General features: G+C 45.6%; 1 protein-coding gene across 1 annotated transcript; it reads right to left on the bottom strand.

Annotated features, from left to right (window-relative positions):
• Positions 1 to 39,304: 39,304 nt before the first annotated feature.
• Positions 39,305 to 67,472, bottom strand: LOC144889304 (unconventional myosin-IXAb-like; the record flags this gene model as incomplete). Its single annotated transcript, XM_078769418.1, has 10 exons — positions 39,305 to 39,540; positions 48,199 to 48,317; positions 57,103 to 57,176; positions 57,521 to 57,644; positions 57,758 to 57,889; positions 58,609 to 58,714; positions 58,933 to 59,061; positions 64,443 to 64,635; positions 65,330 to 65,409; positions 67,361 to 67,472. Coding segments are annotated over 10 exons (1,305 nt in total), but the record flags the coding sequence as incomplete, so codon positions are not given.
• Between the last annotated feature and the right edge of the window lie 1,528 nt (positions 67,473 to 69,000).

The following is a 69,000-nucleotide window of genomic DNA, read 5'->3' as shown; positions in this document are numbered from 1 at the left end:
TTTTTCCCTCTTCTCTTTCTACTTTTCCTTGCGATTAAATTGCAAAAAGCCAAAATACGTTGGCGATAATTGAATAAATGGGCATTAATAGATAGATAGATAGATATGCGATATGCGAACTTCCGGACAGTGTGCGCGTTACGAGCTGACCGCCATTACGGTACGTAATTCGATTTCTTATGCGCATTATTTCTCCCAATTCAGTCAGAGCGAAGGGCGGAAGCGAAGAGCGTTGTTATTTTTTGTTTACGGGCGTACGGGCGGGGTAGAGCGTACGGGTAGCGTTTTTTTTTTTTTTTGGCAAGGAACGGGCACCCACGTACGGGCAATGCCCTAGTATTTCATAATGGACAGATCCCCAAGAGGTCATGCTCACCTTGACCCTTGACGACATCCACTCGAAATTCCAGCGGTGCCTCCAGATTGTTGGAGAATTCGTAGCTGAGAGACTCACAGGACTCCAATGACCGGACACAGGTTTACAAAAGGTCTGGTTTATTAACTGGTTATTCACTTCATTCCATTTACCAAATAATACCGCATAATATAATGGATCAGGTTAACTCTTTTCCAATGTCCTTCTCGTTCGGCTGATGTTCCTCCGACACTCCCGTTGGTCAGAGCTCCTCGCAGCAGCTTCTCTCGATTCCACGTTTGCTCCCGTTTATATGGACAAACTGGATTTTAATCCCCTCTCCGCTGGTGCCCCGAGGTCATGCATGTACCAAGTCCTGGTATCAGCTCGCTCCCCTCCTGTTGTGAGTTCCGTTTACCAAACGATAGGGGGGTGCTTCAGCCAGGGGCTGTGACCAGGTGGACAAAAGATTATCATGTTCGGGCGCATTCCTGACTCATTTACAAACTCGTCTTTCACAGAGTTTGCATGCAAAATATATCTGCTTTGTTACCAGGTTAATTAATAAGTTACCAGTGCCAATTAATAAGTTACGCTGAGTTACACTTCCACAATGGTGAGGTGTTTTTATTACGTGTTTTATGGATGTGAGGTGTTTTTAATTTTGTGGTGGTGAGGTGTTTTCAATTTCGTGGCTGTGAGGTGTTTTTATTACGTGGTGGTGAGGTGTTTTTATTACGTGTTTTATGGTGTGAGGTGCTTTTATTACTTGTTTTATGGCTGTGAGGTGTTTTTAATTTCGTGGTGGTGAGGTGTTTTTATTACGTGTTTTATGGCTGTGAGGTTTTTTAAATTTCGTGGTGGTGAGGTGTTTTTATTATGTGGTGGTGAAGTGTTTTTAATACGTGTTTTATGGCTATGAGGTGTTTTAATACGTGTTTTATGGCTGTGAGGTTTTTTTAATTTCATGGTGGTGAGGTGTTTTCAATTTCGTGGCTGTGAGGTGTTTTTATTACGTGTTTTGTGACTGTGAGGTGTTTTTATGATGTGTTTTATGGCTATGAGGTGTTTTTATTACGTGTTTTATGGCTGTGAGGTGTTTTTATTCCGTGTTTTATGGCTGTGAGGTGTTTTTAATTTCGTGGTGGTGAGGTGTTTTTATTATGTGTTATGGCTGTGAGGTGTTTTTAATTTCGTGGTGGTGAGGTGTTTTATATTACGTGTTTTGTGACTGTGAGGTGTTTTTATTACGTGTTTTGTGGCTGTGAGGTGTTTTTAATTTCCTGGTGGTGAGGTGTTTTCAATTTCGTGGTGGTGAGGTATTTTTAATTTTGTGGTGGTGAGGTGTTTTTAATTTCGTGGTGGTGAGGTGTTTTTAATTTTGTGGTGGTGAGGTGTTTTTATTACATGATTTATGGCTGTGAGGTGTTTTTAATTTTGTGGTGGTGAGGTGTTTTTATTAAGTGTTTTATGGCTGTGAGGTGTTTTCAATTTCGTGGTGGTGAGGTGTTTTTATTACGTGTTTTATGGCTGTGAGGTGTTTTTAATTTCATGGTGGTGAGGTGTTTTCAATTTCGTGGCTGTGAGGTGTTTTTATTACGTGTTTTGTGACTGTGAGGTGTTTTTATTATGTGTTTTATAGCTATGAGGTGTTTTTATTACGTGTTTTATGGCTGTGAGGTGTTTTTATTACGTGTTTTATGGCTGTGAGGTGTTTTTATTTCGTGTTTTATGGCTGTGAGGTGTTTTTATTGTGTTTTATGGCATGAGGTGTTTTTATTACGTGTTTTATGGCTGTGAGGTGTTTTTAATTTCGTGGTGGTGAGGTGTTTTTATTACGTGTTTTATGGCTGTGAGGTTTTTTAAATTTCGTGATGGTGAGTTGTTTTTATTACGTGTTTTATGGATGTGAGGTGTTTTTAATTTTGTGGTGGTGAGGTGTTTTCAATTTCGTGGCTGTGAGGTGTTTTTATTACGTGGTGGTGAGGTGTTTTTATTACGTGTTTTATGGTGTGAGGTGCTTTTATTACTTGTTTTATGGCTGTGAGGTGTTTTTAATTTCGTGGTGGTGAGGTGTTTTTATTACGTGTTTTATGGCTGTGAGGTTTTTTTAATTTCGTGGTGGTGAGGTGTTTTTATTACGTGGTGGTGAAGTGTTTTTAATACGTGTTTTATGGCTATGAGGTGTTTTAATACGTGTTTTATGGCTGTGAGGTTTTTTAAATTTCATGGTGGTGAGGTGTTTTCAATTTCGTGGCTGTGAGGTGTTTTTATTATGTGTTTTGTGACTGTGAGGTGTTTTTATGAGGTGTTTTATGGCTATGAGGTGTTTTTATTACGTGTTTTATGGCTGTGAGGTGTTTTTATTCCGTGTTTTATGGCTGTGAGGTGTTTTTAATTTCGTGGTGGTGAGGTGTCTTTATTACGTGTTATGGCTGTGAGGTGTTTTTAATTTCGTGGTGGTGAGGTGTTTTCAATTTCGTGGCTGTGAGGTGTTTTTATTACGTGTTTTGTGGCTGTGAGGTGTTTTTAATTTCCTGGTGGTGAGGTGTTTTCAATTTCGTGGTGGTGAGGTGTTTTTAATTTTGTGGTGGTGAGGTGTTTTTAATTTCGTGGTGGTGAGGTGTTTTTAATTTTGTGGCGGTGAGGTGTTTTTATTACGTGATTTATGGCTGTGAGGTGTTTTTAATTTTGTGGTGGTGAGGTGTTTTTAATTTCGTGGTGGTGAGGTGTTTTTATTACGTGTTTTATGGCTGTGAGGTGTTTTCAATTTCGTGGTGGTGAGGTGTTTTTATTACGTGTTTTATGGCTGTGAGGTGTTTTTAATTTCATGGTGGTGAGGTGTTTTCAATTTCGTGGCTGTGAGGTGTTTCTATTACGTGTTTTGTGACTGTGAGGTGTTTTTATTATGTGTTTTATAGCTATGAGGTGTTTTTATTACGTGTTTTATGGCTGTGAGGTGTTTTTATTACGGGTTTTATGGCTGTGAGGTGTTTTTATTTCGTGTTTTATGGCTGTGAGGTGTTTTTATTGTGTTTTATGGCATGAGGTGTTTTTATTACGTGTTTTATGGCTGTGAGGTGTTTTTGTTGCGTGTTTTATGGCTGTGAGGTGTTTTTAATTTTGTGGTGGTGAGGTGTTGTTTTTGCGTGTTTTATGGCTGTGAGGTGTTTTTAATTTCGTGGTGGTGAGGTGTTTTTATTACGTGTTTTATGGCTGTGACGTGATTTTATAACTTTTTTTTTATGGCTGTGAGGTGTTTTTATTACGTGTTTTATGGCTGTGAGGTGTTTTTAATTCCGTGGTGGTGAGGTGTTTTTATTACGTGTTTTATGGCTGTGAGGTGTTTTTATTACGTGTTTTATGGCTGTGAGGTGTTTTGAATTTTGTGGTGGTGAGGTGTTTTTAATTTCGTGGCTGTGAGGTGTTTTTAATTTTGTGGTGGTGAGGTGTTTTTATTACGTGTTTTATGGCTGTGAGGTGTTTTTAATTTCGTGGCTGTGAGGTGTTTTTAATTTCGTGGCTGTGAGGTGTTTTTATTACGTGTTTTATGGCTGTGAGGTGTTTTTAATTTCGGGGTGGTGAGATGTTTTCAATTTCGTGGCTGTGAGGTGTTTTTAATTTCGTAGTGGTGAGGTGTTTTTATTACGTGTTTTGTGGCTGTGAGGTGTTTTAATTTCGTGGCTGTGAGGTGTTTTTATTATGTGTTTTATGGCTGTGAGGTGTTTTTATTACATGTTTTATGGCTGTCATGTGTTTTTATTACGTGTTTTATGGCTGTGAGGTGTTTTTATTACGTGTTTTATGGCTGTGAGGTGTTTTTAATTTCGTGGTGGTGAGTTGTTTTTATTACGTGTTTTATGGATGTGAGGTGTTTTTAATTTTGTGGTGGTGAGGTGTTTTCAATTTCGTGGCTGTGAGGTGTTTTTATTATGTGTTTTATGGTGTGAGGTGTTTTTATTACGTGTTTTATGGCTGTGAGGTTTTTAAAATTTCGTGGTGGTGAGGTGTTTTTATTACGTGGTGGTGAAGTGTTTTTAATACGTGTTTTATGGCTATGGGGTGTTTTAATACGTGTTTTATGGCTGTGAGGTTTTTAAAATTTCATGGTGGTGAGGTGTTTTCAATTTCGTGGCTGTGAGGTGTTTTTATTATGTGTTTTGTGACTGTGAGGTGTTTTTATGATGTGTTTTATGGCTATGAGGTGTTTTTATTACGTGTTTTATGGCTGTGAGGTGTTTTTATTCCGTGTTTTATGGCTGTGAGGTGTTTTTAATTTCGTGGTGGTGAGGTGTCTTTATTACGTGTTATGGCTGTGAGGTGTTTTTAATTTCGTGGTGGTGAGGTGTTTTCAATTTCGTGGCTGTGAGGTGTTTTTATTACGTGTTTTGTGGCTGTGAGGTGTTTTTAATTTCCTGGTGGTGATGTGTTTTCAATTTCGTGGTGGTGAGGTGTTCTAAATTTTGTGGTGGTGAGGTGTTTTTAATTTCGTGGTGGTGAGGTGTTTTTAATTTTGTGGTGGTGAGGTGTTTTTATTACGTGATTTATGGCTGTGAGGTGTTTTTAATTTTGTGGTGGTGAGGTGTTTTTAATTTCGTGGTGGTGAGGTGTTTTTATTACGTGTTTTATGGCTGTGAGGTGTTTTCAATTTCGTGGTGGTGAGGTGTTTTTATTACGTGTTTTATGGCTGTGAGGTGTTTTTAATTTCATGGTGGTGAGGTGTTTTCAATTTCGTGGCTGTGAGGTGTTTCTATTACGTGTTTTGTGACTGTGAGGTGTTTTTATTATGTGTTTTATAGCTATGAGGTGTTTTTATTACGTGTTTTATGGCTGTGAGGTGTTTTTATTACGTGTTTTATGGCTGTGAGGTGTTTTTATTTCGTGTTTTATGGCTGTGAGGTGTTTTTATTGTGTTTTATGACATGAGGTGTTTTTATTACGTGTTTTATGGCTGTGAGGTGTTTTTATTGCGTGTTTTATGGCTGTGAGGTGTTTTTAATTTTGTGGTGGTGAGGTGTTGTTATTGCGTGTTTTATGGCTGTGAGGTGTTTTTAATTTCGTGGTGGTGAGGTGTTTTTATTACGTGTTTTATGGCTGTGACGTGTTTTTCTAACTTTTTTTATGGCTGTGAGGTGTTTTTATTACGTGTTTTATGGCTGTGAGGTGTTTTTAATTCCGTGGTGGTGAAGTGTTTTTAATACGTGTTTTATGGCTATGAGGTGTTTTAATATGTGTTTTATGGCTGTGAGGTTTTTAAAATTTCATGGTGGTGAGGTGTTTTCAATTTCCTGGCTGTGAGGTGTTTTTATTATGTGTTTTGTGACTGTGAGGTGTTTTTATGATGTGTTTTATGGCTATGAGGTGTTTTTATTACGTGTTTTATGGCTGTGAGGTGTTTTTATTCCGTGTTTTATGGCTGTGAGGTGTTTTTAATTTCGTGGTGGTGAGGTGTCTTTATTACGTGTTATGGCTGTGAGGTGTTTTTAATTTCGTGGTGGTGAGGTGTTTTCAATTTCGTGGCTGTGAGGTGTTTTTATTACGTGTTTTGTGGCTGTGAGGTGTTTTTAATTTCCTGGTGGTGATGTGTTTTCAATTTCGTGGTGGTGAGGTGTTCTAAATTTTGTGGTGGTGAGGTGTTTTTAATTTCGTGGTGGTGAGGTGTTTTTAATTTTGTGGTGGTGAGGTGTTTTTATTACGTGATTTATGGCTGTGAGGTGTTTTTAATTTTGTGGTGGTGAGGTGTTTTTAATTTCGTGGTGGTGAGGTGTTTTTATTACGTGTTTTATGGCTGTGAGGTGTTTTCAATTTCGTGGTGGTGAGGTGTTTTTATTACGTGTTTTATGGCTGTGAGGTGTTTTTAATTTCATGGTGGTGAGGTGTTTTCAATTTCGTGGCTGTGAGGTGTTTCTATTACGTGTTTTGTGACTGTGAGGTGTTTTTATTATGTGTTTTATAGCTATGAGGTGTTTTTATTACGTGTTTTATGGCTGTGAGGGGTTTTTATTACGTGTTTTATGGCTGTGAGGTGTTTTTATTTCGTGTTTTATGGCTGTGAGGTGTTTTTATTGTGTTTTATGGCATGAGGTGTTTTTATTACGTGTTTTATGGCTGTGAGGTGTTTTTATTGCGTGTTTTATGGCTGTGAGGTGTTTTAAATTTTGTGGTGGTGAGGTGTTGTTATTGCGTGTTTTATGGCTGTGAGGTGTTTTTAATTTCGTGGTGGTGAGGTGTTTTTATTACGTGTTTTATGGCTGTGACGTGTTTTTATAACTTTTTTTTATGGCTGTGAGGTGTTTTTATTACGTGTTTTATGGCTGTGAGGTGTTTTTAATTCCGTGGTGGTGAGGTGTTTTTATTACGTGTTTTATGGCTGTGAGGTGTTTTTATTACGTGTTTTATGGCTGTGAGGTGTTTTGAATTTGGTGGTGGTGAGGTGTTTTTAATTTCGTGGCTGTGAGGTGTTTTTAATTTTGTGGTGGTGAGGTGTTTTTATTACGTGTTTTATGGCTGTGAGGTGTTTTTATTACGTGTTTTATGGCTGTGAGGTGTTTTTATTACGTGTTTTATGGCTGTGAGATGTTTTGAATTACTTGGTGGTGAGGTGTTTTGAATGACGTGGTGGTGAGGTGTAATCGTTCCAAACTTCCAGTCTGCACCTTTCCTTCACAGCCTTTCCTTCACAGATATATATATCTGTGCAGTGTCTGTCCTGTGTTGTCACTGAACTACTTTCTCAAACTTTTGTGAAATCGTACCAAACTTCTGGTACGCACATATCTCTCACGTCGGTATGTCCCAAGGGTATTCTTTAAAATAAAAAGAAGCCAATTATTTCTTTTTTCGGAATTTTTTTTTTCAACTTCAGTTTATAAAATGTGATATCACGTATATTACAAATACATTCGTGCAAAATAATTGTTTGAATTATGATTGGTTTAAACCATGACAAAACGGCAACTCGGGTACAGTCATTTATCTATACTAGGGCATGCCCGTACTATATATATGCCCGTACTATATATCTATCTAAAATTATATCCCCCCCCTCTATTTACATGAAATGGTTTGGTTCATTCGCAACGCCAAAGCGAACGGCGAACGGCTTGCGAGTACAGTGACAATCCCCCCCCTCTATTTACATGAATGGTTTGGTCCATTCGCAACGACCACAGAACCCCCCCCTCTATTTACATGCAATGGTTTGGTCCAAAGCGAACGGCTTCCGGAGTTTGGTAAAGCAATCGCCATCGCGTGCACAAACGCGCAGGAAAGCGAATGAATCGCAAATTCGTTTTTATTAGTTTTAAAACTTTATTAAAACATAGTTTAACGCCAACATAGTTTGCAAACGTGAAATAAATGAATACGCTCTCAAATGTGCCATCCGAGGCAGAGTGTGTCCGCCACGTTCGGCACACGTGATAGCTCGCTGCTCTCTGATTGGTTGAAGCGTTTTTTGGACATATCTCGGTAAGTAATTGTCCGATTAATATGAAACCTTGAAAAGGCACATCCTCGGGTCCCCAGCAATATACCTGGCAAGTTAAAAGTATATCGGACCCGTGGTTGTCGAGAAACAGCGGTCACAGACAAACACACAGACAGACACACACACACACAGAGATTACTGGAATTATAGATAGATATCTACACATCTGGGCAGTGTCTGTGTTGTCACTTAACGACTCCCTCAAACTTTTGTTTCCGTGGTTGTGAAGTGTTTTTGATAAGGTTGTGGTGGTTTTGAATCACGTGGTGGTGAGGTATTTTGAATTATATGGTGGTGAGGTGTTTTTAAATGACGTGGTGGTGATGTGTTTTTAAATCAAATGGTGGCGAGGTGCTTTAAAATCACTTGGTGGTGAGGTGTTTTGAATTACGTGGGGGTGAGGTATTTATAATTACGTGGTGGGGAGGTGTTTTTAATTATGTGGTGGTGAGGTGTTTTGAATTAGTTGGTAATGAGGTGTTTTGAATTACGTGGTGGTGAGGTGTTTTGAATTACTTGGTGGTGAGGTGTTTTTAAATGATGTGGTGGTGAGGTGTTTTGAATTACTTGGTGGTGAGGTGTTTTTAAATGATGTGGTGGTGAGGTGTTTTGAATTACTTGGTGATGAGGTGTTTTTAAATGACGTTCGAGGACACAGGCACAGTTCTCCTGTGCAACGTTTCCCTGGGCCAACCTCGCCCCATCGTGCCCACCGGATGGCAGCGGCACATATTTGACGCCCTTCACGTCCTTTCCCACCCAGGCCGGAAAGCGTCGCAGAAGCTCATGGCAGCAAAGTTCGTTTGTCACTGGCTCCCTAAGGACGTCCAAGACTGGGCCAACGCCTGTGTCGCCTGCCAGCGCGCGAAGGTCCACCGGCACACCCAGGCGCCGTTGACACCATTCGACGTGCCCGCGCGGCGGTTCGACCACGTCAATGTGGACCTGGTGGGACCACTTCCCTCCTCGCGGGGCTTCACCCACCTCCTCACGATGGTGGACAGGACCACCAGGTGGCCGGAGGCCGTCCCGCTGGCATCAACAACATCCGCCGACGTGGCGCAGGCCTTCATTGGCACCTGGATTGCCCGTTTCGGCACCCCCTCGGACATCTCCTCCGACAGAGGCCCGCAATTCACCTCCGAGCTTTGGGGCGCGGTCGCCCAGGCCTTGGGGGTCAAGCTATACCGCACCACGGCTGACCACCCTCAAGCCAACGGCTTGTGCGAGCGGTTCCACCGCTCGATGAAGGCCACTCTCAGGACCAGCCTCCAGGATGACGGTTGGGCCGACAGGCTCCCGTGGGTCCTAATGGGCCTCCGAACGGCCCCTACGGAGGACCTCCAGGCTTCCACCGCCGAGCTGGTCTACGGCCAGCCACTGCGCGTGCCGGGCGAGTTCATCCCTGATGCCACCGGCCCCTGGTCCGCGGCTCGCCAACGCTCAGTCCTCCAGGAGGCCGCCAGGAGATTTGCCCCCATGCCCACGTCCCACCACGGCTGCCCCCAACCCCACCTCCCCCCAGCACTTCGCACTGCGGAGTACGTTTTTATCCGGAACGACGCACACCGGGGACCGCTCCGGCCGCCGTATGATGGACCTTTCCGGGTCCTGAAGAGGGACGACAAGTCGTTCATCATTGACATCGGTGGCAAACCGGACCGCATCTCCGTGGACCGCCTCAAGCCGGCCCATTTGGACCTCGACCAGCCTCCACGGTTGGCCCTTCCTCCACGACGGGGCCGTCCCCCGTCAACCAAGCCCCCCGCCCGACCATCCACCGCCACGCCACCTTCCACCCCTGCACGAATCGCCAGGGGTCGTTTCGGCCCGGGTCATCAAGACCCCCTCAAACTGACTGTCCCGGTGCAAGTTAATTCTGGGGGGGCGCATGTAGCGGTTACCGGAAGCATGACACAATCACCTTGCACCGGCCGATGACGTAACCGGCGGGCGGTTACTTGCCTGTACTCGCCCAGAAGTGTCCGGACTTGCCTTGCCCGGGCGGACTCTCGATTTGCATACCACGCCCTGTTGAGAGGCGTGGCTGACTTATTTGCATACCACGCCCCGCCTGAGAGGCGTGGCTTTTGTGTGGTGAACTTTTGATATAAATTGCCGCCCGTGTTAACGGGCTAGTCAGTGCTTTTGAGTTCTTTCGAGGTGTGCTAGAATAAATAGCTCAGTGAAACTTCGTTCCTGGTGTCGTCCATTTTGTCCGGCTTTGTCGTGCGAGCACAGATCCACACCATGCTGTTATTTTGTTTTACAAACTTTTTCTCACCACTGTGCGTACCTGGCCGTGAAAAGGTGTCGTTTGAATATTTCATATACAGGTTTGGGTGGAGAGAGGACAGAATTGTGGAAGAGGGGACGAGTTCTTACCATTTCCTGTTATAATATGAATAAAACTTGTACATTCGTCGAGTGGAAGTGGAGAACCAGGGGTTAATATAGGTTTGGGGGCCCAGACTAGGTGGGAGAATGGATAGATTGGGTTATGACAGATTAAGGCTAAGCCGGCTGTCTGGCCTCCTCGCCAGCCCCTACCTGCATCAGCGACCTGCCAGCCATATTATCAACCTGCCGGCCTGTGACGTCCTTGTCGTCCTTTATCGCCGTCACCTGCCTGCATCACGTGCCATGACCATCGGACTGTGCGTCATCTGTTTTGTGCCTTTGCGCTCAATCAAGCACTCCAACGAAACGGAACGGACTGCTCGACATCGCTTATCACCGATAGCAAGCTGCTTGCTAATGAAACGCACCGCCTCTGCTAACCTTCATTCATCCTTCACTCCTCTCCCTCATTCCTTCTTACCTCAATCCTTCATGCGATTTCCCTCAGGCGAGAACACCGTTGCTAGGCAACACCAAAAGACGGAAGTGGAGACAAACGCTCAGGGGTGAAAGTGAAACTTTTCTCAAAGAGCAAATGTGCATGTTTCCTTCAATGAAATATTATTAAAAACAAGCAAGATGACTTTACTTCTTTAAAACACAAGAAATCCCCTTTTGTTCGCGGTCAGTACTCGAAGCTCCTGCGGATGACGCGCGAAATGCTCACTCAGCTCGGCCTCTCCCTCAGGTAAATGTTATTTTTGAAATTCCTGGAAGATAATAACAAGAGATCGTTCGAGGATTACTCGCTGGAGGTTTCAGGGAAAATCATATCAATTAATTCCGCACCTGCGTGGTTACCTGACTCGACCAGCAGCGGGAAAAGTTCAAAAGAAAAACACAGCAGGAGGATGGAGCATCTGGACGGTGTTTCCTTCGAGGTCCGCGTTTAGTTAATAAAGCTTTAACTTTTCGCTCTTTGCATCGGGTCCGCGAACAGTCACAGATCTTCCAACCTTTGTTTCTTTTCTTTCCCCGTTCCCGCTATACCCGCACCTGTTTTTACCTTTACCCCTCCTGAAGATCTTGCGAATGGTCCCATCCCCGAAGCTGGATAGGCCAGGCACTGTCAGTACTTGTGGGTGTACATTTGTGCTGTTGGTGGAGCTATCAGAGCCAACAGTTGTGTGTGGTGGTCTGTGTGTGTGGTGGTCTGTGTGTGTGGTGGTCTGTGTGTGTGGTGGTCTGTGTGATGTCAAATGTGTACACAATATATGTGTGGTGTGGTGTGTGGTGTGTGTGTGTGTGGTGTGGTGTGTGTGTGTGTGTGTGTGTGTGTGTGGTATGTGTGTGTGTCGTGTGGCATGTGGTGTGTGTTTGTGTTTGTGGATGTGTATGTGTATGTGTATATGTGTATATGTGTATTCGTGTGTGTGTGTGTGTGTGTGTATGTGTGTGTGTGTGTGTGTGTGTGTGTGTGTGTGTGTGTGTGTGTGTGTGTGTGTGTGTGTGTGTGTGTGTGTGTGTGTGTGTGTGTGTGTGTGGTGTGGAGAGCAAACTCCCATCCACGGGGTCGCAGGTGGCGGATAGTGAAACGGCCTCCAGATATGGAGGTTAGCTGCGAATACACAATAAGCAGTCCCCGACCAAACACGGGTTGCCCTTTGGCAAGGCATCGTACCCGGATGCCACCCGAACCAGGGTCACGGCGAAGACATTGGGAGGCTGGATGTTGGATGGTGGATGAAGCAAATTCGAACAGTCTTGGTTCATTCCACTTAGTGGCAAGGCGATACGAACAGTCACTGCTGATTGTTTCTGTGAGGCACAAATGCCCTGAAATAAGGTACTGCTCACACTCGTATGGACTGGCGACAGCGAGTGTAAATACTAGCTCCCGAAAGCAAAACATGACACTGAAGCGCGGTGCTACGCGCGCTTACTTGTACAATAACAAGGAAGCGGACAACGCGGTAAGTTTAAGTGTCTTTACTGCCTGCGCCACGTCGGCTGTATTTGAGCTTGTTCGGCCGGAGCTGCCGGCTGAAAAAAGCGAGTGGCTGCCAAACCCCGTTCACCCATTGCTCATGTACGGCGCCCACCGCGTAGTCGGAGGCATCCGTGGTGAGGGCGATGGGAGCGTTGAGCACCGGGTGAGCGAGCAGTGCTGCGTCGGCGAGGGCCCGCTTTGAGCTTTGGAAGGCCGCATCCATTGCTGTGGACCAGGCGATGTCGTGCTTGGCCGGCTTGCCCCAGAGGGCTTCGTAGAGGGGCCGCATGAGTTGAGCAGCGCGGGGCACGAAGCGGTGATAAAAATTCACCATTCCCAGGAATTCCTGCAGGGCCTTTATGGTGCGGGGATGCGGGAACGTGGTGATGGCCTCGACCTTGGTTGGCAGCGGCACGGCCCCATTCTTGGTGATGTGGTGGCCCAAAAAATCAACGGCCGTCGTGCCGAAGTGGCATTTGGCCGGGTTGACGATGAGGCCGTGCTCGCTGAGGCGCCCGAACAGTGTTCGGAGGTGGAGGAGGTGCTCGGCCCGGGACGTGCTGGCGACGAGGATGTCGTCCAGGTAAACGAAAAGGAACGGCAGGTCACGCAGCACGCCGTCCATCAAGCGCTGGAACGCCTGAGCCGCGTTCTTGAGACCAAACGGCATCCGCAAGAATTCGAATAAGTCGAACGGCGTGATGACTGCCGTTTTAGGGACGTCGGCCGCCCTGACAGGTACCTGGTGATATCCCCGTATGAGATCAATTTTCGAAAAAATGACCCGTCCCGCCAGACGGGTGGAGAAGTCTTGGATATGCGGGATCGGGTACCTGTCGGGGGTGGTAGCGTCATTGAGACGGCGGTAGTCACCACACGGGCGCCATCCACCCCCCGGCTTTGGCACGATGTGCAGTGGCGAGGCCCACGCGCTATCGGAGCGCCGCACGATGCCGAGGTGCTCCAACGCGTCGAATTCGGCCTTCGCCACGGCGAGCTTGGCTGGGTCGAGGCGGCGGGCCCTGGCGTAGACCGGCGGGCCCGTGGTTGGTATGTGGTGCTCGATCCCATGCCGTACTGTGACGGCCGAAAACGTCGGCCGCGTGAGGGCCGGGAACTCCGTGAGCAGGCGAGCAAACTCGTTCGCCGCCGGGACGGCGCATGCCAGCTCGGTCGGCGCGGAGCTGCTCAATGTGCATACCAGGGAGCTGAAGGTTTCGGCGTTGATTAAACGACGTCGTTGGACGTCCACCAGCAGTCCGTGTGCGCAGAGGAAGTCGGCGCCTAGCAGAGCCATGGGCACGTTTGCGGTTACAAACGTCCAAGCAAAGCGTTGGCCGCCGAAGCAGAGGGTGACGTTGCGCGGGCCGAAGGTGCGGATGGTCGATCCGTTGGCCGCAACCAAGGAGGGGCCGCAAACCGCGGATTGCCTGTCCTGGTCAGAGGCGGGTATGACGCTCAGTTGGGCGCCGGTGTCGCACAGGAAGCGCCGTCCGGACGCTTTATCCGTGATGAACAGTAAGTTGCCCGTGTGGCCGGCGCTCATGGCTGGTAATGAACGCCGGCCCGGCCGTTTCCCGGCCTGCCGAAGGTGCACGGGGGTCGGCATGTCTGGGCCTTCTGTCCGAACCTGGCATGATAGTAACACCACGCTTGGTCAGGTGGAGGCCCCGGTCGTCGTGCTGGAGGTGGTCGGCTCGGTGTAGCGGCCGCCAATTGCGTCGGCAGTTCGGTCGTCGACCGTGCCGGGTGCTCGGGCGCCATGGGTGTTGCGTCGGACGGCGGTGGGTCCCATGTCGCCGCTGCGATGCGCTGTCCTGCGGCGGAGATCTTGTCGGCTTCTCTGGCAAGGGCCCGGGGATCTGTGATCATCGTGCTTGCCAGGGCGAGGCATACCGGGTTAGGCAGCTGACGGAGGAACAGCTCCCGGAACAGGAATGCCGGTGAGTGCTCGCCGAGCAGTGAAAGCATGTAGTCCATTCACTCGGAAGGGCGCGTGTTGCCGAGCTCGGGCAGGTCGAGCAGGCGCCGTGCGCGTTCCGCCGATGGGTGGGCGAAAGCATCGAGGAGAAGCTTCTTAATCGCGCCGTATTTGTCAGCGGCTGGCGGGCTCTCGAGGAGGCTCAGGGCACGGGCCGCGGTGGCCGAACCGAGCGCTGCTACCACATGGTGGAAGCGGGTGTCGTCGGCCGTGATGCCTCACAGGGCGAACAGGGAATCTGCCTGTGCGAACCAAACCGCCGCGTGAGCCTCCCAGAAGGTAGGCAGTTTAAGGGCGACTGCCGTGTCCATGTCGGTAGGTCACCAATGAAGGAGCTGGGGCTCCCACGTCGATCGGAAGAATGGACGCGACAAAAAGCTGGAATTCATCCGAGTTGCTTTAATCAAACCAAACACTCAGGCACTCTGAAAAGCCCGTTTATCGGGCAGCAATATATATACATATTATCCCGGAGCGTTTGCCCAGGAAAGGCGAGAGGGGGCGTGGCCCAGCGTCCTGGCTGCGGCCTGGCAAGTTGAGGGCGAGCCTGCCCGGGCCGCGAGTGTAAATACTAGCTCCCGAAAGCAAAACATGACACGAACAATTTTAAAACATTCATCCCGCATCGCTCGTCGCGCGGGCAAACAAGGAGCGCGTCCTGCTGATGAGGCTCAGGTTGCAGTCGAAAAATCAGCTACTGAGCTTTACACTACACTAAATACAAAAAACAAGTCAAGACTGATGAAAGGAAAAACAAATCAAGACCTCTTCTGCCTGGAAAAATAGCGTAAATGGATCTATTGGTGGAGTAGGTATGCTTGTTAGTCCCCACGCATGCAAAGCTCTCAACAAAGTCGAAAATATATCATCGAGAATGGGACTAATCACATAACTCCTGTGATTTTAGATGAACTTGACATCAAAAAAGGTCCCTTCACCATAGATGAACTCCATAAAGCTCTTAAAAACATTCAAAACGAGAAAGCCTGTGGTCTCGGTGACATTCCAGCCGAGATTTGGAAACTAGGTGAATTCGATGAGATTTTAATGAATTTGTGTAATGCTGGATCCCATCAACATCCAATAGATAGATGGACAGAAGGATGTATATCGCCTTTCCAGAAAAATGGCGACCGAGGGCTTACAAAAAACTATCGAGGAATCACTCTAACATCAATAGCGGCCAAAATATACAACCTGATGTTATTAAACAGAATCAGACCGCGTATAGAACCAGTTCTGCGAAAAAATCAAAATGGCTTTCGTACTAGTAGATCGACCTCCGGACAAATCCTTACTATTAGACGTCTTCTTGAAGGCGTTAAAGCTCAAAATCTTCCTGCTGTTTTCCTATTTATTGATTTCTCGAAAGCTTTCGACTCCATCCATCGAGGTAAGATGAAGGAGATACTGCTAGCATTCGGGATACCTCAGGAGACAGTTAATGCCATCATGATGCTGTATAAGAACTCGCATGCAATAGTCCGATCACCTGACGGCGATGCAGACTGTTTTGACATCATATATTTTTGAATCTTTTTAACATATGTGGATATATCAATATTTGATCTTCATTCAAACAGTATCTATAGACAAAGGTGATCTAATTGAACAAAAAAACAATGAAAAATTGACTTTGCAATAATTTATTCAACAAAAAATTGTTGCACAGTATGCACAATTGCATGCACAGCTTGTTTCAAATCCCCCCACAACATCTCGATGGGATTTAGATCCGGGCTTTGACTTGGCCATTCCAGAACCCTCCATTTCTTTCTTTTCAGCCATTCCTTGGTGGATTTACTGGTAGGTTTAGGGTCATTGTCAAGTTGCAAGGTCCACCTTCGGTTGAGCTTCAAGTTTCCGACAGATGGCCTCACATTATCCTCAAGCACCCTCTGGTACAATGAAGAATTAATAGTGAATTCTATGATGGTGAGCTGCCCAGGCCCTGATGCAGCAAAACTGCTCCAAACCATAATATTTCCACCACCATGCTTTACAGTTGGTATCAGGCTGTGGTCAAATGCTGTCTTGTGGTCTTGTGTGTCTTGTGGTCTTCTTGTGGTCAAATGCTGTCTTTGGATTTCGCCAAACATGTATTCTGTTACTGTGGCCAAATAGCTCTACCTTTGACTCATCTGTCCAGAGCACATTGTTCCAGAAGTGCTGGTCTTTGCCTAGGTGTTCATTGGCAAACTTTAGTCTTGCCCTGATGTTCTTTCTGGAGAGCAAAGGTTTCCTCCTGGCACACCTCCCATGCAGATCAAATTTGTGCAGCCTCTTTCTAATGGTGCACTCGTGCACTTTGACATCAACAGTGGCAAGAGCTACCTGTAGGTCCCGTGATGACATTAGGGGTTCTTCGAGACTTCTTTCAGCATCTTGCGGTTTGCTCTCGGGCTGAACTTGCTGGGGCGGCTTGGCCTGAACAAGTTGGCAGTTGTTTGGAATCTTCTCCACTTGTAGATGATCTTCTGGACAGTCGAATGATTGATTTCAAATTGTTTGGAGATCTTTTTAAATCCCTTCCCAGACTCATAGGCATCTATAGCCTTCTTTCTGAAGGCCTCAGGGAGCTCTTTTGATCTAGGCATGGTGACGCCGGACACTTCAACAACAAAGAGCAAACCAAACGAAATGTCTGAAGTTTAAATAAGACAGGTTCCTCCAATATCCTCTCTAACGATGTTCTCATCATTTGCACCTGAGCTGGTGCACCTGATTCTAATTTTAGGTATTTGAAGTAGTGATAAATGTAGGGGTGTACTTACTTTTTCCACATGCGAAATTTGTATTTATGTTTATTTAAATTATACAATGGACTACAAAATGTAAATCTTTCATGATATTTGTTATACTAGCAACGGTACCCACCCTATGGGCGGGGCTTCAATTGGGAGGCCCAAATGAAAAGGCAAAATCTTACTATAACTCACCAAATGTCTGTCTGTCTGTTCGAAGGTACCGCAAAAACTGCTGAACTGATCGCAAACACATTTTGGGTGGGTATTCCTGGGACCCGTGGGAGTAAAATAGCCTATTTAGTTTTCCCAATTTCAGCTTTGGTCTCCAGCATTCTCAAGTTTGGACTCCCGCATAACATTCGTGTTCGCATAACATTCATTGTTCTCATTGTGACGATGTTGTTTTCCCGGGTGCCGCACAAACGGCTGCACCTATCGCTGCACAGCTGCACCATTTGAACTCGGTGACCTCCGACAAAGACCTTTTATAAGGACATGGGTTGAATCCCTGCTTGAGAGAATTCTAACCCATTTCAACTGAAGAAAAGGTGATCACTCCAGCAATAGTGGCAACTCTGGACAGAGTAAATCTCTCAGATCAGCGTGTTTTGTTTGTGGCCAGTGCTTTTGCACAATCTCTTGGTCATACCATTAAAGACATTTCTCTGTCACACAGTGGAATTCGTCGTGCTCGAATTCGTGGAAGGGAAATAATGGACACTGAAGAAAAGGCAAATTTCTCATGTAATAGCCCACACTTGATGGAGGTCCTCAATGCCAAACAGGAAATTAGAGCCGTCTCCCTTGACATATCACGTGCCTTCGATATGGTCTGGCACCCAGCTCTGCTCACCAAACTCTCCTCCTATGGTATCCATGGTAATCTCCACGCATGGCTTGCGGACTTCCTCTCTAGTCGCAGTCAACGTGTGGCCCTGACTGGATTTCTCTTATCTCCCCTTGATGTTCAGGCTGGAGTTCCTCAAGGCAGTGTTCTGGGCCCTATGCTTTTTCTGGTCTTCATCAATGATCTCTCTGACTCTCTTGAAAATCCTCTCTATCTCTTTGCTGATGACTCTACTCTCTGCCGCTCCATTCCTCATCCTTCAGATCGGCAGTCTGCAGCCTCCTCACTCTCTGCAGACCTGGACAAAATCACAGACTGGTCAAACAAGTGGAACATGTCTTTCAATCCTGATAAATCTCACTCTTACTATGTCTCTCCGAAAAGACCGACTGGACAACCCTCCCATCCACTTTCTGAATAATCCTCTCCAAGAAGTTCTGTCACTCAAGATTTTGGGTCTCACTATCTGCCATGATCTTTCCTGGGAAACCACATTTCAAATCTGGCCTCCAAAGCCAGTCGCCGACTGGGCATCCTCCGTAGGGCGAAGTCCTTCCTTGGCACACCTGAGCTCCTCACCACATACAAGGCTTTCATCCGCAGCTTAATGGAATACTGCTCTCCCCTCTGGGCTGGTGCTCCTGCCTCACACCTCGCTCGCCTTCACGCTGTTGAAACCAAAGCTTTTAGAATCATTGGAATCTCCCGCGATGAAGCTAACTCCAAGGGCCTCTCACTCACTCACCGCAGGCAGGTTGGTGGTCTTTCCGTCTTCTACCGACTCCTCTCTGGCCTTGCCCCCCCAGCTCTCTCTGGGCTCTGTCCCCCAAATATTCCTACAGGTCGCACAAGATCTGCCTGCAACCCTCTTTATGGTTAAACTGCCAAAATCAAGACTCTCTGCTCACCTTCACTTCTTCATTCCTCTTTTCTTCCGCCTCTGGAACAAACTCCCTCACTCTCTTCAATCCCACTCCTCCTTCCATGTCTTCAAAACAGCTGTTCACCACCATCTCTTATCTTCCCCCATCCAAAACCTTGATCTTTTCTGCCCCTGCTAATTTCACTCCAGATTCACATTTTTGAAATACCAACTTCCTTCCTGGAATTCCTTGCAGGGTCCTTGTGTTTTATACTTCTCCCACCCCTCCCTCCCCTTTCCCACCCCTCGTCCCCCCAAACCCTCTCCATCCCACAGATCTCCCAATGTCCCTGCTCTCAAATGTTGTGTTTGTGTGCTTCCCCTTCTCTCCCCATCTTGTCTGCTGCTCCCCTTATTATATACTTTGTGTGTCTGTTTGATTTTTTTGTGTGATAAATGTTAGCTCTTTCACGAGCCTCGATTCTGTTTACAAAAAAGCCAAAAACAAAACAAAAGTTGAAACCAATGGGCTTCAAGCATGTGGAATGTCGACGCCATCTCCTGTCCAATATTATTTAATCTAAAGGGGAAATTGTATTTGCTCCTCAAAAGGTCACCAGCTGATATGGAAATAATTCGACGTCATTTCCAAGACACATTGCAAAAAAAATGTGTATTTTTCATCGAATGAGGTTGTTTTGCAATGTGAGAAACTTTTCCACTGTTCAAGTGCAGTCCACACTGGAGTCATGCCACAATGGTCTCCTGTGTACCTTTCCTGATGCGCCGCGTTTCCTTCATAAGGGAAGATTGACTTGGTATTATTTTTATATTTTTTATTGGTTTTTTTATCCTTGCAATGTGGTTGCTTTGGCAACCAGCTAAGGAGTTGTGAAGTTAAGTGGCGACCAGTCGTGGATACATCGTCAGCCATGGAATCCTCATGGATCCTATGTCTGCCTCACGTAAGGTGTCTGGCTCATTTGTGTTGCTGATGACTGCAAATAATACAGCTGTATGAAACTGCGAGGCGATGACAGCTTTTCCCTCATTCTGGCTGTGACGAGTGCCTGATGACATTTGTTGGGACAAGCACGGTCATGCTACGGTGGATGGCCGTGCTGGTGAGTTGGGATGCGTGGATGGCCGTGCTGGTGAGTTGTGTTGGGTGGATGGCCGTGTTGGTGAGTTGTGTTGCGTGGATGGCCGTGCTGGTGAGTTGAGATGCGTGGATGGCCGTGCTGGTGAGTTGTGTTGCGTGGATGGCCGTGCTGGTGAGTTGTGTTGGGTGGATGGCCGTTCTGGTGAGCTGTGTTGCGTGGATGGCCGTTCTGGTGAGTTGTGTTGCGTGGATGGCCGTTCTGGTGAGTTGTGTTGCGTGGATGGCCGTTCTGGTGAGTTGTGTTGCGTGGATGGCCGTGCTGGTGAGTTGTGATGCGTGGATGGCCGTTCTGGTGAGTTGTGATGCGTGGATGGCCGTGCTGGTGAGTTGAGATGCGTGGATGGCCGTGCTGGTGAGTTGTGTTGCGTGGATGGCCGTGCTGGTGAGTTGTGTTGCGTGGATGGCCGTGCTGGTGAGTTGAGATGCGTGGATGGCCGTGCTGGTGAGTTGTGTTGCGTGGATGGCCGTGCTGGTGAGTTGTGTTGGGTGGATGGCCGTTCTGGTGAGCTGTGTTGCGTGGATGGCCGTGCTGGTGAGTTGTGATGCGTGGATGGCCGTTCTGGTGAGTTGTGTTGCGTGGATGGCCGTGCTGGTGAGTTGAGATGCGTGGATGGCCGTGCTGGTGAGTTGTGTTGCGTGGATGGCCGTGCTGGTGAGTTGTGTTGGGTGGATGGCCGTTCTGGTGAGCTGTGTTGCGTGGATGGCCGTTCTGGTGAGTTGTGTTGCGTGGATGGCCGTTCTGGTGAGTTGTGTTGCGTGGATGGCCGTTCTGGTGAGTTGTGTTGCGTGGATGGCCGTGCTGGTGAGTTGTGATGCGTGGATGGCCGTGCTGGTGAGTTGAGATGCGTGGATGGCCGTGCTGGTGAGTTGTGTTGGGTGGATGGCCGTGCTGGTGAGTTGTGATGCGTGGATGGCCGTTCTGGTGAGCTGTGTTGCGTGGATGGCCGTGCTGGTGAGTTGTGATGCGTGGATGGCCGTTCTGGTGAGTTGTGTTGCGTGGATGGCCGTTCTGGTGAGTTGTGTTGCGTGGATGGCCGTTCTGGTGAGCTGTGTTGCGTGGATGGCCGTGCTGGTGAGTTGTGATGCGTGGATGGCCGTTCTGGTGAGTTGTGTTGCGTGGATGGCCGTTCTGGTGAGTTGTGTTGTGTGGATGGCCGTGCTGGTGAGTTGTGTTGCGTGGATGGCCGTGCTGGTGAGTTGTGATGCGTGGATGGCCGTTCTGGTGAGTTGTGATGCGTGGATGGCCGTTCTGGTGAGTTGTGTTGCGTGGATGGCCGTGCTGGTGAGTTGTGATGCGTGGATGGCCGTTCTGGTGAGTTGTGTTGCGTGGATGGCCGTTCTGGTGAGTTGTGTTGCGTGGATGGCCGTGCTGGTGAGTTGTGTTGCGTGGATGGCCGTGCTGGTGAGTTGTGATGCGTGGATGGCCGTTCTGGTGAGCTGTGTTGCGTGGATGGCCGTGCTGGTGAGCTGTGTTGCGTGGATGGCCATGCTGGTGAGTTGTGTTGCGTGGATGGCCGTGCTGGTGAGTTGTGTTGCGTGGATGGCCGTGCTGGTGAGTTGTGTTGCGTGGATGGCCGTGCTGGTGAGTTGTGTTGCGTGGATGGCCGTGCTGGTGAGTTGTGTTGCGTGGATGGCCGTTCTGGTGAGCTGTGTTGCGTGGATGGCCATGCTGGTGAGTTGTGTTGCGTGGATGGCCGTTCTGGTGAGTTGTGTTGGGTGGATGGCCGTTCTGGTGAGCTGTGTTGCGTGGATGGCCGTTCTGGTGAGTTGTGTTGCGTGGATGGCCGTTCTGGTGAGTTGTGTTGCGTGGATGGCCGTGCTGGTGAGTTGTGATGCGTGGATGGCCGTGCTGGTGAGCTGTGTTGCGTGGATGGCCGTGCTGGTGAGTTGTGTTGTGTGGATGGCCGTGCTGGTGAGTTGTGTTGCGTGGATGGCCGTTCTGGTGAGTTGTGTTGGGTGGATGGCCGTTCTGGTGAGCTGTGTTGCGTGGATGGCCGTGCTGGTGAGTTGTGTTGCGTGGATGGCCGTGCTGGTGAGTTGTGTTGCGTGGATGGCCGTTCTGGTGAGTTGTGTTGCATGGATGGCCGTTCTGGTGAGTTGTGTTGCGTGGATGGCCGTGCTGGTGAGTTGTGTTGCGTGGATGGCCATGCTGGTGAGTTGTGTTGCGTGGATGGCCGTGCTGGTGAGTTGTGTTGCGTGGATGGCCGTTCTGGTGAGTTGTGTTGCGTGGATGGCCGTGCTGGTGAGTTGTGTTGGGTGGATGGCCGTGCTGGTGAGTTGTGTTGCGTGGATGGCCGTGCTGGTGAGTTGTGTTGCGTGGATGGCCGTGCTGGTGAGTTGTGTTGCGTGGATGGCCGTGCTGGTGAGTTGTTGCGTGGATGGCCGTTCTGGTGAGTTGTGTTGCGTGGATGGCCGTGCTGGTGAGTTGTGTTGCGTGGATGGCCGTGCTGGTGAGTTGTGTTGCGTGGATGGCCGTGCTGGTGAGTTGTTGCTTGGATGGCCGTTCTGGTGAGTTGTGTTGGGTGGATGGCCGTTCTGGTGAGCTGTGTTGCGTGGATGGGCGTGTTGGTGAGTTGTGTTGCGTGGATGGCCGTGCTGGTGAGTTGTGTTGCGTGGATGGCCGTGCTGGTGAGTTGTTGCGTGGATGGCCGTTCTGGTGAGTTGTGTTGCGTGGATGGCCTTGCTGGTGAGCTGTGTTGCGTGGATGGCCGTGCTGGTGAGTTGTGTTGCGTGGATGGGCGTGCTGGTGAGTTGTGTTGCGTGGATGGGCGTGCTGGTGAGTTGTGTTGCGTGGATGGGCGTGCTGGTGAGTTGTGTTGCGTGGATGGCCGTGCTGGTGAGCTGTGTTGCGTGGATGGCCGTGCTGGTGAGTTGTGTTGCGTGGATGGGCGTGCTGGTGAGTTGTGTTGCGTGGATGGCTGGGCTGGTGAGTTGTGTTGCGTGGATGGCCGTGCTGGTGAGCTGTGTTGCGTGGATGGCCGTGCTGGTGAGCTGTGTTGCGTGGATGGCCGTGCTGGTGAGTTGTGTTGCGTGGATGGCCGTGCTGGTGAGTTGTGTTGCGTGGATGGGCGTGCTGGTGAGTTGTGTTGCGTGGATGGCTGGGCTGGTGAGTTGTGTTGCGTGGATGGCCGTGCTGGTGACCATTCTGACGAGCGGTGCCATGGTGACCGTGCTGGCAATCGGTGCTATGTCGATGGGCATGTCAATGAGCAATGTTTTGTGATTTGCAGCCTGATTAGGGAGGAACTTGGTCTGAAGCCCCTTCCTGAAGAAAAGTTTGCCTGCTCAAATCCTGCATTATTACTTGACAGGCCGTGCAGTTCAAAGGTGAGGTTGCACGTATTTAATAACACAAAGTGGAAATATAAAAATACATTTCGCGAATTAAAAGTTGGAACAAACACTCGTTTGAATCTCCTTCCCTGTGTTTGTCCAGCGGAGGGTTCGGACTCCTGGATATTCAATGTAATCCAAATGTAGAGGATGGGTGGTATCATGGCTTTGGGGAGCATTTTATGAATGAAGTTCAACTTCACTTACATAATTTGATCCGAACGAACTGATTCTCACAAAACTGTCACTTATTTTCCTTTGTCACAGCTGAAGTGTTCCGCCATTTTATTTAATTCTGGGTCTAAAGTCGAGTTATTTTGGGTTTTATTTGTGATAGTATATCGTATATGTAATTCGAGAAGTGTGTTTGTTTGACTTCTATGCATTCCTGACCCGCTGGATGGAATGAGTTGAAAACTCCTGGTTCTAACTCTTCGTCTATCTCCGTTGTATGCTGCCCAACCCACCCTTCCTTCACCTCAAATGCCACCACAGCTGACTGCCTGTGAGAAGGCCGATTGACTCAACTTTGCTTGCTTTCTCATCTTTCCTACCCAACCCCTCATTGGCTGTCCCTACTTCATTCACTCACGCTGGCCTACTCATAGATACTCTTTCTCACCCGAGGTGAGAATTTCTGACGACTCTAAATTTCGACAAGAGGCCCAAAACGGAGTCACCATCCATTTTCTGAAAACTTGCCTTGCCTCTCTTGAATATCCTCTTTCTCCTCTCTTCACCGAAGTTTGATTTCCAACCCGTCATTCCACGCTGGACATGCTGCTGTCCAAACAATGTCTGGGGCCCTCAATCTGTTTTTCTTTAACGCAGTGGAATCTGTACAAACTTGATCACGGCGAGGTCACGTCTTTTCGAAGCTGTTCCATGCGCTCACGCTTTCGAAGCTAAGTGATCTTTCACAATCGTGTTTTTGTCGAGACTGTATCTATCTTTCGGTGTGTGTACCCATAGCGTATCTTTTGGAAAATTTTCGGTGCTAATTTTTCGTACATGTATACACAATCGTCGGTTAATGGTATCGAGTATTCTGCGGCCTAGTACTCGTAGGCTTAGACTACCGTACCGTCTCCGACCTTGTGGTTTTGTTTTTCTCTCAGCGATTCGTCGAATGCGCTGAAATTATTTTCGTTCTCTGTTTCGTCCCAGTCGTTCACCCCATACCTCCTTGTTTAATATCTCTACTAAAAAAAAAAACAAAAAAAAACCCCCCAAAAAAATATTTCCTTCCCAGGTCTTATTCGTTTATTTGTTGTTCTTTTTGTTCGTTCGTTCTTCGTTCGCGATCACGCGGTTAGAAATGTATAATCTCTCCCCTGAACAACTATTTTCTCTCATATATTATAACACCCTTTTCTTCTTTTCCTACAAAAGGATGCTTTCGTCTTGCTCACCAAATCTATTCATTCCAAAAAATATATATAATACCATCTCTTACAGTTCCTCCTTTCTACATTCCCTAAACTATCCAGAACTCCACCCCTCCTCCAGTGTCCTCAAACGTATTTTTGACTCGAAGGTCTCAAACTCATTTTGCAAAAAATGTTCGTTTCCCATGAATTGTACACTTTTCAAAATCCAATCTCACCCCTCCCCTCCAAATCCTCCCCATCACCCATCCCTTTCAAATCTCCCCCCTTGCCCCTTCCCTCCCCTCCCTCCTAAACTCGCCCCACGCCCCTCCCCTCCGAGACTCTCCCTCGCTCCTCCCCTCCGAGACTCCCCTCTCACCCCTCCTCCTCAAAGCATCCTCCCTGCTTCTTCCCCCTTCCAACTTTCACCTTCATCTTCCCAAACCTTCTGCCTCACTCTTCCCCCTCCTCAAATAACACCTCACTGTGCCTCACCCAATCTCCATCAAACCTTTTGTCCGCCCCATTCTTCCCTTTCTCCAAGCTATTCTGAAATCTCTGACACACCTTCAACAGCTCTCCCTACCTCTTCCTCCTCTTCCTCCTCTTCCACATCTTACCCTACCCCTCCCCCCCCCCCTGTTCTGGACCCGATGCTCCCCCTTCCTCTTCATTAACGGTATGGACCTCAAACATCCAGGGCCTTCGCTCAAACTTGACTGACCTCTCCATACAGGTTGCTTCTGACAAACCAGATGTGATCTGCTTAACAGAAACTTTCCTCCTTCATGATGTCTCTGATGCCTTGGTATCTCTCCCAGGTTACTCCCTCCTCCGGTATGATAGACCTGAGCCTCGTCCTGGAGGTGGGGTTGCTATCTTTATAAAAAACTCTCTTCCTCACTCGCCCTCCACTGCCCTCTCTCCACCTCACCCCCAGGAATACCTTTGGCTACGGCTTCCCCATCGCTCCCACCTTTTGTTCATATGTGTGTTGTACCGTCCACCAAACAGCGATGACTCCATCTACATCTCACTGTCTGATAATATGGACCAACTTCTATCTACCCATCCCAACTCTCTCTTCCTCATATGTGGTGATTTCAATTGTCACCATGCCAGTTGGCTGGGTGTGGGTACCTCTCTCACCAGCCATGGCTCTTCAGCAAAGGACTTCTGCGACTCACTGGGACTGACACAATCTGTCAATTTCCCGACCCGGATCTCAGTCAACGGAGCATCTTCTCTTCTGGATTTGGTTATGACAAACTTCCCTGAAAATGTCTGCTGCTCTTCTTCTGCTCCAATCGGCTCATCTGATCATGTGCTTGTCAAAGTGGACATCTCTCTGACCATTCTCAGAGAGCCTCCTCAGCGTCGACGAGTCTGGCATTTCACTCAGGCCAACTGGCACGGTCTTCAAGCAGCCATCAATCATCTGGACTGGTCTCCCATCTCTACCGCCTCTGACATCAACTCATCCTGGGAATTCTTTCAAAGTAAATTGCTCTCTCTCATGCACAGATTTATCCCATCTCGTCTTCAGTTGTCATACCCTTCCTCCCGTCCATGGTACACGGAATCTTGTGGTGAGGCTGTTGCCCTGAAACAACTTGCTTTCGTCTCCTGGAAAGCAAATCCAACGGAAGGAAATCTCATTTCCTTTCACAAAGCCCGAAACAAGTGTGTGTCCACCCTCAGGAGAGCCAGGAAACAATATCTCACCGTTCTCAAGACCGAACTCTCTTATCTGTCTCCCTCTTCCAAATCCTGGTGGCGTCTGGTCAAATCTGTTTCTGGTGTTTGTTCCCCCTCCATCCCCTCCCTCACCTCAAACGGCTTAACGGCTGACTCCGCACGTGAAAAAGCTGAATGCCTCAACTCTGTGTTTGCCTCTAAATCTTGTGTCCCAAACCCATCCCTCTCTGTACCCACCGTACCCAGTCGTATCCAGCTGCTCCTGGACTCTGTGTCCTTTCCTCCTGACAAGGTGGAAAAGTTTCTGTCAACCCTCGACTCTGATTCTGCAACTGGTCCTGACGGCATCAGCCCACGGGTCCTAAAATCATGTTCTTCTGCTCTTTCACTCCCTCTTTCTGTTCTCTTCACCCTCTCTTTTGCTCAAGGTCATCTGCCATCTGCTTGGAAATCAGCCAACATCACCGCTTTGCAGAAAAAAGGTGCAAAAACAGATCCCAGCAACTACAGACCAATCAGCCTTCTCCCAATTATCAGCAAAGTCATGGAATCCATCATTGCTTCAGATATTAAATCTTTCCTCTTCTCCAATGGCTTGATCTCTGATCATCAATTTGGTTTCAGACCTGGTCACTCTACTCTGGACATGCTGCTTCTGCTTTCTCAACAATGGATGGAGGTCCTCAACGCCAAACAGGAAATTAGAGCTGTCTCCCTTGACATTTCACGTGCCTTCGATACGGTCTGGCACCCTGCTCTGCTCACCAAACTCTCCTCTTTTGGTATCCATGGAAATCTCCACGCATGGCTGGCGGACTTCCTCTCTGGTCGTAGTCAACGTGTGGCCCTGAATGGGTTTCTCTCATCTCCTCTTCCTGTTCAGGCTAGAGTTCCCCAAGGTAGTGTTCTGGGCCCTGTGCTTTTTCTGGTCTTCATCAATGATCTCTCTGACTCTCTTGAAAATCCTCTCTATCTCTTTGCTGACGACTCTACTCTCTGTCGCTCCATTCCTCATCCCTCAGATCGGCAGTCTGCAGCCTCCTCACTCTCTGCAGACCTGGACAAAATCACAGACTGGTCAAACAAGTGGAACATGTCTTTCAATCCTGACAAATCTCACACTCTTACAATGTCTCTCCAAAAGGACCGACTGGACAACCCTCCCATCTACTTTCTCAACAATCCTCTCCAAGAAGTTCTGTCGCTCAAGCTTTTGGGTCTCACTATCTGCCATGATCTTTCTTGGGAAAACCACATTTCCAAGCTGGCCTCCAAAGCCAGTCGCCGACTGGGCATCCTCCGTCGTGCGAAGTCCTTCCTTGGCACACCTGAGCTCCTCACCGCATACAAGGCTTTCATCCGCAGCTCAATGGAATACTGTTCCCCCCTCTGGGCTGGTGCTCCTGCCTCACACCTTGCTCGGCTTCACGCTGTTGAGGCCAAAGCTTTCAGAATCATTGGAATCCCCTGCGATGTAGTCAACTCCGAGGGCCTTTCACTCACTCACCGCAGGCAGGTTGGTGGTCTTTCTGTCTTCTACCGACTCCTCTCCGGCCTTGCTCCCCCAGCTCTCTCTGTGCTCAGTCCCCCCAATATTCCTTCAGGTCGCACAAGATCTGCCTGCAACCCTCTTATGGTTAAACTGCCAAAGTCTAGGCTCTCTGCTCACCTTCACTCTTTCATTCCCCTTTTCTCCCGCCTCTGGAACAAACTCCCCCACTCCCTTCAATCCCACTCCTCCCTCCAGGTCTTTAAAACAGCTGTTCACCACCATCTCTTATCTTCCCCCATCGAAAACCTTGATCTTTTCTACCCCCGGTAATTCACCCCAGAGTCCTTGCAGTGTTCATATGTTTTATTCCTCTCCCACCTCCCCCCAAGTCCTCCCGATGTCCCTGCTCTCAAATGTTGTGTTTGTGTCCTTCCCCCTCTTCCCCCTCTCTTTTGTGTCCTTCCCCCTCTCTCCCCATCTTGTCTGCCGCTCCCCTTGTTTTTTGTGTTTTGTGTGTCGGTTTGTCTTTTTGTGTGATTAATGTTAGCTCTTTCACGAGCCTCGATCTTGTATACAAAAAAAAAAAAAAAAAAAAAAACATCTCAGATGTGAGATCAGGGTCAGTTTTTGGACATATCTTGAGCATTTGACATGCTCCACATTGCTTTCTAATCTCTCAGCCTCTGGCTTCCAAGGCCAACTCATCTCATAGCTTGCTGACTCCCTCTACTCCCATAGTCAGCACGTATGTGGCTCTCAATGGGATCTTCTCATCTCCTCCCCTGTCGAGGCCAGAGTGCCCAAAGGTAATGTATTGGGCCCAGTCTTGTTCCTAATATTTATCAACAATCTTTCTGATTTCTGGAAAAACCTCATCTTTTCATTGATGACTCCACCCTCTGCAATTACACCTCTCACCCTTCATAGAGGCAGGCAGCAGCCTCTTCTCTCTCTCTCTCTCTCTCTCTCTCCAGACCTTGATATAATCAGGAACTGGTCCAACACTTGGAGCATGTCTTTCAACCCTGAGAATTCTCACTCTCGCACTGTCTTTCTGAAAGGATTGTATGGTGAATCTTCCAATCAACTGTCTTGAAAACATCTCAAAGAAGTTTAGTCCTTCAAACTTCTGGCCTCACCATTAGCTGTGATCTCTCTTGGACAATCCACGTATCAGAGTTGGCCTAAAAAGCCAGCGTGCATCATGCCAAGTGTTTCCTTGGCAAATCAGGACTTCTAACAACTTACAAGGCCTTTAATCTCCAGCTTGGAGCACTGTTCCCCCCTTTGGTCTGGTGCACCTGCATACCCTTTACTTATTTACACCATGGAGTTCAAGGCCCTAAAAATCAATGGAATCTGCTCTAAGCGTTGTTGAAGTTGGGCATTTTTCTCTGACATCACAAACAAATTGGGGGCCTGTCTTGTATTTCTACTGCCTCCATTCTAATCTTTCTTTCTACGACATCTCCTCTGACTCTCTTGAAAAGTCTCTGACTCTCTTGAAAATCCTCTCTATCTCTTTGCTGATGACTCCACTCTCTGCCGCTCCATTCCTCTTCCCTCAGATCGGCAGTCTGCAGCCTCCTCACTCTTTGAAGACTTGGACAAAATCACAGACTGGTCAAACAAGTGGAACATGTCTTTCAATCCTGACAAATCTCACACTCTTACTATGTCTCTCCGAAAAGATCGACTGGACAACCCTCCCATCTACTTTCTCAACAATCCTCTCCAAGAAGTTCTGTCGCTCAAGCTTTTGGGTCTCACTATCTGCCATGATCTTTCTTGGGAAAACCACATTTCCAAGCTGGCCTCCAAAGCCAGTCGCCGACTGGGCATCCTCCGTCATGCGAAGTCCTTCCTCGGCACACCTGAGCTCCTCACCACATACAAGGCTTTCATCCGCAGCTCAATGGAATACTGTTCTCCCCTATGGGCCGGTGCTCATGCCTCACACCTAGAGTCCCTGTATAAAGAGAGTTGCGCCATGCGCTGACCCGAGATTTCTGGTCACGTGATTTCGTGGCGCCATTTTGTGTCTAACTTCACCATGCGTGAACGTCAGCTTGGTACGGGAATGTTGTTTATTGCCAAACAAAATGACTGGTTGTTCTGCTTTTGGTTGTTCAAACCAATCTGGGAAATATAAGATGTATAGATTTCCAAGTGATAAAGTCAGAAGACATATTTGGGAAGCGAAAGTCAGACGAAAGAGCTGGAAAGCGATCGACTCCTCGAGACTCTGCCAGGTAGGCCCACGCCGCTTGATGATCGATGTTCAAATAGTGGGGCGGCTTAGCCCAAATATTCAAAAGAATTGTGCATTTTGTGATACAAGCACCAAATTTGGCACAAATGTACATTAATATGTTGCGAACATTTTCAGATATTGGGCCACTTGAAATTCTCTCTTTATGTCCGCCATATTGGATTTCAAAATGGCCGCCACTTGAAATCTACATTTGCTATTATCTCTGGACGTAATGCAGCTATTGACTTGATTCTGGTATCTAAATGTATGTTTTTGGGGGCAAGGAATCCAATGGTACCAATTTCAACTTAATATTATCTATCACAGCTCTGACAGAGCTGGTCCCCTGGTTCCATGCACTGGATCACACCCACTATGCTAGGTGGATACCAGTGCACCTGAAGGACATGGCCGAACTCACCATCAAACACCCAGATGTAGCCAGGAAATTCAGGGAAAGCCACTTCACCGTTCAGAAAACACAGAGGGTGTTCTCTTCAATCCCGATTGACCAGGCACATGAGCAGAATAATGCCTGCATCAAAGGAGACGGTGGAGCAGTTGGGCTCACTGACAACCCTAGTGCCCTACGTCGCTGGATGGTTGCGGGACCAGAAGTTGCCACGGTGATCGAAGAATTCCAGGATGGGAACCAACACTGGAGACGGCAAACAGCAGACACACGTCATCATGATCAGACGCCAAGTGTACAGGCCTCATTTGTGAAAGATGTTCGCTCTCTCGTCGGTGTCATAGAGGAGATGGGCAACCCATTCGAGGAGGAGAGTCAGGATGTAGTCAAACTGGACACAAAGGAGATCGCAGATCCTGCTGCTGTGGAGACCGTGATGAATGCCAAGAGGATTGGCCAAGAGCAGTTCGAGGCTTTCACCAGAGAGTGTCTGTTGGACAGAACAAAGGCAGTGGACGCACCCATTCCTCGTAACAAGCTGAAGGTGTTCAGCACTTCCACTCCAAGAAGCCAGAGCAAAGGTCAGCAACAGCTCGCCTCCATCAAGAATGACCGTGAACTCTTCGCACGCCTGTACATTGGCTGCCAGACGAGGGATGGAAACCTTGAGGAGTTCTTTTGTCACGAGAATCAGGCATGTCCTCCTGCATTGTCTGATGGTGGAAGCCTCTGCACTGGTACCAAGAGTGATCTCCTCACATGCTTGGAAGAAGTCTCCGACGCAAAGACAGAGACTCCTGTCACGACCTGTATTGTGCTTGATGGAGCAGCCATCGTCCAGATGCTGAAGCCGGCTGCATCAAAGACCTTTGAAGAGTATGCACAACAGATCTTCTTCCCATATATGTCCACGAAGCTGCAAACAGTGTCACGCCTGGATCTGGTCTGGGATACTTACCTTGCTGATTCACTGAAAGGTAGTACACGTGCAAAGCGGGGACAAGGTGTGCGGAGACGTGTGGTGGCTGCCGCAGCCATACCAGGAAACTGGCAGAACTTCCTACGAGTGGACAGCAACAAGACCGAGCTGTGCAGGTTCCTCTCAGCAGCTCTCATGGAATGGTTTGACCAGGAGGACAAGCAACTCGTCATTACTGATGGAGAGGCAGTGCTCAGCAAGCCACTACTGCCAGATCTGACCTCACTCGCCCCATGTAACCATGAAGAGGCTGACAGTCGGATGTTGCTGCATGCATCTCACGCAGTCCAGCATGGACACCATGCAATACTCATCCGGACTGTAGACACCGATGTTGTGGTGCTGGCAGTGTCCCTGGCACAGGAGTTGCAACCAGAAGACAAACTGTGGCTGGCATTCGGAACAGGCCAGAGTTTCCGATACCTAGCAGCACACGAAATAGCAGCTGGATTGGGACGAGAGAAGGCTCGTGCACTGCCAATGTTCCACGCTCTAACTGGATGCGACACTGTGTCTAGTTTTCATAGACATGGCAAGAACACTGCGTGGGCAGTCTGGACGGTACTGCCAGAACTCACTGAGGCGCTGCGGCTGCTGTCCTCTGCACCTCGTGACATACCAGACGATGCAATGCGCATCATCGAGAGGTTCGTGATCCTGTTGTATGATCGAACCAGCAAATGCACAGACATTGACAAGGCCAGGAGGAAACTCTTCGCAAGGAAGAACAATGTGCAGCTCATCCCTCCAACGAAGGCAGCTCTGGAGGAACATGTCAAGAGGGCAGTGTATCAAGGTGGACATGTGTGGAGTCAGATACTGCTGCCAGCACCAGAGCTCCCTCCACCAACCAACTGGGGTTGGTCAAGGACTGGAGAAGGACAGTACACACCTTACTGGACCAGGCTAACTGAGGCAGCTCACAGCTGCATTGAGCTGGTTTCTTGCAAGTGCAAGAAAGGGTGTGTGAGGCGCTGCAAGTGCAAAAAGGCTGCCCTTCAGTGCACAGCCCTCTGTGTGTGTGAAGGGGACTGCACATGACGATGAGTCAACAACATACATGTACTTGTGGCAATGCTGAACTTGTTAACATGACACTGTTTATGTACACGTATCTTCAGTACCGGTATATACCTAGCCTCAGATACCAGTACACCTAGCCTCAAATACTAGACCATGTAGCATGTCAGTATTATACCTAAGACATTTACAGAACTAAGACATTCTTTTCAAAGTATTGTGTTGAATCCAATATTTGCCTAGATAATTTCCAAATAAAATTATATAACAGACTGTGATAGATAATATTAAGTTGAAATTGGTACCATTGGATTCCTTGCCCCCAAAAACATACATTTAGATACCAGAATCAAGTCAATAGCTGCATTACGTCCAGAGATAATAGCAAATGTAGATTTCAAGTGGCGGCCATTTTGAAATCCAATATGGCGGACATAAAGAGAGAATTTCAAGTGGCCCAATATCTGAAAATGTTCGCAACATATTAGTGTACATTTGTGCCAAATTTGGTGCTTGTATCACAAAATGCACAACAGGTTTGTATGCTGCTACACTAAAAAGCAATTGTATCTGCTCGGTTTTTTTTTGGTTGTCTGTCCGTTGAAAACCCTTTTAAAGGGAAGTGATTTGTGTTTGTTTATAATCTTCAAGGAGCTGACCAAAAATGCATTTCCGTGGGAAGAACCCTGCTCAATTTTTTTCGGGTAGTCCTAGCGGACCGCATATTGTCATTGATTGATGAAATGTCCCGGTACAGTGACATTGCCTGGTCTGCGGTTGGGTAGTCTGCGGGCAATGTCACTGTACTTTTTCAGAGGGAATTAATTTTGATTTTATAGGGGTGGGAAACCCATGGTCCGTTTTGTTTTCAGTTGTCTGTCCGTCCATTCAAAACTTATTCCGAGGCAAGTTATTTTTTTGGTTTAAAATCTTTAGCCTAATCGGCAATCATAAAAGCAATTTTAGGGGGAGACCTGCTCAATTTTTTTGCGGGTTGTGCAGCCATCCATACGTCCAAAATTTGACGAGTTATTGTTTGCTTTGTACAGTGCTCATGCGTCTTGTGGCATATTTGCTCAAATATTTCCCACCCCGGGATTTATGGCCAAATTGTAGTGATGGAAGATTTTGCACATTGGACAATCCCTATATATTTAACCTGGTGACAGCTATCGTTCCCAAAACGATAGTTTTGGAGTGTCGTTGTGAGGAGTGAACGTAGTGGGATGAAGTGTTGGTCTGGTCAGAGTGTTGTATTACGGGCAGAGTTTTCTTACGGTCTGAATGTATGAATCATGTTCTGTACTGAATGTATGAACCAAGTTTTGTACTGAATGTTTACTGTGTCGGCCTCATCGTGTTCCTGGTGAAATTAAACAAGTTATGGTGAATACGACGTCTTATCTGTGCTTTTCCATATCTGTTCGACTAGACGAACCGTGCACACTGCAGGTATTTTTAAAAGTTTTTTCTCTGTTTAATTACGGCTTGGCGCAGTCGAAAATTAAGTGTTAATTAAGTCGCCAGCTATGAAACATATTAATCGATCAGGCAATATCCATCAGAGTTCTGGGCAAGGGTGTAGTAATAAATGAACGTTTCAATCTTACTAGATGCCGATGACGTTTTCCTTATGTCAGAGACAGAAGCTGACTTGCAGCTTGTTAAATCATTACAATGGAAATTGAATATAAATGTCGATAAAACTAAAGTTGTACACTATAGAAATATGGCAATACCACGTACAGAATTTGTTTTAAGTGTGTTAGACTACATGTCGGCTGGAAGTCCTACACCGGAATTACTCTCGGCACCCTTTAAAAAATATTGGATATGCCCACACTCCTTTCTAAAAGTTATTAAAATTAGTAGAACGACAGCATTGGTTTGTCTTACTTATAATGTTAGCTCTTATATGCAGTGTTGGCTTGTAATATGCATTGCCATACCACTTTTAATATCACCACACAGCTCTTTTTCATGGCAATAGCTGAGTTTTTGACAAAACAAATATCACCTGTATGTAATAATAAGACTAAATATGTGTAGTAAATTTTTTTTTAGCAGGTTTAGAATATATCACCCCATATCGCGAATGTACATGTATATCTAATCCGACACACTTAGACACAAAATGGCGTCCAAATTTGAGTTGACACAACTCTTTATACAGGGACTCTACTCACACCTAGCTCGGCTTCACGCTGTTGAAACCAAAGCTTTCAGAATTATTGGAATCTCCCGCGATGAAGCTATCTCTGAGGGCCTTTCACTCACTCACCGCAGGCAGGTAGGTGGTCTTTCTGTCTTCTACCGACTCCTCTCCGGCCTTGCACCCCCAGCTCTCTCTGTGCTCTGTCCCCCAAATATTCCTACAGGTCGCACAAGATCTGCCAGCAACCCTCTGATGGTTAAACTGCCGAAATCTCGGCTCTCTGCTCACCTTCACTCTTTCATTCCTCTTTTCTCCCGCCTCTGGAACAAACTCCCTCACTCCCTTCAATCCCACTCCTCCCTCCAGGTCTTTAAAACAGCTGTTCACCACCATCTCTTATCTTCCCCCATCCAAAACCTTGATCTTTTCTACCCCCGCTAATTCACCCCAGATCCACCTTGTTTGAAATTCCAACTTCTTTCCTGGAAGTCCTGGCAGTGTCCATGTGTTTTATACCTCTCCCACCCCCCACCCCCTTTGCATGCCCCCTCCCCAAAGCCCTTGCCCTCTCAGATCTCTCGATGTCTCTCGGTCCCTGCTCTCAAATGTTGTGTTCGTGTCCTTCCCCCTCTCTCCCCATCTTGTCTACCACTCCCGATGTTATATGTTTTAAGTGTCGGTTTGTCTTTCTGTGTGATTAATGTTCGCTCTTTCACGAGCCTCGATGTTGTATACAAAAAAAAAAAAAAAAAAAAAATGTTGCAAATGTGATTGATTTTAAGGCTCCCGGATGTCTCCACTTTTCGTGATTTCACGCAACTCGTGCTCTTTGCCTTTCATTCAGATATAAGTTGACTTTGAGAATTTTTCTTTTTTTAAATGTACAAATGGAGTTTTGGCGTCCTCTTCTGCATCGTTTAACATTCTTCTGTGTTGTGCACTGTTGGGGCAGCAGAAGAGCTGTGTGTTGGAGGCTGTGTTGCTGCTCTTACAAGAGCTGAAGCAAGAAGAGCTGCAGATCGTACTCAGGACAACTGAACAGAAGCTATGCCTCAAACATAGTCAGCTCATACCTTTCAATCAGAGCACAATAATCACAAACGGGCATTGAGACTCAATCATTCTGTGTGCTCAAATCACTGAATCGTAGGTGGAGTTTGACTTCTCTATTGATGAGGGGAAGGGGGAAGGCAGATGACTAAATGTTAGTAATGGGTAGCTCGGTCTGATTTACGAATTTACTGCTCGTTAGTAAAGTATAGTTCGTGTTCAGTTTTACAGTGTACTTGAAATCAAAAATACAGTTTACGTTCATTATTTAATCTTTATTTTTTGTGGGTTTTTTAAAAAGCCAAATTATTTGACATGTTTACCAACAATGGCATAACAGCAAATTAATGAATAAACAAAATCGAGAACTTTATCAATCAAGTCTTCCAAGTGTTGCACATACATAAACACTGTCTTTATCGAAATACTGTTCTTACCTTGATGAAGGTGCAATCGTCTTTCTCTTTAGTTAGCATAAATGTCCACAATGTCCTCTGGAATCCGCTTCGCAGTTAAATCCCCTTCTATGTGAAGAAGAGCGAGTGAAGAAAATCTGTCCTCCCCCATGAATGAGGGCAAACAGTTTCTAATCCGTCTCGTTGCAGAAAAGTTTTGGTCCAAAGTGGCCGTCCCGACTGGAAATGTGAGAGCTGAGTTTGTAATAGTTTGGGTGCCTTCTCCGAGACATTTCCTTTTGAAGTCTCTGAAAGGTAACACCAGATACTGGCAACACCAAGGATACTGGTAAAAAGGTAAATTTCTGCAGCTGCAAGTTGAGGATGTTTTTTGGAGTGGTTCTGCATATTTCTGCAAGAGTGGATGCGGAGGAATGAAATTTATGCCACATCTTAACACTGAGTCACACGCTTCAGCAATCTCCATTGATTATTTTGAGAATCGCCTCTAACGTCAGTATTACCAGCTATGGCATCCAAAACACGGATGTACAATTGCTGATGCCACCTGTTTTTTGTTTTTACTTTTGGTTGCAGTCATTGGTGTTTCCTGTGCATTTGTTTCCTCTTCTACATGCTCTCTTTGACCCAAAGTTGTTGGTACAACAGAGCCGAAACAATAACAATCGCCGAAAGATTCACTGCTCTTTTTTTTGTGAGTGACGTTTGTTCTTGTCTGGCACTGCAATGTCATGGTCTTTACAGAATTCTGTAATTTACTTCCCCATATCATTTGAGCCTTCGTCACTTCTGAGTTTTTCAAGGTACACTTTCATTATGCGTTTGCAAGCGTGGTGCTGATCATTTGAAGTCCACGGCCTTCATCCACCGCTTGGAGTACCACTCTTCCCTCTAGGCTGGAGCCCCTGCCTCACATGTTGCTCAGTTTGACATGAAAACCAAGGCCTTCAATATCATTGGAATTTCCCAATATTAAGCTAAGTCTATCACTTTACCATCACAGACAGGTTCGTGGTCTCTGTCTTCTACCTCCCTTTGTCGTCTTGCACCCTCTACCCTTTCCAAGATCTGTCCCCTCCCCCTGACCCACCCCAGGTTTTTGCAGGGTACACGTGATCTGCCAGTAACCCCCTCTTGGAGAAACCTTTTTTTTGTTTCCTGTAAAACCAACTTCCTCAGTCTCCTCAATCTCATTCTTCCCTCCAAGTCTTGAAGACAGCTGTTTACCACAATCACAGATCATTCCCCATTCACAACTGACGTTTCCTCCCCCCAAGACCGTCTCTTTCCAAGTTTCCAGGTTTTCCCTCCTGAGAGTTTTTGGCGGTGTCCATCTTGTTCACCCCTTGCCTTCATTCTCCTCCATCTCTCTCTAGTTTCTCCCTCAACCCTGCTGTTCCTTTTGTTCTGTTACATTCTGATCTGTTCTATGTTCCTCCACAGGCCTCGACATTGTATGCGAAAAAACCCCTCAATCTTAGTTATAATGGGCTCCTTCGGAGTGTGGCACCGAGGCACCGTTGAAAACCCATTATTGCATGCAGATGCTCAGACCAACCCTGAAGTACTATTTCTATGGTTGAGTACACAACTCTCAACCTAAAATAGTCAAACTGTTCGTTAAAAAATAAATAAATAATTGAGCAGGTTTATTGGCAGTTGATGCATTTTGCAAATCAATTTTTGAAAATCACTGTGTTTACTCTTGTACATTGGTAAACATATGCAAGCATCATGCTAAACATACTGCTTACATTGGGTATTTTAATATTGATATCAAGGCTCACGGAAGAACAAAATATCGCACGAGTGATTCGCAGAATTCTTTTTGAAATTTCTTTTCTTTTGTACCTTTTTGATCAAAGAAAACCAAACTGAAAATAAGTACTGAAAACGTTTTTTGAGAAATGAAATCCCAATCAAAGAACATTGGAGCTTTAAATTATGGCTGGGATTGTGATCAGTGGACAGAATTGCTCGTAGAAGTTAGAAAACAGCTGTGGCCATGAAACCTTGGCACTAAACTCAACGTTTGGTCCCAACCTCCGATCTCAAAATCTGTGACTTTGAAACAATCAGTCATGCTTTAGCAAGGGACCATCCAAGGAATAAATACACAAACGGATAGAGGAAGAGGGAAAGGAAAGTCAAAAGTTCTTTGGAGCAAGAAGTGAGAATGGGAATACTGTATATGAAAAAAAAAAAAAAAAAAAAAAAAAAGGTGGCAGAGGCCAATTCCAGAATTGTTTTGCATACTTAATATGTATATAACCTGCCACATGGTCAATGATGAAAAATACTTTTAAAGCGCGAGAATTGCGAAACAAAAATATGAGGACAATTCAGCCAAACAAAAACAAAAACTAACCCTGACATTGCACAAACTGACGATTATAATACAAGGCAATTCATTGTGTGTTAAATAAAGTGAGAAATTAAATTAGTTATTAAAAGGGACAAAGGTCACATACGAAGAATGCTTACAAAACAGATTTACCACATTCAAATACCTGCACAAGAGGCAAACGGTTAATCTCTCTCCTTTTGCATTCTGCAAATTAAACATTACATTAATTGGCACCAATAGATATTGAATGAAATACCTAATTGCATCCCTTTCTTGAACCCGATGACCGAGGCCCAACGATTCAACACCAAGGTCTGCGGGTGCTGTGTACCATTAACGTAATAGGCTAAAGGTCGTGTAAATGTCTGGCTCGAGCTTCTTTGGTAGCAAAAGCCATGTGGAAAGCTTCGACCCCACAGTTCTGTCGGTTATGGGAAAAGCATGGAATTAAATGGCTTCCTCTTTTCGGTCTGAGCAAAGAATACGCTTTGCTCGTCATTCCTTTAAGGTCCAAGTTGACGAACCTTTTCAGGTCCAAGGTCTGAGATCACCCTTCAAAAAAGGACCAGGATAAAGTTTGCTCCAAAGTCCCAGATCCAGAACCAAAGCATTCCTTCCAGGAAACTTCTTTGTCCAAGACCAAACGGTTCCAAGTGTGCTCCCACATTTTGCATCGTAAGACTACATCTGGGAATGCTGCACATAGGTTGTACAATTTCATGCTTTAGTACGTGAGGAAAGTTCATACCACACACCATGTCAGCTCACACTTCAATTAAGTTAATTAGTCTGCGTTGCAGAGGCGCTTGTGTAATCCTGCGACAAAAGGCGTTTGTGTATCATCCCTGAGCTATGCCACTAATGCAGTGGAACCCCACTGTGGAGAAATGGAGGTAAATAGAGTATCGAGGTAGTCGTCACCGTGACTGCAAATCCGCAGATTCAACTGTGACTCAGATACTCATCTCGAAGGCACACCACGGCTCCACGGTGCAAAGGTGAGAGCTAATGCTCAAAGCTCGACCCTTCATCGATGTATGGGATTTCTGAATTGTCATCCAAGATGGGCTGAGAGTGCCTCCAAGAGGTTTTCTCCTCTTCTCTTCGCTCCTTCTCTCTTTCCATGAGGGCAGCTACGCTGGCAAGAGAGTGACGCCCTGCCCTGCTTCGCCGCACTGAGCTGCTGACACGAAGCATCACGGGGACAGACGCACCAATGACCCAAGAGGACAGTGCTGGACCTGGAGGAATAAAATGGGTTACAGTGCATGTAAATGCTTTTGTTTGTTTGTATAAAGTGTCAAGGATTGCGGAGGAACGAGAATACACTACAGATCATGGCATGACAGAATGAAAAGAATAGGAGAAAGAGAGAGAGAAAGCGAGAGAGAGAAACAACAACAAACAACAACATGCATTTTAAGGCCATTTTCCCTGCTAGAGCGGGGGTTAGCCTTGCGGTCCCCATGACAATCTTCTCCATTTTGCCCTATTTTCTGCATCTCTCCTTGTTAACCCCCTTGCCCGCATTTCGTCTTCCACCATATTTAGCCAAGTCTTTCTCGGTCTTCCCCGTCCTCTACTTCCTTCTACATTCATTTTCATCACTCTTCTCAACCAGTCACTTTCATCCTTCCTCAACACATGACCAAACCATCTCAACCTGTTCCTCTTCACAGCATCAATCACAGGCAATATTCCCATCATCTTTCGCAATTCATCATTTGTCTTCCTCTCTCTCAACGATACTCCGCACATCCACCGAACCATACACCTTTCCCTTCAGCTTCAACGACACTCCCCTCCTCATCAGCACGCCACTCAGTTCCCGAAACTTCTTCCATGCACATCTCACAACCTCACAACATGCATCTAGCAACCGTTGCCGAGTCTGATCCACCTTCTCCATTCAGCATGTCTCCGAGGTAGCAAAATGTTTTCACACCTTCCAGTTTCACGCCGTCTCCAAGATCCAACTCAACATTTCCTCCATCTGCAGCTCCCTCTGTGCACACCTTACATTTGAATGTAGTTGCCGCACTGGTTAATGACCCTCTCAGACCACTACATTTTTGATGAACCCACTCAGCGCACATTGTACATTGAATGGAGTTCACTCCGACACCCTTCCTGCACACAGCACATGGCCACTTCCCAGTTCTTTCCACCTCACCACATGCTTTACCACTTGCCATCACCTTCGTCTTTCCTATATTCACCTTCAGACCTTTTGTCTCCATACATTCCTTCCACTTGTTCATCTTTTCCTTCAGTCCATCCATACCTTCCGCAATCAACACCAGATCATCTGCATACAACAACTCCCACGGTAAACCCTCCTTTACGTTCTGAGCCAGCACCTCCATCACAGCTACAAATAGTAGTGGACTTAGTACCTACCCCTGATGCACTCCCACCTTCACCTCAAACTCACCACTGTTCCCGTCCTTCGTCCTTACATCTGTGCGCGCTCTTTTGTACATTGCCATCACTACTCTGATCAACCATTCCTCCACTCCTAACTTCCTCAATGCCCATGTCAATACTTCGTGTGGAACCCTATCGAATGCTTTCTCCAGATCAACAAACCCAAGAAACAACTTCTTCCTCTTCTCCATGTACTTATCCTGAAACTGCCTCACAATAAAGAGCGCGTCTATCGTTCCTCTTCCTGGCATAAATCCAAACTGCATTTCGTCGATCTTCACCTTCTTCCTTATCCTCCTCTCCAACACCCTTTCCAATACCTTCATTCCATGCTCCAATAACTTTATCGCTCGGTACGAGCCACACTCCAGAGGGTCACCTTTCCCCTTGTATAGAGGGACGAGGGTACTCAGTTCTCAATCCACTGGATGCGGCCTTCTTTCACCACCAGATTACAGATCTGTCATTCTCTTCACACCCCAACTTCCTGCTGCCTTCAACATATCTCCCACAACTCCCGTCGGCCCTCCCGCTTTTCTACTCTTCATTGCTTTTATCGCTTCCTCAACTTCCTTCTCAGTTATCTTCTCTGCCGGTCCTAAAACTGGGTTACTCTCGATGTTGCCATCCCATTCATTCTCTGTATTCAACAGCATTTCCATATATCTTTTCCATCTTCCTTTAATGCCATCTGGGTCCACAACGATTTGTCCCACTTCATCCTTCAAACAAGTCACCCCCATCACATCACACCTCTCTTTCGCTATCTGCTTTGCAATCCTGAATACTGCTCTATGACCCTCATCCGAATCCAAGCGTTCTCCGAACATTTTCCTCCATCCCTCCTGCGCCTTTGGTACCTCTTTCCTTGCAGCCTTCTTGGCTGCCTTATAACTTTCATGCTCTGCTTTTTCTGCTCCCGTAACCTTCGCCTTCTGCCACTCCTTGAACTTCTTCCTCTTCTCGTCCTACCACACACATACCTCACCAACGGCTCCCAACAGACTATCTTTCATTGACATCCAACCACGTTCAAGCTCAACCACATCATCCTCTACCCTACTCAGCCTCTCTTTAAATGCCTCCCTCATGGTCACCTCTTTCAACCTCCACACCTTCATTCTCGGTTGGTACTTCACCCGCCGAGCTCTCCTCGCACCTTTCACCCTTATGTCACAGACAACCAAGTGGTGCTGTGAAACAGCCTCCTCCCCCAGGATCACCTTTGTGTCCCGGAGGTGCCCCCATCTCGCCTACGCACCATCAGGTAGTCAACGGTTGTCGTCGACCCACCTGACGTGTATGTAACAAGCTTATTATCCTCTTTCTGGAACTGAGTATTACAATTCAACAAATCAGCTCCATCAGCAAACTCCAAAATCCTTTCACCTTCTCCATTTCTCACACCATATCCGTAACCCCCATGAACTCCCTCAAAACCGTCCATACTCCTTCCAACATGTCCATTTAGGTCTCCTCCTACCACAACAACTTCCTCATCTTTCACGTTTTCCATCAGCTTCTCTATCGCACACCAGAACTTGTCCTTCTCTTCATCGCTCAAGAAAGAGAGAGAGAAAGAGAGAAAGAGAGAAAGCGAGAAAGAGAGAAAGAGAGAGAGAGAGAGAAAAAGAGAGAGAGAAAGAGAGAAAGAGAAAGAGAGAAAGAGAGAAAGAGAAAGAGAGAGAGAGATCAAGGGATACACCAACATGATGGTTGAGGAACACAACAGAGGGAGACTTCGAAAAATAAGGGATGTGGGGAAAAATGAGAGCAATGGAAGGTCACAGTGGGTGAACAAGATTGATCCAGCCACAAACTCTCAATCATCTTCATCGGCGGAGGCATAAAAAATAGCGACAATGCCCCCACACTCACCAGGTAGAACCAAGGGTTACTCTCCAAAAACATCCAAAATTCTGTTGTATATTTTTGAAAGCCCGCTTGGAGTTTGCAAAAAAGCACCAAAAGGACTCTCAGACTGTGAGAAACAAGATTCTGTGGTCTTTCACGTGTCTTTCACTGAGGAGAGGCTTCCGTCTGGTCACTCTGCCATAAAGCCCAGATCGGTGGAGTGTTGCAGTGATGGTTGTCCTTCTGGAAGTTTCTCCCATCTCCACACAGGATCTCTGGAGCTCAGCCAGAGTGACCATCGGGTTCTTGGTCACCTCTCTTACCAAGGCCCTTCTCCCCCGATTGCTCAGTTTGGCCAGGTGGGGAGGCAACTCCAGGCAGAGTCCTGCTTGTTCCAAACTTTTTCCATTTAAGAATTATGGAGGCCACTGTGCTCTTGTGAACCTTCAATGCAGCAGAGGTTTTTTTTGTAGGCTTCCCCAGATCTGTGCCTCGACACAATCCTGTCTCTGAGCTCTGCAGGCAGTTCCTTCGACCTCATTGCTTGGTTTTTGCTCTGATATGCATTGTCAGCTGTGAGACCTTATATAGACAGGTGTGTGCCTTTCCCAATCATGTCCAATCAATTGAATTTACCACAGGTGGACTCCAATCAAGGCTGGAGAAACGTCGCAAAGATGATCAAGAGAAATGGGAGGCACCCGAGCTAAATTTCAAGTGTCATAGCAAAGGGTATGAATACTTATGTCAATCTGATATTTCAGTTTTTTTTTTTAAATAAATTTGCAAAACTTTCTAAAATCCTGTTTTCTCTTTGTCATTACTAGGGCATGCCCGTACTATATCTATATCTAAAATTATATCCCCCCCCCTCTATTTACATGAAATGGTTTGGTCCAAAGCGAACGGCTTGCGAGTACGGTGACATCCCCCCCCTCTATTTACATGAAATGGTTTGGTCCAAAGCGAACGGCTTGCGGAGTTTGGTAAAGAAAAGAAATCGCCATAGCGTGCCCAAACGCGCAGGAAAGCGAAAGAATCGCAAATTTAAGGAAATGCCCGTACTTCCGTAAGGAAGAGAAAAAAAATGAAAAGGAAAAACATTCCAAACCGCGAGGGAAAACAACACGGCACGTCGACACAACAACGTGTCCTGTGATTGGCCGTACGTGGCTGCCAGTAGCTGCCCCCAAAAAAAAGCTTTCACCGTCCGGCGACTGAATTTAAGGGGAAAAATAAAACGCTCTTCGCTTAAAACAACACCCTTCGCTCTGACTGAATTGGGACAATGTTTTTATGTTTTTAATTGAATTACTATCCGTAATGGCGCACACTCTCACGGGAGCTCCGGAAGGTCGTATATCGCAGTTACGATGAATCGCAAATTCGTTTTTATTAGTTTTATATTAGTTTTAAAACATAGTTTAACGCCAACATAGCGCCAACATAGTTTGCAAACGTGAAATAAATGAATACGCTCTCAAATGTGCCGTCCGAGGCAGAGTGTGTTCGCCACGTTCGGCACACGCGATAGCTCGCTGCTCTCTGATTGGTTGAATCGTTTTTTGGACATAGCTCGGTAAGTAATTGTCCGATTAATATGAAACCTTGAAAAGGCACATCCTCGGGTCCCCAGCAATATACATGGCAAGTTTAAAGTATATCGGACCCGTGGTTGTCGAGAAACAGCGGTCACAGACAAACAAACACACAGAGATTACTGGAATTATGGATAGATGGGGTATTGAGTGTAGATTGATGAGGGAAAAAATGAATTTAAACGATTTCAGCATAAGGCTGCAACATAACAAAATGTGAAAAAAGTGAAGGGGTCGGAATACTTTCTGAATGCACTGTAAATCAAAGATGGCAATATCGAGTATGTGTGGTCACCTTTTAACCTTTTACCACCTTTTAAACGTACGTACCATTTTAAAGTTTATGAAGACACATTCATGGTCTTATAGCACGAATGAATGAATGAATATGAATGATCGTTTTAAGGCATGGCTGGCGGACTCCATGCATGGCTGGCGGACTTCCTCTCTGGTCGTAGTCAACGTGTGGCCCTGAATGGGTTTCTCTCATCTCCTCTTCCTGTTCAGGCTGGAGTTCCCCAAGGTCGTGTTCTGGGCCCTGTGCTTTTTCTGGTCTTCATCAATGATCTCTCTGACTCTCTTGAAAATCCTCTCTATCTCTTTGCTGACGACTCTACTCTCTGTCGCTCCATTCCTCATCCCTCAGATCGGCAGTCTGCAGCCTCCTCACTCTCTGCAGACCTGGACAAAATCACAGACAGGGCAAACAAATGGAACATGTCTTTCAATCCTGATAAATCTCACACTCTTACGATGTCTCTCCGAAAAGACCGACTGGACAACCCTCCCATCCACTTTCTGAATAATCCTCTCCAAGAAGTTCTGTCACTCAAGCTTTTGGGTCTCACTATTTGCCATGATCTTTCCTGGGAAAACCACATTTCAAATCTGGCCTCCAAAGCCAGTCGCCGACTGGGCATCCTCCGTCGTGCGAAGTCCTTCCTTGGCACACCTGAGCTCCTCACCACATACAAGGCTTTCATCCGCAGCTCTATGGAATACTGCTCTCCCCTCTGGTCTGGTGCTCCTGCCTCACACCTAGCTCGTCATCACGCTGTTGAAACCAAAGCGTTCAGAATCATTGGAATCTCCCGCGATGAAGCTAACTCCAAGGGCCTTTCACTCACTCACCGCAGGCAGGTTGGTGGTCTTTCCGTCTTCTACCGATTCCTCTCTGGCCTTGCCCCCCCCCAGCTCTCTCTGGGCTCTGTCCCCCAAATATTCCTACAGGTCGCACAAGATCTGCCTGCAACCCTCTTGTGGTTAAACTGCCAAAATCAAGACTTTCTGCTCACCTTCACTCCTTCATTCCTCTTTTCTCCCGCCTCTGGAACAAACTCCCTCACTCTCTTCAATCCCACTCCACCCTCCAGGTCTTTAAAACAGCTGTTCACCACCATCTCTTATCCTCCCCCATCCAAAACCTTGATCTTTTCTACCCCCGCTAATTTCGGTCCCCTTGTGTTTTATACCTCTCCCCCCCCCTCCCCCTGCCTCCTCCCCCCCAAGCCCTCTCCCTCCCACACTTCTCCCTGCTCTCAAATGTTGTGGTTGTGTGCTTCCCCTTCTCTCCCCATCTTGTCTTCCGTGCCCTCTTTTTGTATATTTTGTTTGTCTGGTTGATTTGTTTGTGAAATAAATGTTAGCTCTTTCACGAGCCTCGATTCAGCATACAAAAAAAAAAAAAGAAAAAAAAAAAGAAGGCCATTTTCCCCGCTAGAGCGGGGGTTAGCCTTATAGCACGAATGTATCGATTAATTACCAAGAAATGTATAGAACCATAATATACAAAAAAAACACTGCACTGACAGACTAAATATTTCATAATATGCTTACTAGTAATCAGTACGCTGAATGAGGATGTTGTTTGTCGCCAGCCAAGAAACACGGGAGGTTTAGCCCCTTGTGCACACGAGGAAGCAGACAGCCGTGCGATGCTTCATGTTGCTGATGTAGCCAAACAACACAACACTCTTCTCATCCGTACTGTGGACAGTGATGTAGTTGTTCTGGCAGTGTATGTATATAAAAAGCTACAAGTGACACTGGATGCTCTATGGGTGGCGTTCGGCACAGGCAAGCATATGTGCATGGTACCAGCTCATGATATCTCAGCTGCAATTGGTCCTGAGAAGTCCATTGCTCTTCCAATGTTTCATGCCATTACTGGGTGCGATACGACCTCTTGCTTTGCTGGCAGAGGAAAGAAGACTGCTTGGGATACATGGAGCATGTGCCCTGAGGTTACAATGGAGTTAATGAAGCTGATGGAACAACCACAAAATGTCAGATGTTGATGCTATTATTGATGTTCTGGAGAGATTCGTCGTACTTTTTTTATGACCGAACAAGTTCTAAACACCATGTTGATGAGCTCAGGATCGACCTATTCACACGGAAAGGCAAAGACGTGAGCAACATTCCACCGACCAAGGGTGCTCTACTTAGGCACACTAGACGAGCAGTATACCAGGCCGGTCACATCTGGAGTCAGGTGCTTGAAGCAAAGGTTACGCCTCCACAACCGGACGGATGGGGATGGACTCGTAGTAGTGATGGAAACTGGGATGTTCTTTGGAGCAGTCTTCCTGAAGCCAGCAGAGTTTGCAGAGAACTTATTCGATGCGGTTGTACCAATGGCTGTCGAACAAACTGCAAATGCACAAAAGCAGCCCTGCCGTGTACAGCTTTGTGCGAATGTGGGGGTTCTTCCCATGATTAGTTCATGTGATATCTGGCATTTCACATTTGATGGTAAACCTAACTGACTCATGGCACATTGGTATCTACAACAATAAGTAACTCGGCTTCGTATTCGTATTCGTTTTGACTGTTATTTTTTTAATAGCACTATAAGTTTAATTTATGGTACATGTATCTTATATTTCATCAATACAAAAAGCAATACAAAGACCACCAAATGTTGTGTCTCTGTAAACTGGAAAAGGGCACTTATGTTCCAAAAGTGGTACAAGACGTGATCACACAAACTCATAATTGCCTTCTTTGAATTCTATGACCCCAAAAACCTATATATAGGCACCAGAATTAAGATTCTAGGCCTCTTGGTTGTTGAGTTATATAGTATTTTAGTATTAGACATATTGTCCCAGCCCTACTTTGTCATAGGCCAAAACTGGGATGGCACTAGATCTATTTTTTCTTGTAATGGCCAAGTGATGATATGTACCAAGTTTGATGCTTTTATCAAAAAGTGAACGATTCTTCCCCCGATCCGCTCTACTACAAGCCCGATGGTGGTTTGGTACCTCACTTCCTTTGCAAGCCGCACAATCCGAGATATCAAATAAGGATGTGTCGGAGCACAGACTACGTCCTAATGATGGGTGTAGGTCTCACGAAGTCTTGGCGCATTATGCCAGGAACCATTGCAGAGCAAATCTCGAAGGTGCTCGGCCATCTTCGGCAGCGGTGGTGCTGGGCCAGTGATATTGATCCTGCGGCACCGGTAATCCATCTCCTCAAATGGCTTCGCCCTATCGATGCCCAGGCTGTTGTTTGGGCCAGGCCTGATATAGGTGCCAGTGTTGAGAGACAGAGACAGAGAGAGAGAGAGAGAGAGAGAGAGAGAGAGAGAGGCAGAGAGGAAGTACCCCACCCCATCTTCTTGCAGTAGGGGGAGGGGAGTCGGCCCAACATCACATTGCAGCAACACCTGGGTGGACCTAATGGTCCAGCTCACGTGGCTATTATCCCAGGTGGCTTGGATTTCCATAAATTAACACATGCTGTTCCATCCAGAGAAAGCTACATGAAGCAACGAAGAAAAAAAAGCTACACAAGGTAAGCCCGTTGCTGTTTCAAACCCTACCCGGGTTCTTCTACAGCTGCAAACATTGACAAGTAGTACATGCCTGACAATCCCAAGGAAGTAATATTTTCAGGTTTAACATCCAACTTCTACATTTCCATTCACCAAATGAAATCAGTACAACAACATTACCTACCTACTAAACATACTACAGCAAAGGGGAGGTGGGTGTAAGAGACATAACCTACTCAGAATTGAGGTGCATTCGTCGAGGAGGCTCTCAGAGCTATCCGTGTTTCCTACAGAACCACCTTCATCATCAGACACCAGGGGCTCCAGCATCACCATCCGCAAAGTGAGTTCCTCCCTGGTGTTGGACAAGCAAACAAATAAACATATTTTTTTTAAACTTTGAAAGTGAAAAATTAATCAGAAGGCAACTTTGCTTCATCAGTAATTAGCTTTGAAACACTTGTGAAAAATTCTGGGAGGATGTCCTTAAGTGATGGTGAGATCAAATGTTGGCATGCAGCTGGTGAGACCTCATGACATTTGATATTTGCAGTAATGTGATGTCCCCACCCTCACCTTGAAATAGTATTTAGCACCTGGTACATGATGCCTGCACAGTCTGGATAAAGACCACTTGTTGGTCAAAGCTTCAGCCAGAGCCTTGGCTGCCAGGCTGCTATTTGAGGTGGTGGGCAGCTATACTTCATTTTTCTAACCTACCTTGATAAAGTACATACTGTATTTTAAAAATAGGGGCAATACCCATAGGTGCTCACCTGGTAGAATAAAGCAGTATACTATACCGACTAAAGTTATTTTAAACAGTATCATGGTACTTTAAACAAATTTCAATGGTTGCTAGAAGACAGCAGCATGTAGAATCATACTAACGTAATCACCATGACTTTAAACAATCAAACAAAAAAAAATACTTCCCTCCCCTCCACAACTGGATCTACAGGAGGAGGGAGGGGAAGCGTTGCTCCCCCAAAATAGGTATTTGCTTCCTCCTCAGAAACTACATAAGCAATTCCAATGAAACTTGACCACAACCTTCATCACCCATGATGTACCAAAGTTTGTCAACCACATGAAAAAAACGAGGTCTATGTAATTATTTTCAGTCACCATCTCTTCATTTGTTGGTTGTTTGGGCCCAGTGGTGTTTCACTAGGCCCCCAGTGATGTTCATAATATTTTCGAATAGTCAAACTACGTCCCCAGTGGTGTTTGTTGGTTCACGAGTTATCAAGTGACCACTTTATTCGTCATGTGCGTGCGTCTGTCTGTCTCTGTGTGTCGGTCTGTCCGCAGCATAACTACCCGATGATATCATCCGATCTTGATGAAACTTGGATGGGAGGTTGATATCATGATCTAGTTGTGTCCTGCCTAGAGTGGGCGTATTGCGTCCATTGTGGGCGGAGCCACGCCTGAAAAAGATGTCTTTTTAGGGTGTAATCGAGTTCAAGCTACATCTTCTCTGAGGGGTTTGGTGGAATCTGACAGGGGTTTCGATATTTGGTTCGGCCAATGTCATGTGTCTAGCACCAACGGAGCTCGATTTTTATTTTATTTTATTTTTCATTTTATTTATTTATTTATTTATTATTATTTATTATTTTCATTTCATTTTTCACCGAATTTTCGGTATTGTGTAGTTAACTAACCTCATAACTGATTATACATTATTTTCTATCTCATTTCAAGGTCAGTAACCTTCATTTTGACATTTCCGGGCCTGGCCTGTCCGGGCCTGTTTCGGTTACAGTCCGTCCTTTGTCATTGAATACCGCTCGCTCGTGAACCGTCGTCGTCTGACTTGTAATAGTTTATAATGGTCAATCACTACGCCCCTACTGGTGTTTATAATAGTTAATAAGAGTCAATCACTATGCCCCCGGTGGTGTTTATAATAGAGGACATGGATTTGTCCCCCCCATTGGAGGAAGACCCTCTCATGTTCAGGCCGTTGGTGCTCCTAAGGTTGGCAGCAAGTGCCCCGGAAGCATTGACCGAAAGAGAGTGGCAATCATATATGTGGCAAAATTGCATGCTTGGTCAGGGTCCCCCAGATAGCTCAGATGACAGAGCACTTGTATGGTTTGCCAGAGGACCTGGGTTTGATTCCTGGTCTGGGCATGTAATTTTCCCACATACATCAATTTAATTATGAGGTATTATGTGTCGATCAGTGACAAAAGTCTCAATTTAATCAATTTTAAATTCAAGCTGTAACACAACAAAATGTGAGAAAAGTAAAAGGGTGTGAATACTTTCTGAAGGCAATGTATTTCCTGGTAACAATAGAAATGATGTGTGAATGATCAATCCTTGTGCATGCAAGTAAATACATGGTCTTAGCATTGAACCCGTTGCTTCGCTAATGGTAGTTAAAAAAACATAGCTTGGATAATATTGTTGCGGATATGAGGACTGTATATTTTTTTTTATTGTGTGCTTTATTATTGTGATTATTGTTTATTCTGTGCCTCCTGCCTCCGGAGCTGTGTAAAGACCAAAAGGGCGTCCCATAGTCCACAAGCATACACGTCAGCCAAGTAATAGAATATACCTGTTGATAGTTATCTCTTATTCTGTGTTTTAGGGTAAGGCTGTGTCTCCCATTAATTGAAGTACTCCATTGCACCAGTGAAAGAGATAGATTCCCTTCCATTCCCATCACCAATTACCTCCGATCCAATTGCCGCCATTGGCCACGAGGCAGGGTTGGGGAAGAAAGGCGTGTCTCCACCTCGTCAGAGGGGGAGGAGTGAACCAGCCCCGCTCGACCAACCATGAGCCAGGGGTTTGGCTACAGAGGGCGGAGGAAGAGCGGTCGGGGAGGTTCGCAAAGGTTGAGGGGCGGGGGCCTATATAACCCAAGGCAGGGGTGTGGCCAAAAGAGATGAGTTTTTACCGGCAGACACAAGGGAGCCCAAGCCGTGGAGAGGAGTCAGAGAGATTCGCTTTTACAAGAGACTGGAAGAGTTGAGCTTCTACCAGAGACAAGACGGTTGAGCTTTTACAGAGAAGAGAGAACCCGTCACACCAAGGCTCCACCAAGCTCCGTGTTGGCTCCACCAAGCTCCGTGTTGGCTCCACCAAGCTCCGTGTTGGCTCCACCAAGCGTGCACCTCCAGCCGTCCACCTTCTGCCATTCCTGGCATTCCCCGCGTGAGTCAGTGTCTTTGTTTGTTCTGTCCTGGGTAGTTAAGTCAAGTCTGCATAAGCTAATCATTTTCACTGTGTCACCTGCGTCTCATGTGCTTGTAAATAAACGTGCCTGCTTTCTTTTTGCTTATGTGTGTAAATAGTAAATAAATTTAGTAGTATTTCCAACCTTTTTGTCTTCGTTTTCCTCTTTGCATTGCGTCGTTTTCGTCTTTTCCCTCATTGAGCAGCTGGGGTGCGATACGGCCAAAGTCTGGGTGAATCGGGTGAGTTTTGTTAGGTCGCGGTCTTACACCACCGCTCGGTCTATAACATCTAACCGCGATCTGTAACAATATGTTACAATACAGTTAATATTTGCAATTTTTTTTGATTCCCGAAACATTTTGTTTACTGCTAACAACCCAGCGTTAATTTTAGTAATATGTACACTTGTTCAGCAAAAAACAATATTAACTAGAATGGCACTCAGTAGAGAGCATACCTCCGCCTGGTTGGCCACATCACTCAATGGTGAAGAATCACTGAAAAAATTCTACTAGCCGCATCCGGATCCGAATCTTCACCAAAATTGAATCTAGTCTTCCTTGTCACACACACAACTTGTCCACCAAGTTTCGTCCAAATCCATCTGTAACTTTTTGAGATATCCCACTATGTATCGTTTTTGGCCCCATCTCCCAATGGTGAAGAATCACTTTTAAAATTCTACCAGCCGGATACGAATCTGGATCTTCATCAAAATCTAATCATTTCGTCCTTGTCACATATGATACCTCTCTGCCAAATTTCGTCCGAATCTGTCCATAACTTTTGAGATATCTTGTTCACAAACAAACAAACGGACAGACAGGGGTGAAAGCATAACCTCCATCCACCTTCGACGGCGGAGGTAAAAATGATCAATGGGTATAAGTAGGAACGCTGGAGCGGTAAAAGAGCAAGGGGGGGAAGAATTAATTTCACGGCAAAAAATAAACCACTTTATCCTTCCCTTTATCGATTTAGCAGCAAATTGAAGAAGAAAGAGGTATCAAATCTAAATAAAGAGTATCATAGGAATTACACATACATCATGATGCTCACGATCCAAACGGAAGTACCTACTAGTCAGGTTCACTTTGTAATTTCGTTGGAATTTTTGGGGGATTTGGAAAACTATATATTTTTGGAAACTATATTGTATAGTCAGTCAGAAAACCAATGTTGCTATTTGCACAGACTCCTGTATGGCGGCCATCTTGGATTTTCAAAATTGCCGCCATAGAACTAATAGAACTCAATATCTCAGCTTCTAAATAACATAGAGCTTTGATTCTAACGGCTAAACATACATTTTCAAGGGCCCCGAATCCAATGGTAACAAGTTCGATAAGCTAGACATGACCATAGAGCTCCTATGTGGCGGCCATCTTGGATTTTTCAAACTGGCCGCCGTAAAACTGATGTAACTCACCTTCTAAAGAGCACAGAGCTTTGATTCATCATTGAGTAAAGTCATCATCATCCTCATCATCATCGCTTTCGTTCATCACATCTTGAGAGTCCTCATCATTTTGGCATTGGATGTCACACTGACAAAGGTCTGTACAAGCCAAGTTGTTTGTTCTGCAGGAACATCTAGATGAAGAACAGTCTGTTTTGCACTGACATCTAACCATTTGAATGATGGCCTTGGGGGCTGGAGGCTCCTCAGTTGTGGTTGGTTTCACTTGTCCATCCGTGTCTTTGTAAAAGCCGTTTTGCAGGGGATTCAGCTGAGGATCCTGTTGAGCAATGCTTGCCTGACCCCACACTCTGGCTTGGATATGGACTCCAAGGATGTGCTGCTTGAGAGCTCCAAGAGTAGGAGGAAGCCTGTCACTTTCTGCCATGTGTTTGCAAAAGAGATACCATCGTAGTTCGGGGATGCTGTCGATGTGGATGCCATTTGGAGAGTAAGCAGCGCATACAAAGTTAGCTAGTGTGGACAACATGTCCTCCGTCACTTCAGTTGCATCTAAAAGCATTCGCACGGTGTCTATGACATCTTCACTTGCTTTGAGGTAGACATGCAGCCAGGTTGCTTTGCCTATTCGAGAGAACCTCCCAGTGTTGTCTGCCCCTGTGAAAGCATGAAAGGCTGGCAACACCTTTGCTCTTTCGACCCCTAGAGCTGTCCACAGTGGCTCTATTTGAAGTATTCCAGAGGCCATGGAAATGGATGTATTCCTCAGCAGTAGGTCATAGTTTGCTATGACTAGTACTAGGACATCTGTGTCGGGAGAGAAGAACACCAACTGCGCATCTTGTGGGTTTCGCTGGGATGCCAGCACGGCCTGGTGGATCAACAGGGTGTCAGCTTCTTCATGGTTGTTGTCCTCGAAGAGCAGGTCACTGTTGCTCCTAGTACGCCCTGAAGCAGACGTGATGATCAACTTGGATGAGTGACTGTTGTATTCTAGAGCTTTCGCTGCCAGATAGTCAGTCAGATCAGCCTTTGTTTTGTCATGAGAAAGGAATCTGCTCATTGGGATGTGTTTGATGTTGGTGTCATCTCTGACTTGATACTGTACTGCATCCTTTCCTTGCCTTCTTTTAGCCCTGGTAGCACTCTTCAGAGAATCGTTTTTGTACGTGTCAAAGACCAGTATGATCTCATCACAATCTTTTGTTAGAGACATGAGTCTGTCATTGAAGCATTCACCCAGATCGTTGACTTTCACTACAGTGGCTGGTTTCTTTGTCAGCTTATGCACAAGTACCATCCCATCCACCAGTGCAATCTTCCGATTTGTAGGTTTACTAGATGTGGATGCCATAGTTCTTGTGTCCATTGGATCTTCTTGTAGAACACTTGCAGCTGGTGTCTGCTGCTGATCTTCGGGGTGAATTTCTGCTCTTGCTAACTTGTCGAGGCGATGAATTAACTTCGACTTGTCAGTGCATGGAAGAATTGTCCCATCTGGAGCGAACAGTGCTCTTGGTGTCACAATGAACTCGTAATTTCCGATGGCATATTTCTGGTTGACGTCTCTGTTTGACTTGGCAAGGACCATGAGCCTTCCGTACAGTTCCTTAGTCTCCTTCAGATCCACAGTCCTGTCTCTGAGTTTCACTGTGGTTCTCTTGTTCCCAGACGTGAACATCTTGTTGTTCTCCTTCTTGACTGGTGCCCAGAGGCTAACATCTCCATTGATACGCTCCGACACGTAGTCTTCATACAACTTCTGACCAGTGACATCAATGTTCAAGATCTGTGGTACATACTCGTCTGGGATGTAAGCATTCGTTATCACATTGTGCAGCTTGTCACCTTCAGTGTCAAATGGATTCCCGTGACTCAGTATCGCAGCCTTGATCTTGTTGATTGCTTCATGCTCCCTCTTGACTGCACTTGGACCAAGGTCATGATGTTCTGTGATCTTGTCACCTTCCAGGCCAAACTGACTCTTGAAGTCTTTTGACAGGCGTGATAATTCTGGTGTAACCATGAAGAATCTCTGTCTAGCATTGGCATTATTAGAGATGAATTTAGAAGCTCTATTTAGAAGATGAGATCCTGAGAAACATCAATTTTATGGCGGCCAGTTTGAAAAATCCAAGATGGCCGCCACATAGGAGCTCTATGGTCATGTCTCGCTTATCGAACTTGTTACCATTGGATTCGGGGCCCTTGAAAATGTATGTTTAGCCGTTAGAATCAAAGCTCTATGTTATTTAGAAGCTGAGATATTGAGAAAAATTAGTTCTACGGCGGCAATTTTGAAAATCCAAGATGGCCGCCATACAGGAGTCTGTGCAAATAGCAACATTGGTTTTCTGACTGACTATACAATATAGTTTCCAAAAATATATAGTTTTCCAAATCCCCCAAAAAATCCAACGAAACTTTAAATCTGGACATACTGAACCTGACTATACACTGGAAGTAAACTTGTCAGCTGTTGCACACCAAAAGGTGTCAAAAAGTGAGAATGTGCACGTTCGGTGAGATGATTTTAATTAAACACGTTACCGATTAATTATTCATTATAATTATTGTTCGTGTACTGCACAGCGCTGTCACTATCCTAGCGCATTGTGTGCAGCTCTCTGGCAGCTGTACACTTGTCATGTAGCATCATTCGCTACCAAGATACATTTGGTGTCTTATCGCATTTAAAACGAGAAAGAGCAATCATGGATTGCAGACCCTCACCAGGACGTGTTTCAGTGGTTTTTAAGGCTTTTGTATTAAAACAAATACGGCGGCCGAACCACGTGACCGACGATGTCATAATTATTGTTTTTCTCCACCAATTTATCCCTCGATGATGCTCAAGAAATTTCATCTTGATCGGATGAAGTTTTGTACTTGTCGAATTATGACGTCATAATGGAGGCACCTATGACATCATCATTAACATATTTTATTCCACATGGAGAGTTCTTTACAATGAGCCATGTCTCAATTTTTTCTATTCAGCACTTTCAGAGATATGTATAGAGGTGCAAAGTTTTTCAGTTTTTCAAAGATGGCGGCCAAATCACGTGACCGATGACGTCAAAATTTTTTTTTTTTCTCCACCAGTTTATGCCGACATGGCACTCAAGAAATTGCATCTTGATTGGATGAAGTTTTGTACTTGTCGAATTATCGAATTATGACGTCATAGTGGAGGCCTTGGACCGAGAGAGTTAAAAGTTAGAGTTAAAAGTTAAAAGAGTTAAAAAGTTAAAAGTTAAAAGTGAGTTAAAAATTGGGCACAGTCTATTCCAGGGCAAGGGGCAAATTCCAGGGCAAATCATAAATTTTCATCGAAAAATCATCACTTTTCATCCTATTGACCTGAGATTTGATCAAGATCGTCAATTTTGATCTTGATGAAATGGACAATTTTCTGGATCAACTGCAACCTTTTTTCTGGGTGGGGGGAGGGTGGGGGGAGGGGGTGGGTGGGTGGGGAAGGGGGGTGGATTTTGCAAATATCGTGCTCTGCATGACGTCTTCCTTCTTGTTTGTTTGTTTGTCTGTTTGTCTGCACAGAATAAATATGATTTTCTCTGCAACCGTTGGTGCGATTGACAGAAAATTTTCACCATAGGTGCAACTCCACCTGTACAATTTTTATGATAATTATGACGTCATATGTCACGTGGTTTGGCCGCCATCTTGGAAAATTGAAAACATTTGCACCTCTATATCTTGGAAAGTGCTGAATAGAAAAAAGTTGATACATGGCTCATTGTAAAGAACTCTCCACGGGGCATAAAATATGTTAATGATGATGTCATAGGTGCCTCCATTATGACGTCATAATTCGACAAGTGCAAAACTTCATCCAATCAAGATGAAATTTCTTGAGCATAATCTAGGAATAAATTAGTTTTGAAAAAAAATAATGACGTCATCGGTTACGTGGTTCGGCCGCCATATTTGTTTTAACACAAAAGCCTTTAAAAACACCGAAAATACATCCTGGCGAGGGTTTGCAATCTCTGATTGCACTTTTTCTTGTTGTTATTATGTATTACTTGTGAAAAACTTAAATGTACTAAGTTTAGATATACTCTATCTGTTGAGTGTTGAAATTTTTTTTTAAAGTAAATTTACTCCGTCTTCATTCAGTCCTTTTCAACCATGAGTCAATTAACGTGTTTCCAATTGATTTCTTTGAAGAACGTTGTGTTGAATCTATCGTGATCTCACTGCCAACATCTATAGTGATCACACTGACATTTTGCCACTTTCTTTGCAGAATATGAAGTGCAAAAAGCAGATGCACATGAAAACACCATTTTAAGAACTTCAAAGAAAATACTATGAAGGAAAACAACTTAAAGCTAGCACAAATAGATTCTCGGCAACGATCGCATACGTAAGTACGGCAGACAACGCTATCATTAGCACGTATGATGAAAAAATTTTTTTGGCAACTACAATAATTGATTGAAACATTTACAGTGCCACCTGTAGCAGCAATCTAGCTATTTAAGATAGGCACAATCGACTAAATTCAGGAGAAATTGGAATCAACGCATCCTTCTGAGGAAATTTTGAGATCTGCCTCTTCAAGACCTGCAAGGACAAAATTATTGGCAAAGGATATGGTGCATTTTAGAAACCTCTTACACTCTATGTTAGATCAGCAATGTTTTCAGACTTTTTCAGGCATCCATGTGATAAGGCACTTTCTGACCCCCACATCACCCCCGTCCCTCCTGGCAAATGGCAGGGGTGACAATTACTGCAACCCCCCTCCATGCTGCCATCCCTGGCTAAAAGTACGTTTGTGATTTAAAGCTTTCCTTTTAAACGTAAAATTGATGCAAACTGCAGGTCAATCATGCCTATATTACTTGTGGGTTCTGTTTAATTATCTGCCTCTTAAAAATGTCATGCTTGTCATGTTTAGAGCATACCAAACTGCGGCGCAGGAACGAGAGCCGATTAATTGCGTCTTCTTCCGCCTTATTGAGTTCGTCCAGTGTGGCCAGGCTGGAGACGACTTTCTCCAGATGTTCGGTCAAAATGATCTCCACACAACTGATGAAACAAACACATGAAGATCGATATCTGACTCGAATTAAAAGAGGAAGAAAAAAAAACCCTCCCAATTTTCACTCCTTTGAGCTTGTACATCAATGTGCAAAACTCACGCTGTCGCCTTTGTGATTTCCTTGACCCCACTGAGAGGATCTGCAGAATCTGGACAACGCAGGACGCAAGGCGCTAACACAATGGCGAGAGCATTTGGAGACATGCGGTTTGATTCTTCATGCTGAGCTACCCTGCAATGGCAAATGATTAATCAGTAGTGGCTTGGAGAAGATACTCCTCGATCGTGGAGGAAGACAATCTAATTGCATGCAAGCACAGCGAGCTTTGTAAAGCATTCAACAAGTCATAAACAATACTGATTAAAAGGAATGATCTGTCAGACTTTCTTTAGGTACAAAGGGTATGACAGGTATCAGCAATGAGATAGCACATGTTGTTCATGTACCATCAATTTTAATATATTGTAGTGTTTTTTAAATCAATTTAAATGTCTTGCAAAATATCTGTGGTACCTGCTTACTTTTATGCAAGATGCTATGGATTGTTTTGCATCCACATGACTGCAGAATGGATTAATTGATCAAGAAGCCTATTGTCCCAAAAACGAAAATGCCTGTTTGGGTCAATTTTGACTCTACCAAGTGTCGAGTTGAGACCAGACGGTCGAAACACATTTCTGATTCATCACTAGCCGATTTATGAGGGCAGTTTTGTTTGAAACATAATGGGACAAGTTTGGGCATCCTCCTTCAACCTCCTCTGACAGTAATATAATTGTTCAAGCAAGTGTCTAACATTTTGCTCAGATTTCCTGGAATCTGGAGAACAGTATCAATATAACGAGTGGTTAAATGCCCTAAAGAAGACACTCCATGAATCTACTACCTCCAATAGACTTAATGATCACAAATAAAGAAAAGGTGGGAGCAGAGACTAAGGGGGAGATTACCTCACAAAATGGAAGACAAGTCTCTCCAGCAAGTTAACGTGTACTTGCGGAAGCTTCTCGATTATCGAGTAGATGCAGCGTAACTGTTCCTTGCGCTCTGGCAACTCTGTACACAACACCAGAAAAATAGCTAGATCCTCTACAATAATGTTGAAGTTCTTATATCATGCAATATTTGGTCCTTAAAAATAGAGAACAATTCAACCTTCATGTATTCTTTGCCATCTCTAGGTTCATCCGTTCTAATCTTCCTTCACTCAGAAATCAACTAAATATTTTCATTGTGTAGGTGATTTTTGTTGTCTTCACAAGGAGAAACGTTACCAACAGCACGGAGGAAGTCATAATAATGTTCGTATGTCATTAGGGGATCAGGAAGGTCTCGAAGCCACTGCTTCAACACGCTGGCAACTACATGCACTTGATACGTGTCCAGGATCACCCCATTAACATCTGGTAGCACATGGATAGAAGAGATTAGCGATTAAAAGGCAGACCTCAAGGTAGCACAAGGTAAAGGTAAATAAAGGGTATTCAGCCCACGAAGTCTGTGCCATATATACAACACAGTACGCAAGTAGTATGAATCACACATTAAAGGCAAGCAGGGAATTTGGCCACGGTACCAGAACAAAATGGCCTACTTTTTTTTCAATAAGCATTAAGATATTTAAATCCAATAAGTTATACACAGACAGGACAACCAGCTTTACATCCCCACCTAAAATACAGCCCTACTTCCTGACACTGCACCAAAATGACAATTTTTAGAAGAGCAGCGATCAAGGATCAAACTCAACTTGAACAGCTAAAAGTGAAACCTTGACTAGTCTTTAACTCATTTTAACTCAGTCTTTAACTAAAAGATTTAAAAGGATGAATATGTACGTTATTTTCAAGAAAGGCACATCTCCACTACAATGCTGACGCTCCTTTTGGTCTCACACACCATTTGGCTATCCAAGGATTTGGGCCATCCAGTGCAGACACTGCATAATTATAGATCTGTACAACATTTTTGGCATCAACCTGCATTTTAAAGGCCATTTTCCCTGCTAGAGCGGGGGTTAGCCTTGCGGTCCCCATGACAATCTTCTCCATTTTGCCCTATTTTCTGCATCTCTCCTTGTTAACCCCCTTGCCCGCATTTCTTCTTCCACCATCTTTAGCCAAGTCTTTTTCGGTCTTCCCCGTCCTCTGCTTCCTTCTACATTCATTTCCATCACTCTTCTCAACCAGTCACTTTCATCCTTCCTCAACACATGACCAAACCATCTCAACCTGTTCCTCTTCACAGCATCAATCACAGGCTCTATTCCCATCATCTTTCGCAATTCATCATTTGTCTTCCTCTCTCTCAACGATACTCCACACATCCACCGAACCATTCGCATTTCCACCCTTTCCAACCTTCGTTGCTGCTCTACGTTCATTACCCATGTCTCGCTCCCATAAATCATAACACTTCTCACACATGCAGCATACACCTTTCCCTTCAGCTTCAACGACACTCCCCTCATCATCAGCACGCCACCCAGTTCCCGAAACTTCTTCCGTGCACATCTCACTCGAGCAACCGTTGCCGAGTCTGATCCACCTTCTCCATTCAGCATGTCTCCGAGGTAGCAAAATGTTTTCACACCTTCCAGCTTCACGCCATCTCCAAGATCCAACTCAACATTTCCTCCATCTGCAGCTCCCTCTGTGCACACCTTACATTTGAATGTAGCTGCCACACTGGTTAATGACCCTCTCAGACCACTACATTTTTGATGAACCCACTCGGCGCACATTGTACATTGAATGGAGTTCACTCCGACACCCTTCCTACACACAGCACAGGGCCACTTCCCAGTTCTTTCCACCTCACCACATGCTTTACCACTTGCCATCACCTTCGTCTTTCCGATATTCACCTTCAGACCTTTTGTCTCCATACATTCCTTCCACGTGGTCATCTTTTCCTTCAGTCCATCCATACTTTCCGCAATCAACACCAGATCATCTGCATACAACAACTCCCACGGTAAACCCTCCTTTACGTTCTGAGCCAGCACCTCCATCACAGCTACAAATAGTAATGGACTTAGTACCGACCCCTGATGCACTCCCACCTTCACCTCAAATTCACCACTGTTCCCGTCCTTCGTCCTTACAGCTGTGCGTGCTCTTTTGTACATTGCCATCACTACTCTGATCAACCATTCCTCCACTCCTAACTTCCTCAATGCCCATGTCAATACTTTGCGTGGTACCCTATCGAATGCTTTCTCCAGATCAACAAACCCAAGAAACAACTTCTTCCTCTTCTCCATGTACTTCTCCTGCAACTGCCTCACAATGAAAAGCGCGTCTGTCGTTCCTCTTCCTGGCATGAATCCAAACTGCATTTCGTCGATCTTCACTTTCTTCCTTATCCTCCTCTCCAACACCCTTTCCAATACCTTCATTCCATGCTCCAATAACTTTATCGCTCGGTACGAGCCACACTCCAGAGGGTCACCTTTCCCCTTGTATAGAGGGATGAGGGTACTCAGTTCCCAATCCACTGGAATGCGGCCTTCTTTCACCACCAGATTACAGATCTCTGTCATTCTCTTCACACCCCAACTTCCTGCTGCCTTCAACATATCTCCCACAACTCCCGTCGGCCCTCCCGCTTTTCTACCCTTCATTGCTTTTATCGCTTCCTCAACTTCCTTCTCAGTTATCTTCTCTGCCGGTCCTAAAACAGGGTTACTCTCTATGTTGCCATCCCATTCATTCTCTGTATTCAACAGCATTTCCATATATCTTTTCCATCTTCCTTTAATTCCATCTGGGTCGACAACGATTTGTCCCACTTCATCCTTCAAGCAACTCACCCCCATCACATCACACCTCTCTTTCGCTATCTGCTTTGCAATCCTGAATACTGCTTTCTGACCCTCTTCCGAATCCAAGCGTTCTCCGAACATTTTCCTACATGCCTCCTGCGCCTTTGCTACCTCTTTCTTTGCAGCCTTCCTGGCTGCCTTATAACTTTCATGCTCTGCTGTTTCTGCTCCCGTACCCTTTGCCTTCTGCCACTCCTTGAACTTCTTCCTCTTCTCGTCAATCCCCTTTCCAACTTCATCATCCCACCACCATGTTTCCGAGTGCCTCGGTGGTCCTTTTGTCCATCCACATACCTCACCAACGGCTCCCAACAGACAAGCTTTCATTGACATCCAACCACTTTCAAGCTCAACCACATCATCCTCGACCCTACTCAGCCTCTCTTTTAATGCCTCCCTTACTGTCACCTCTTTCAACCTCCACACCTTCATTCTCGGTTAGTACTTCACCCGCCGAGCTCTCCTCACACCTTTCACCCTTACGTCGCAGACAACCAAGTGGTGCTGTGAAACAGCCTCCTCCCCCGGGATCACCTTTGTGTCCCGGAGGTGCCCCCTATCTCGCCTACGCACCATCAGGTAGTCAACGGTTGTCGTCGACCCACCTGACGTGTATGTAACAAGCTTATTATCCTCTTTCTGGAACTGAGTATTACAAATCAACAAATCAGCTCCATCAGCAAACTCCAAAATCCTTTCACCTTCTCCATTTCTCACACCATATCCGTAACCCCCATGAACTCCGTCAAAACCATCCATACTCCTTCCCACATGTCCATTTAGGTCTCCTCCTACCACAACAACTTCCTCATCTTTCACGTTTTCCATCAGCTTCTCTATCGCACACCAGAACGTGTCCTTTTCTTCATCGCTTCGACCAACCTGCGGAGCATATCCCGAGATGACGTTCACCAAGAGCTTTCCAATCATCATTTTCACCATCATCAACCTATCACTCACTCTAGTCACACTCACCACACTGTCTACAAACTCCTCAGAAAACAGGACACCAACACCATTCACGCCCTCCGGGCACCCTTGCCACACAAACTTGTATTTCTGTCCCTGCCTACCCTTCACCATTCTCACACCACTTCCCTTCCATCTCGTCTCTTGCACACAACATATGTCCACTCTTCTTCTGACCAATACTTCCACCACTTCTCCTGATCTCCCTGTCATTGTCCCTACATTCCATGTCCCAAACCTCAGAAACCGATCTCCACTTCGGGCTGTACCCTGCCCATATGTCGTTGTAATTTTCATGGTTCCCTTTTTTTTTGAGGCAATGTTTTTATGGCCGGATGCCCTTCCTGACGCCAACCCTCTTAGTCGTCTCTTACGACACGCAGGGATACGGTGTACCTATTCTTATCCAGGGTACACACCGGGAAACGTTTAAAACATGGAAATTCTGGGGGGTGGGGGGGGGGGGGGTGGTGTCAAGGGAAAGATAAAATGAAAATAAACCCCTTCAGCCGGCACTTAGCTTGGCTTCCCAAAGAGTACTTTCAGGAGCTTGGCGGCTGTTGAAACTGGGGTAGCCACTCATGCGGGAAGTGGTCCAAAATGGCGGTGTAGAACGCCGCGCGTCGAAAACACAACAAGCGTGAGGCGCGCAGATTAGACGGCCTCCTTTCGATTCTCTACCGTCAAGTCCAATGCGGCCTTCAGCTTCCAAGAGCCCAGCAGTTGTCCAAAACCTCGTGTGGGGAAATGTGGTATCTGTCCGTCGTCTTGTCCACCGTCCACACGCGGCTCCAAGCTCCGGCGCGAGGAAGCCCTCCGTCCACCCGCACGCTTCGCCAGGCCACGATGCTTTATACGACTTGCTTTATACGCATTGTTAAAAGTAAATAATGACAGATGTTTTCTTTCACAATCTTGCGAGATTTCCAGAACTCCTCGGCGTCAAGGGAAAGATAAAATGAAAATAAACCCCTTCAGCCGGCACTTAGCTTGGCGTCCCAAAGAGTACTTTCAGGAGCATCGCAAGTCACATATCTGGAGTGTCAGATTTGTGGGCACAGAAGGAAAGGTTTAGGAGGAGTAATGAGATGGAAGAGATGGGCACATATTGAGAGGGTGAGAAGAGGGGAGAGATCAAAATTCTGTTTTATTTGCATATGTAATAAATAGATGGTCCCTTATAAGATAATAAAAGTCTAAATAAAGAGGAATCACATTAATTCGAGATTTAAGGAATGGCCAAGGAGGTGATGCCCTTCTATACTGTATGTATTCCATTCAATGGAAGCAGAACTTAATTTTTCTCAAAAGTGGTTTTTTTTCACTACAAAAAGTGGAAACAGGTGGGACAGCAAGATGAAATGCTCCTTTCAATGGTGTACTCCATCATGCAAGATCCTCCCTATGAAGGATTTGGATCATACTTCCTTATGTACCGTTTGATTAGTGTTGTTTAATGGTCTACAATGCAAATACTGTGTTGATAGGTAAGGGGACAGGTACAAAGCAAGAGATGTTTGGAAATTTCAATTAAAGGATATGCTGATTTGATGCATCATACTCTGTCACAGAGCGTTGGTTCTGCCGAATCAGTTTTTAGGCCTGGGTCATGCTGGGCTTTTCACACTCCCTCTCCCAGGAGTAGTTACAACAGGAATTAGTAATTTGTTCATGGTGACGGCGATAGCTCGCATACTCTTTGCGAAGCACACTACATCTTCCAGCTAATGCCGGCAAATGGGACAACAGCTTAACATCCATCTAATGGACGACACACACATTGGTGAATCACCCTGATTGTGAAACACCAGGATAACAGTTTTAACTGGGTCTGGATTCAAACCCAGTCTAGATGGCTTAGTAGTGAGTGAGCATACCTCTATCTCGGCCATCATATCAGCCTTTAGAGGGTATTATTTGAAGTTAATTGGTTCCTTGTGTGTTAAGTTTCCCAATAACAATGCACTGTCTTATCTCAGCACCACATACCTGCATCCAGTTCCTCGCGGAGCTCACGGGCCTTGTTGGCTGAGCCACACTTGCGGTAGAGGCCCTCTGTGTAGAGACCACACAGCTCAACATATCTAAAAAGCTTCTCCACCATGAGGGGCACAGTACCGTCTTCAGCCGCCAGCATTGCCAAAGGCACACCAAACTGGCGTGATGTTACCTCCACCTCACCCTGGAAGACAAAATCAGGTTCACACAATGCAAGAAAAATGACCTGAAAAGAAGTACAATGTGAGGAAACAAACTAAGATACGACACCAAGTGACTACATATTCATCAGAAAGACCAGGCGACCAGAACAAGGAACAAATAATGGCCTACCAAACAAGAATGAAGGAGTTAGACCAAGGAATTGCAAGCTCAGTCATTAAACTTATCACATGTTGCAATGCCTTCATCTACAAGCAATTCAAGGAGAACATAACTGCAGGGTCTGACTACTAAAAGCCACAAAACTAATCCATAATCGGTTTTGGTACCTTCTCAAGGTGCGAAGAAGCTTGTAAAAACAGCATGCCATCAATTATGGTTCATTCTCAATTACAGTAATCTATTAAGGCCATCTGGTAATAAGCTGTAAAATCAGTATGTCATCAATTTTGGTACATACATACCACATAACAGACAACCTACAATATGAACAATGCTTGGATTGCCATATTATCTTTACTTCCATCGACAATGCTGAATGCTGGACAGGATTTGCATTATTTTAACCTGCTTGTTGATGCTAACAAAATTTCTACCAAAAGATCATTCCTACTAATCTCCTGCCAGAATAAAACAATGTGAGGCCTACAAAGCAACCAATCTACACCGTTTCAGATTAGGAATCAAATGATTCAGGGCACACTTCCAGCTCGTACCTTCCTGGTGGATATGAAGCTTCCATGACAATGGACGATGACCAATGAGCAGCACTTTTTATGACAGGTGTATTTACACACTGCAGATGAGAAACACGAGGGCAGGGTAAAAATCAGTGTTCATCTGTTGTTACCATTCGTTACATCAGGTCATGAGGCCGAGCACACACTGAAATTAAACTTAGTGTTTCCCTCGCCTGAAACTACAAAACTTAATTCCATGGCAAATGTGAAGCCTTGGAATAATCAAGTATCAATGACAATTATATATCTATAGCAATTAATTAACAAGAAAGAGCAATTAGAGATTGCAGACCCTCACCAGGATGTGTTTTCAGTGGTTTTTAAGGCTTTTGTATTAAAACAAATATGGCGGCCGAACCACGTGACCGATGACATAATTTTTTCTCCCCCAATTTATGCCTATATGACGCTCAATAAATTTCATCTTGATCGGATTAAGTTTTGTACTAGTCGAATTATGACGTCATAATGGAGGCACCCGTGACATCATCATTAACATATGTTATTCCCAATGGAGAGTTCTTTATAACGAGCCATGTCAAGTTTTTCTATTCAGCACTTTGAGATATAGAGGTGCAATGTTTTTCAGTTTTTCCAATATGGCGGCCGAACCACGTGATCTATGACGTCATAATTATCATGAAAAAATTCTACAGATGGAGGTGCACCTCTGGTGAAAATTTCCTGTCAATCGGACCAACAATTGCAAAGAAAATCATATTTATTCTGTGCGGACAAACAAACAGACAGACAAATGAAAAATCACTCATGGAGTGACACTTGGCAAAACAGAACAAAGTAGAATGGGACTTAGTAGAGCATCCTTTTGACCTCACAAATAATTTGTGGTAGAATTCAGTGACCTGATATGCAAATCGTCTTCAAAGTTTAAGTTAATTGGATGAAAATTGACAATTTTAGAAATTTGGCCTATGTTGACCTTTTGGCCCATGCTGATCTCAAAAATAGTTGATGGTTGAATTCAGTAAGCTGATATGCCTATCCTATTCAGATTTCAAGTCAATCGGATGAAAATTGAGGATTTTAGAAATTTGAAATAGTGGTTGACCTTTGGCCTATGTTGACCTTTTGACCTCAAAATATATAGGATTTCGTCGGACCACGAACTCTACAATTTGGTGAAGTTTCGTGAAGATCGACTTAAAATTGTGACCTGTAGTCAAGTATAAGTGAGCGGACAGACAAACACACAAACAGGAGTGATCAACATTCTTGCAAAAATTGTATTTTTTTTTTTTTTTGCCAAGTAACAAACCGACTCAAATGCAATACCGTCTCCTCTGACGAGGGTAAATATGAGATGGGATGAATATGTGCATGATACAGGGAGAGAGAGAGAGAGAGAGAGGTTTCTGGGGATGAATTCCCAGGCTAAGTTAACATCAGGGCCAGTAGATATGAGAGACCAGTCCTGAAGAGAGATGGCTGCTTGCAGTCCTTGCCAATCTGCTTGATTGAAATGCCAGACTCACCTGCGCTGAGATAGCTCTCAGAATAGCCAGAGATATAGAATCTCACAAGAACAAGCAAACTTTTAAAACACATGTTTGTTTGTTCTTAATATAATTCTCAACCACTGTGTGTCATTTGCTCTTGAGTGAGCTTTGACATCTTCCCATTACATGACAACCTGCACACAAAATACCTTAACTCTAAAAGGAACCAACGATTAAAATGACAGAGGAACAATGGAAGGATAGGATAAAACCATTTTCAACAGAAAACCTTCCTTGGAAGTAGTGAAGAGTGAGCATATTTGATACACATTAGCAAAAACAACTACCAAATGTGGCTTAGCGCTATGCTTTTGGCCTCACTTAGCACTCTGAGTTTAACAAGATAAATCAAAAGATGCTCCACAGGAAGGGTCGTTAACGAGTTCATACACTTCAGCAACATAAAGATTTACTCATTGTAAAACCAGCTAAGAAGATTTCAAATTGCCCTACAAATCATACAATTATTACAATCTACTATGTGACTTACACTTGCAAACGTAACCTCTGTCCATCATCCACATGAAGGCTTTACAATGTTCACATGACGTAGGGATGTTGAACTGCATGCTTCGAAAAAGGTGTCCACGATGCTTTACCACCTATTGGTACATTCAGTTAAAAAAAAAAACATAGAACAGGGAGGTTACAGTGCAGTAGGGTATACCACAATATGTTTTATTCAAAAATAAAAGGTCTTAAGAAATAAACATTTTAGTCAAGTGAAAATATATATACATACTAGCTGAATGCACCCGGCGTTGCTCGGCTTCTTTTTGAATGAATTTAATCTTCTGTACAAAAAAAGGAATTAAACGCGGCCTTCGTTCAGTTACTACTATAATTCAGCTTTTACTCGCGGCCGTAGAAGATTGACTACTACAATTCAGCTCAGCTTTTAATTGCGAAATGGGCCCAGCCCGGCCGAGGCGGCCTCGACCGGCCTCGCCACCTAGCCTATAACCTTCCCGGGGCTCGTCCCGACATTTTTAGTTCTTTTTGAATGAATTTACTACTATAACTCAGCTTTTACTCGTGGCTGTAGAAGATTGACTACTACAATTCAGCTCAGCTTTTAATTGCGAAATGGGCCCAGCCTGGTCGAAGCGGCCCCGACCATCCTCGCCACATAGCCTATAACCTTCCCGGGGCTCGTCCCGACATTTTTAGTTCTTTTTGAATGAATTTACTACTATAACTCAGCTTTTACTCGTGGCTGTAGAAGATTGACTACTATAATTCAGCTCAGCTTTCAATTGCGAAATGGGCCTGGCCTGGTCGAAGCGGCCTTGACCGGTCTCGCCACCTAGCCTATAACCTTTCCAGGGCCCGCCCTGACATTTTTTGTTTCAGAGGTTTCCTATCTTTCACCGTTCAGGAGATTAGTGCGTGCAGACAAACAAACAAACAAAAACTTTCTATTATATATATAATAATACATAGATATACAATGTGTTAAATCCCTTAGCTTGATGGAGCAGCAAGGCACAGATAACATAACTGCCGAAGCTGTGCGAACTGTGAGCAACAATGACCATCTGCCACATGAGCACATCGTCTCCACCTTGCTGCACATCAGCCAGGAGATGGGATAGCAGTCAGGGGTAATATTAATAAAACAAACACAGGTCCTTCCGACCCGATAAAGGCAGCAAGGCATGAAACACCAAAGGGTCTGTTTTGGTTTGATTACTACCTTCTGAGGCTTGCGTGTGGAGAGGCAACTAGCGACACACACACACACACACACACACACACACACACACACACACACACACACACACACACACACACACACACACACACACACACACACACACACAACAACAACATTTTGACCCATTCCTCCCCACCCCTTCCCCTACATGTGACATACATATCATTCCTGTTGATTTGCCTCCCCTTTCTCTCTTTTCTTCTATTCTAACCAGCTTTCGTTTGTCTTTGCCGTTTCAAGCTTACAAACTATTCTCTTCTCCAGCTGCACCCCCAACTCCCTTCCACTTCCTTTCCACATGCTTCCTCAATTTTACTATCTTTTCAAATGACACCCAATCCCCCTTACTGTTTCCCCTAGGTAATATGTAGATAACCTCTTTCCACCCGAGTTCAAAGGTCATCAAAACACTT

Source organism: Myxine glutinosa, unplaced genomic scaffold (genome assembly GCF_964187855.1).
Source record: "Myxine glutinosa unplaced genomic scaffold, kmMyxGlut1.1 SCAFFOLD_2461, whole genome shotgun sequence".
Taxonomy (NCBI): domain Eukaryota; kingdom Metazoa; phylum Chordata; class Myxini; order Myxiniformes; family Myxinidae; genus Myxine; species Myxine glutinosa.
The sequence above is the reverse complement of the archived record's forward strand: the minus strand, read 5'-3'. Positions and strand labels throughout refer to the sequence as shown.